At 35.6% G+C, this 72,089-nt stretch overlaps 6 protein-coding genes and 1 non-coding gene across 8 annotated transcripts; 3 read left to right on the top strand and 4 right to left on the bottom strand.

Moving 5' to 3' along the window:
* Positions 1-6,103: 6,103 nt before the first annotated feature.
* LOC141696177 (uncharacterized) lies at positions 6,104-7,380 on the bottom strand. Its single transcript, XM_074500358.1, has 2 exons — positions 7,027-7,380; positions 6,104-6,493 (listed from the first exon to the last, which is right to left on the bottom strand). Exons 1-2 carry the CDS (start codon positions 7,378-7,380, stop codon positions 6,104-6,106), a joined length of 744 nt encoding a protein of 247 aa, XP_074356459.1.
* A 6,937-nt stretch (positions 7,381-14,317) lies between these two features.
* LOC141696178 (exocyst complex component EXO70I-like) lies at positions 14,318-16,456 on the top strand. Its single transcript, XM_074500359.1, has one exon. The coding sequence runs from the start codon at positions 14,318-14,320 to the stop codon at positions 16,454-16,456; it is 2,139 nt and encodes a 712-aa protein (XP_074356460.1).
* Positions 16,457-16,720: 264 nt separating this feature from the next.
* On the bottom strand, positions 16,721-19,916 carry LOC141698633 (pectin acetylesterase 7-like). The gene is made up of 13 exons (XM_074503405.1): positions 19,806-19,916; positions 19,445-19,592; positions 19,237-19,319; positions 18,878-19,007; positions 18,710-18,783; positions 18,519-18,605; positions 18,138-18,262; positions 17,992-18,052; positions 17,822-17,878; positions 17,628-17,705; positions 17,353-17,461; positions 17,097-17,245; positions 16,721-16,953 (listed from the first exon to the last, which is right to left on the bottom strand). The coding sequence occupies exons 1-13, from the start codon at positions 19,899-19,901 to the stop codon at positions 16,855-16,857; spliced, it is 1,296 nt and encodes a 431-aa protein (XP_074359506.1). The 5' UTR covers positions 19,902-19,916; the 3' UTR covers positions 16,721-16,854.
* A 4,687-nt stretch (positions 19,917-24,603) lies between these two features.
* Positions 24,604-27,800, top strand: LOC141697838 (FRIGIDA-like protein 4a). The gene is made up of 3 exons (XM_074502394.1): positions 24,604-25,587; positions 26,210-26,385; positions 26,963-27,800. Exons 1-3 carry the CDS (start codon positions 24,735-24,737, stop codon positions 27,536-27,538), a joined length of 1,605 nt encoding a protein of 534 aa, XP_074358495.1. The 5' UTR covers positions 24,604-24,734; the 3' UTR covers positions 27,539-27,800.
* A 191-nt stretch (positions 27,801-27,991) lies between these two features.
* TRNAL-CAA (transfer RNA leucine (anticodon CAA)) lies at positions 27,992-28,075 on the bottom strand. The gene has a single exon. It is a non-coding gene; the product is annotated as a tRNA-Leu (tRNA).
* Positions 28,076-28,173: 98 nt separating this feature from the next.
* On the top strand, positions 28,174-34,411 carry LOC141697359 (rab escort protein 1). Of its 2 annotated transcripts, XM_074501679.1 has the most exons (10): positions 28,176-28,962; positions 31,085-31,207; positions 31,386-31,485; positions 31,747-31,785; positions 31,874-32,120; positions 32,198-32,273; positions 32,472-32,664; positions 32,920-33,000; positions 33,504-33,612; positions 34,060-34,411. In XM_074501679.1, the coding sequence occupies exons 1-9, from the start codon at positions 28,229-28,231 to the stop codon at positions 33,606-33,608; spliced, it is 1,698 nt and encodes a 565-aa protein (XP_074357780.1). In that variant the 5' UTR covers positions 28,176-28,228; the 3' UTR covers positions 33,609-33,612; positions 34,060-34,411. The 2 variants fall into 2 exon arrangements, with proteins under 2 accessions (XP_074357781.1, XP_074357780.1); XM_074501680.1 differs by lacking the exon at positions 32,920-33,000 and having other exon boundaries at positions 28,174-28,962.
* Positions 34,412-40,064: 5,653 nt separating this feature from the next.
* On the bottom strand, positions 40,065-40,622 carry LOC141696179 (uncharacterized). The gene has a single exon (XM_074500360.1). It carries the CDS (start codon positions 40,620-40,622, stop codon positions 40,065-40,067), a length of 558 nt encoding a protein of 185 aa, XP_074356461.1.
* Positions 40,623-72,089: the final 31,467 nt, after the last annotated feature.

Genomic DNA, 72,089 nt, shown 5'->3' on the forward strand with positions numbered 1-72,089 from the left:
CTGAAATGAAGCATTTGAAGCCAATCAACTGGGAGAAGATTGATGAGGATATACAAAGGAAATTTAGACTAGTAAAGGAGCCAGAAAAGTCAGTCATCCATCACTCTCAAATCAATCAGATTTCTGTGAATGAGATGAGCATGAACTATCTGGAAAGGGGACAGTCATCCTGCATCAAATCTCCAAAGGCTAAAATAATTCTGAAACCAAGGGTGAACTATCCAAAATTATCATTGAAGAACCCTTTGAATACTGTGTATGAGACACCTAATCTTGATGAAAAGAAGCTTCTGTCAAGGTCAATTGCTTTCTACAAAGATCCAGCTGATTCAGCTATGAAAAAGAGAATTGCTAAAGTTTTCAGGAATGGGAAAGAAATTTGTGTAGTGGTTGGACACCCTCAATTTGCTAAAGCAAAGAGAGAAGAAAAGGCCAGATTGAAGTAGGAAAAGAAGCAAGCTGCTCTAGATGCTAGAAAGGCTAAACAAAAGAAAGAGCAAATTGCTATCTTGGACAAGCTACATGTTGTAAATTCATCACAACAAATTCCTGCTCAGCCATCTGAAATCATTGAATCTCAAGATCCAAAGAAGCAAGTTGAACAACAGAAGAAAGCTCCAAGAATCAAGGAATTGGCTAAAAGAACCAAGAGGAAACTGGACATTATTGATAAGGAATTGGAGAATCAGTTTCCCAAGGAATCCACTCCAACTACAACTCAAGCATCAAAACCCTCTGTGGTATTTGAAGATATCAAGGTGGTGGATCATTACAGGAACATTCATGGGGAACCTATTGTACCTAAGGATGAGCCAATAGAATGGGAGAACATACCAATTCCTGACTTCAATTTGCCAATCCTTAGCAAGCCAAAAAGAACAAAGTCAAGAGCAGTCAAGAAAGTGAAGTTGTCACCTCTCAAATCCAAATCTCTAGTCAAAGCTCAATCTAAAGCCACTAAGGGAGATTACCTGTACTTATGTGACATCAAGGAGTTTTCTGATTTAAACCTCTATCTAGATGAACTAGATGAAGTGAGAGGAATTGATGCATACAGAAACCTACCTGAAAGGTTAGTGTTCAAGTACAAGGGAGGAAAGGAGACTCAGTGACCACTTCACAAGATCCTTCAAGAAAGCCAAGACGTACTGATTAAGGTTTATTCATCTTTCAAGGAGAACTTTGGGTTCAATGTTACTGCAAGAAGATTGGTTCTAAAGAAGATTGAAGAACTAATGAGTGTTAGAGCTAAAGATGCACTCCCAAAGACTCTAATTATCCCCTACACAGGGAGAAGAGTGCATTTAAGGCCCTACTGGCTGATGGAGTTCATGGATGACAAAGGAGTGAGAAGATTTTTCAGATTAGAAGACGAATTTAGAATCTCTAGCAATGAGACTCTCTTGGAGATGCAAAAAAAGTTAAATCTCTCAGAATCTGATGAACTGGAATTCCACAGACAGCTCCAGAATCAGATAGAATGGAAAGAGATCCAGACCTTCAAGGAACTAGATAAATCTGCTCAAGCTAGAGGAGCACCTTGAAAATGACTGTGAGCTAAACTTTGTACATTTTGTTAATTGAAGCACTTTACAGTTTTATCTATCTACTTTCAAAGTTTTATTTTTAGGGTGTTTTGTTATCATCAAGTATCTCTTAATTTATGGCTACAATTCCAGTAGACATAAATTGGGGGAGATTGTTGTGTATATATTGTGAACTTGATGATTTCATTAACAAAACACCCTGGTAGATTTTACTTAGTGAAATTGTAGCACTCGACGGATAAGGATTATAGTCCCGACGGATGACTCAATATAGTCCCGACGGATGATGATTTATTATCCATCGAGTGAGTAGCTTATGTAACAATAAGTCTGTAGCACGTTTCTGCATACACATTGTTTAGAATCTGTAGTAGTACTTAAGTCATGTTGACTTTAACTAGATAGCAAAATAGGTTGATTAATTGTACATAGATGATGTCTTGTAATTCTGCATAGATAAAATGAAGTCTAGTGCCTGATTGCTACCCGATGGATAAACAACAATGAATTCGACGAATGATCAACAACCCGACGGATGATCATTAACTCGACGGATGATCATGAACCCGACGGATAAAGAATTCAAATATCTGTTAACAGTGACAACACAGTCACATGCGTCGAGTGTATGCAAATGGAATGTGGTAGCCAATTCAACTGGGTTTTTGAGAACAAAGAAGCATTGTCATTTCCATGCTATTATGAAGATATTCAAATATGCTGGAATAGAGTAATGAAGTAGCATTGTAATAGACTCGATAGTTTTTGTTTTTAGTATCTTGTCTTATTGCTTTGTAATCTTGGTGATATATAAACCAAGAAGTAGCAAATAGAACAACTAACTAAGAAACCAAGCAACCAAGAGAGAAACATTTGTAAGCTGAATTCTCAGTATTTCTCTGTATTCTTTGTTGTTCATTTGTAAGCAGCTGTGAGCTTTTTGCACACAGAGTTCTCTCGATATATATTATATATCTCTGGTGAAATCATTCAAATCCACCAGAAAGTTTTTAAAGACTCTTTTTTTTAATTTCTTGTGTTTTGATTCATTTCAAGTGATTATTCCGCATTCTGCTAATCAATTCACACTGATATATATAATTGAGTTAGAACAATTTTTATTCAAGAAAAAGTTTCAAGAATTTCATTCAACCCCCCTTATGTAATTCTTGTTATATTGTTAAGGGACTAACAACACTCTCCATATTTTCCAACACGAGCAGCGTCAATTCCATTTTTCCAGATCATCCTATTCCAATAGAGCAGCATCTTCAAATTAGTAATTATTTTCCATTCATTATTTATGCTTACTCGAAGAATTTTGCATGCATGTTTTTCTTTTTGCCTTTGCTTTTGGGATGTTTTCTAGTTTTTTCTCTTGGTTTGTGTTATTGTGTAAGGGGTGTTTTTTCTGGGTAGATAATAGGCAGTTTTCTTGGTGTTTTTCCATCTTTTTGGGTCACCAACTGGGTTTAAAGATGGCATGCGATGTGTTCTTGGGCAAGAACTCCCTTTGGGGGGGTTTCTGGTTATAGAACATTCTTCGAGAGCTGATCCAGAGTGTTCGGTTTTTTCTTTTTCTTTACCTGTTGAGTTTAAAGATGGCATGCAAGGTGTTCTATGAGCAAGAACTTCCTTCGGGAAACCTTGTCTGTAGAACATCCTTCGGGAGCCGACTCTAGGCGCTTTTCTTTAAGAGCCATTCGTCCGGTCTTATGACATGTACTCGATGCCTTGTCCTTTTAATTTTTTATTTATCATTTATCCGAGTACATAGACTAATTTATCTCTTTATTTTTGAATACAGGGACATGGACCGAACGAACACCCTCGTGGGGACTTCTACCTCCTAACCCAAGCGAACATGGAGGGATCTCTTCGGTTCTCTGTAGGCGTACCATTCGGCCAATAATCGCTCGGAGTTGTCAAAAGAAAGAGTGGGACAGATAGATTTTGACTATTCTGTCCCCCGAGGCTACTTCTGGTTGTACGCCGCCAAGGGAGACGAACGGATTTATGACACTCCGGGCGTACCGAAGGGCTACAGAGATTGTATCATTTGTATCTCCGAAGCAGCGTTCAAATGCGGCTTCAGAGTTCCACTGCTGAAGATTCTCAGGCGGCTTTTCAGCCAGATAGGATTCCTATTGGGGCAGATGGACCCGAACGGGTTCATCCACATCAATTGCTTTCACAACTGATGCCTCCAGGCCGGCGTTCAACCGCTCACCCGGCTCTTCTGGTTTCACTACGACCTTTGTGGGGTGGGGGTAACAGCCTTTTTCCTTTATCTTTCTTTCTCTTTGCATAACTGCTTTTTATCTTCATTCGGCCTTTATATATTTTATACTTAGTAATTGTAGCTTTAGCTTGTGTTGATCCTTCTTCTGTTTTCCTTTTCAGTATCTTCCAGGGAACCTCTGATTGAGCGAAAGGAGGCCTAGGCGGCCGAGAAGAGGATTGCCGAGGAGGAGAAGAAGCCCGAGCCGGCCGGGAAGAAGGTCGTTCTGGACCTCTCGGAGACTGTTGGGATGGAGAGGCTAAGAGGGCGATCCCGCTTCAGCAGGTCCCTCCGGCTTAGGAGGGCATCCTGGGGGACAACCTGGAAGTTATGGGCGAGGGAGGCCCCTTCAAGCGGCTCCGGAACCAGGACGGGGTCGTTCAGACCTTTGTCCCCAACTGGGCTATTCTGACGACCGACAATACTATCTATCCAGCGAGGCAGGCCATGAAGGAGATGGCTTTGGACCTCTGCCATGGACTTCAGCTTTCGGTCGACCGTTCACTCTTTGCGGCGGCCTCTCCGACCGAAGCCTGCACGGAGCTGATGTCCTTCTTATCCCTTGTAAGTTGCATTTATTTTTCTTGTACTTATTTAGTCCTTCATCGTACTTTCTTCGATTATCTAATATTTTTTTCCTTGTGTATTTTTGTAGGCTACCACTTGGGTCACTGCTGTTACGGACAAGGTTCGGGATATGGAGGGCCGAATGGCTCAGGTGGTGGAGCTCGAACGGAGGTCTACTGTGGTCTAGGAGGAGCTCAGGAGAGTTCAACTGCAGAATGACACTCTGATTATCCAGGCTACTGTATTGCAGAATGATAAGCAGCAGCTAGAGGGGGGCCTGCCAAGGGTGAACAGGAGGATCGCCCATTAGAATGGCCAGCTGAAGAAGTCTCGCAAGGAGCTTCGCAAGACGAAGAAACAGCTGGACCAGACCGAAGAGCGCTGCTTCAAGTTTGGCGCTGATTATGTCCTGGAGAAGGCTCACGGCCTTGGCTAAGATTATAAGCAGTTGTTGGATGACATCCTGAGGAACCCACAGTTCGGGCGGCCGTGGAAGCTCCTGAGGTATCTTATGGCTATGAAAAAGAACTCTTCGATGAAGACCTTCAGTCCTAATTTTTGGACTTGTAATTTTTATTTTTAGTTGCCACTCTTGCCTTCGGTCCTCGTACTTTGTCTGCCTTCGGGATTTGTAACTTAATTGCCTTTGGGGCCTTATTACAGTATCTTTCTTTGCATCTTTCTTCAGTATTTTTATTTCTGTCATGATTTATTGTGACTTAACAGTTTTGCATAATTTACTGCATCTCCGGCTTATCTTTTGCCTTTGCACTTTTGTACTTCTTTGCCATGTCTTCGGCCCTTTTATTGCATCTTTGGCTTTATACTTGCCTTAGCAATTTTTAGGCAATATTCATCTTCGGCCCTTAGTGTTAAGGGGTCAAGCTGTTAGCCCGAAGGGAAACCTTGGGCCATTAAGACTGAATATCTTTAGTCTTTTTGTGCGAAGAAACAAGGGGTCGCCTACTTTGGGATTTCCCCCAGGCGAGTCTCTTTCGTTCCATCGGTCAAAAAATGTACTTCAAGTTTTTTAGGTAAAATCTTTAGTGACAGATTTAGCTTGGAGAAGGAAGGGTTCATTTTTTTTGGGATCGCCCCTAGACGAGTCCTTCTTCGCTTCCAAGGTTTACTTGCAAAATTTTCTAAGTGTAAAATTTGAAGTTGAGGACGCAGGGCTTGTTTTCTTCGGGATCGCTCCTAGACAAGTACTTATTCGTTCCTTCAGTAGTTATTTGCCCTTAACATAAATAGAATTTGCCATAGAATGATGAAGGGGAATGTCTTTTTTAGGATTGCCCTTAAACATTCTTCGTTCGTCTCAGTTTTGTTAATTCCCAGCTATAGTTTTATAACAGCCTTAAGACGAAGGATATTACTCGTTAGAGGATTGCCGTTAGTTAATGATCATTCGTCCTTTTATGTAAGTAAGTCAAAATATGTCGGACGAAGGATTTATCTTCTTCGGGATCGCCCCTTGGTAATACCCGTTCGTCCGCTTAATTTGTCATAAATTCAAGTAATAAAGTTGTGCGAAGGAAGTGTATTTTCATTGATCATTAAGTCATTACACATTTCACATAGAGTTCAAAATGAAGTACAAACGGGAAATAAAAGAAAATTTCCCAGTATTTTTGATGGCTTCTACAGCCAGTGTTTCCAGCTTGTAAGTTCCTGGGCAGACGACCTCAATCACTGTGTAAGGTCATTCCTAGTTCGGCTGAAGCTTCCCTCGTCTTGTTGGCATAGATATAGCTAATTCCCGTTGGACCAAGTCACCAACACCGAATGACCTTTTCTTGATGCCCGAATCATAGTGTTGGGCAGCCTGCAGTAGGTACTTTATATTTCTTTGGTGGGAAGCTTCCCTTTCTTCTTCCAGTAAGTCTACATTCACCCTTAATCCGAAGTTATTGACTTTCACGTTGTAGAATTCTGTTCCATAAGACTCTGGGCCCATTTCGACCGGTACAAGGACATTTGTTCCATATGCCAGTCTGAAGGGAGTTTCCCCGGTGGAAGATCTGGGCGTCGTTTGGTAGGCCCATAAGACCCAGGGTAACTCTTCGACCCATCTTCCTTTGGCTTCGCCCAATATTTTCTTAATTCCATGAAATAATTGACACTGTTTGCATTTATTTGCATATTCGCTCGCATCGGCTTGCAAAGTCAGCCAAATGAACCCTTGCCGAAGGATCTTAAAGGCAAGAAACCGACCGGCCAGATGTACTCTGCGGATCCCTTTATGCACTGTCTTCAAAGCCCGTTGTTGTTATTCGGGATTCAAGCACCTCAAGAGGGGTTGAGTGGCCGGGAGACGATACATCCTTCCACTTTTAATAGTATAGCTTGATGCCCTATACTTTACTTTTAGAGCTTCCCTTCGATCCAGGGGGATGATTCCTTTTTTTCCGAAAATTACGAATTGGGGTCATCCAATCGGCGCCTTGGTGTATTTCAAGGTAGTTTTTCCTTTCGATCGAAGGCATCTTGGCTTCGGTAAGATAGATAGAACAAGTTAAGCTCTATGTTTAAGCCGAAGCTAGCCTAGATAGGGCATCTGCCCTGACTGTTGTTCTCCCTGCCTATTTAATTCAGTTCGAAGGTTTCAAATGACAGAGAGGAGTCTTTTACCTTTGCAACATAGGCCTTCGTATGGGGGTCCCTTTGCTCATATTCCCCTATGAAGTGCTTGACCACCAACATGGAGTTGCTAAATGCCCTTAAGTGCTTCACTTCAAGGCTTCGGGCTAGCTCCATCCCATGTAAAAGAGCTTCGTATTTGGCTTCATTGTTGGTGGGGGGGGGGAAGTTGAACCGAATAGCTTGGTATATTTCAAACCCATCAGGACCAGAGAGGATCAAGCCTGCCCCACACTTCTTTTCGATGGCTAAACCATCCAAAAAGAGCTTCCACTTTCCAGGGGTCCGGATGAGTTGTTCCTCAGGTGCAAGGTCCTTTGGTCCCGAGAATGTGCATTCTACCATTAAATTTTCCAGTGCTTGAGCTTTAATTGCAGTTTGGGGGACGAAATCGAGGTCATATTCTCCCAACTCGATGGACCAAGTGACGACCCTTCCCGAAGTTTCTAGCCTTGTCAGAATTTTCTTTAATGGTTAATCGGTGACGACCTGAACCGTTTAGCCTTGGAAATAGTGTCGTAATTTTCGGGAGGCCATGACCATCCCATATGCAAACTTTTCGGCGTTGGGGTACCTTGTTTCTGCATCCTTAAGCACATGGGACACGTAGAAGACATGATGTTGATTTCCCCCATGATCCTTCACTAGAAATGCTCCAAGTGTTCGGTCAGACACAGCCAGATAGAGCTAAAGTGTTTCCTTCGGATCAGGTCTCATTAGGAGGGGCCTTGGTAAGATATTCTTTTACTTCTTCAAATGCTCTCTGACATTCGGGGCCCCACTCGAAATTCTTCGACCCCTTGAGTACAACGAAGAAAGGAAGTGCTTTCTCGACTGATCTGGAGATGAACCGCCGAAGGGCTGCCCGTTGGCCGGTTAGTTTCTGGATGTCTCGGATACATTTTCGAGCTTCCATGTTGATAATAGCCTCAATTTTTTCTGGGTTTGCCTCAATCCCTCGTGCACTGACCATATACCCCAAAAATTTCCCATTTGCAACTCTGAACGTTCATTTGTTCGGATTTATCCTCATACTATTCCTTCGGAGAGTCTCGAAGCACTCTCTCAGGTCTTCGGCATGGGCTTGAAACAGGGATTTCACGATCATATCATCCATATAAGCTTCCATATTTCGGCCTATCTGCTCCTTGAATACTTTGTTAACCATTCGCTGAAATGTGGCTCCAGTGTTCTTAAGTCCGAAGGGCATTTTAATATATGCATAGGTTCCCTTCGGAATTATGAACGCTATTTTGGACACATCTTTACCGTTCATAGCAATTCGGTGATTTCAAGAAAAAGCTTCAAAAAAAGTAAGTACCTGGTATCCGGTCGTGGCATCTATTAATTGGTCGATACTGGGGAGAGGGTATTGGTCCTTCGAACAAGCCTTATTGAGATCCGTGTAGTCCACGCGCATTCTCCACTTTCCATTGGATTTTTTGACGACCACCACATTAGCCAACCAGTCAGGATACCCAATTTCTTCAATAAACTTGGCTTCCAACAACTTTTTCACTTCGGCCTCAATGACCTTTTGTCATTCGGCTGTAAAAGTCTTCTTCTTTTGCTTGACCGGTTTGGCCTCGGGTTGTACATTAAGGCAATGCTTAGCCATCTTGGGGTCCAAACCGGGCATATCTTCCAGCCCCCAGGTGAACACGTCAGGATATTTCCTAATGAATACAATAACCTTTTCCTTATGATCCTTTTTCATGTTTCTTCCAATCCGAACCATCTTGCCCGAATGCCCAATTCAACTTATTCGACCCCGGCGGCTGGCTCAGCGATCGAACTTGAGAGATCCCTCTCGAATTTCTCTAGTTCAATATTCAGGGTCTCTCGGCTCCCACTTGGTTCGATTTTGGCCCTTTTTCTTTTTCCAGTTTCATTCGGTTTTTTATAGGCCTAGTCCTTCTCCAAGTCTTCCAGCATTATTATACGGGCGGTCTTCAAATCACCCCGCATCTCTCCTACCCCTTTCTCTTTTGGAAATTTAAGCTTGAGGTGTGGTATGGATTCCACCGCCTCGAAGGTCGACAAGAAAGGCCTTCCCAAGATTGCATTATAGGACTCTCAATATGAACCACATAGAACTTTACAGGCTTCTCGACAGTGTATGGCAATTTACCCAAAAGGACAGGAAGAGTGATTGTACCTTCAAACTGTATTGGGTGTCCGCCGAAGGCATAAAGAGGGGCTTCGTCACAGGGTTCCAGTTATTCGCCCACCAGATTCATCTTACAGTATGTTTTGTGGAACAGGATATTGTTCGAGCTGTCAGTATCTATGAGCACTTTCCAAATTTTATTTTGTCCAATGAAGGGATTGATGATAAGGGGGTCTTCATGCGGATGAATGACATCCTCGTAATCTTCCGTACTGAAATTCATGGGCATATGGAGCTTCGCTTGGCCGAACTGATAGAGGTTGTACACTTGTCTGACGTACCTCTTCTTTGCCGACTTACTATCTCTATCTAGCACACTGCCCCCCGAAATTGTTTTTACTTCACCCCTTATCCTGTCTCTTCGTTCATGCTCTTCGGCTTCTGGCTCTTCCTGATTGTCCTTCAGCCCCAGTCTATCTTTTAGATCTCGGACGTACTGATTGAGTTCGCCTTTGATCATTCGTTCAACAAGCTTCTTGAGGTGGTAGCACTCATCAGTAGTATGCTTCTTGTCTTTGTGGTAATCACATTACTTGTCGGGATTTTTTTGTGTGATTTGGGACCTTCATCTTAGTTGGCCGAACGAACCCAGACTTTCCTTTAATCTCATGGAGAATCTTGGAGATTGGTGCATTCAAAGGGGTGAATACATCTGAATCTTTATCTCGACGTCGTTCGACCCCGCGATTGGTTTCCTTTCTTCCTTCTTTCCTACTATCCCTTCAGTCACCCCCGGATCTTGAGCTGTCATATATCTCTGTTCGCTTTGACCGGTCATCCCTTCAGGAATCTTTGTAACCTCCGAACTTTCCAACTTTTTCCATATATTTAGGGCTGTAAAATGATCCGGGTAGAACCGGACACCACCGTGCTCAAGTATCGTATCGTTTTACTTTTAGTGTGTCCAGATTTGGGTCCGGGATCATATTATTTGGATACAAACTGATCCTGGGTATTTGAGGGCCGGATCCAAACCAAATATGAGCCGGTATCGTATTTTCATTTTCTAACCGGGTAGTTTATGATCCACCGAATACGATTTAAATATGATCCACTAATATTAAGTATCATTTTTATTTCAACTATTCAGATGATTATTGGTATAAAATTAATATAATAATATAAAAATAATAACCATAAAAGTCATACTTTATAGGAAATTAAAACTGATATAAGATATAAAGAAATATAAAATAATTATTTACTTACAAATATAAAGGGTTGAAAATATATTCTAAATATGGGGTCGAATCAAATATGAGCCATGGATCATATTTGGATATTCAGGTAGGATCATTTTATGAAAAATAATATGAGATATAATTTGAGTCGGTATATGAGTGCTCAGATCCGGGATCATATTTTATTCGAGCTTAATTTTTCCGCCAGATTTGGATCGTTTATAAAACGGATATGAAACATGTATCATATTTTCAAGTCGGATATAAGCCGAGATACCGGATAGTCCTGATCAATTTATAGCCCTACTGGTATATTCTTTCCCCTCACATAGATATCATTGAGGGATTTTAAAGGGGAAATCATAAAAAGAGGAGTGAAGTTTTTTACCTTTATAGGGGTCTGGCCCCGCCGTAAGGAAGCCCATAGCTTTGACTTTGTCCAGGTTAGTAAAACTTCTTCCTTGAACCGAGCCAGGTAATCTCCAAGTTCTTCATTCACCCTCTGCCTACAGTGGACCAATGTTTCAGTATCATTCGCCTTTCGGCATAGGTGGGAATAGTACTTCAGGAATTTCCTCTTCAACTGCTCATACGAACCGATAGACCTGGGTTGAGTGACTTGTACCACATCTGTACCACATCGAAGTTGTGCCCTTCAAATAAGTTTTAAATATTTTGCAGAGCATGATGTCGTTATGTCCCATCCCAATCATTAATAGCTCGTACTTCTCATAGTGGTCCTCCGGATCGCCTTTCCCATTGAACTCATTCATTTTCGGGAATTGTCTTTCTTCGCCCGGAAGAGGTCGATATTGCTCAATTTCTTTGGTCACGATCGGTTCTCGGTCAACCCTCCTTTCACCGAAAATAAATTTTTCCAGATGAGTTAGCCTAATTCGGGAACCATCAAGTTCTTCGTTCGAATCAGAAGAAAAGCGTTGCTTTGTTCGCTTCCTCCTAGGTTGCGAATCAGAGTCAGACTCATCTTCTTCGTCATACCCCCCTTCGCTCTTTTCTTGTTTGGGTGATAGTTACTTTCTCATCGGCCTTTAATGCTTCGCGAAGTGCCTTTTCCTGTAGCTCAATCTCTTCCGTCTAGAGTTGCAAGGCCTTCAATCGCAGCGCATCGGCCTTCCTTCATTTTGCCCTGGCCTCAGCCTTCTTTTTGGCCTGATCATTCTCTTTTGCCTTGCTCTTCTCTGCAGCTAATTTTTCTGCCCGGATCTTTAGAAGCAAAGCTTCCTCCTCGGGAGTTGACTTGATGACCCCATCGGCGTCAACCAAGAAGGATGTTCGTCCCGCGTCGTGAGGAGTGAAACCAGGTGGTGTCGATTGCTTATGGATTGTGTTTGTCATCTTCTCAGTATCTCGTTACAATTCTCGTATTCCCACAGACGGCGCCAAATGTTACTCCCAGATTTTTTCTATATACAAGAAAAGTGTTCGGTCTGCCAAGAACGCCATTTGGCTGTGACCTGAAAAGGAAGAGAATGCGATGGATTATCTCCTCGATTCACCTCCGGTGTGAGAATAAGTAATCTGGATGTTGAGTGGGTTTAGGAATATAAGAAAATAGAGAGAGTGTGTTGAATTGTTTGTTTCTTAGTTTTCCTGGGGTATTTGTACCCAAACTTGTATTAAATATTTGTCCATTATGCTTGAAGCACAAACGAAAGTTAGAGGCGAGATTCGGGGGGCGTTTTGATTCTCTGTTTGAACAGTTTTGCTGTAGCCATGATCGTCCGGTACGTCTTCGTTCATTGGGTCTTATTGGTCTCATAGCCAACCAGGAGTATTATCGAGAAAACTCAAAAAGCTTAGTTTAGAACAAGACTCGCCAAACTGTTTTGAAATATTATTCAGTACATTAGGTCGTTGATATAAATTTCAACAATATAATGACCGCATCATCATATTTTCCTGAGGACAAACAGAAAATATAATGAGTTTTGTTTAACGATAAAATATCCGATGTCAAATACAACAACTATATTATATAAAGGGCAACATCATGACTAACACAAATAGGAACTGAAACTGAAAATAAGGCTTCGTTAGATATTGTTGTTGCCGACAACTACAACAACTTTTTGCTAAAAAACTGTCAGAAACGTGTTTGGTAAATTCTAAAAGCCGATGTCTGTAAAAGCGCTTTTGGTCTAAAATGTGCTATTAGAAAAAGAATGTCGGACATGCTTTTGAAAAAAGTTATTTTGAGCTTTTGTAGGGAATTAGCTATTAGTTTCACCATCAAATCTTTTTAAAAATATTATTTTTATATATTATATCTCAAAATATGCATAAATTAAAAAAATTTAGCAAACAATTATCTAATTTTCGTGACAGCACCTTTTTCACCCGCACTTTTTCTCACATCAACAACAATCAAGGCTCTAATAGCGAGCATTACACAAAATGACAAAAATGTCAAAAAATTACACAAGAATCGGATCTGGTTGGAGTGATGAGGAGTCTGACGAGGACCCCGGCCATTCTACAGATCCTTCTTGCTAGTACATTTTAGTTTCCAGGTCCTCCTCCAAAGTGTGCGCACTCAGCAGGACAGCCATTTATGCAAGTATCAAATAATGCAGGGGTTAACTTCCCTGCCTTTTTGGAATCAGTGCAGGCATCTTTGCACACTTTCATGCAGTCAAAAGCCTTCGCCTCACTTACATTTGATCCCATTGTCACCAGACATATCACTAACATCCCAACAATAACCATCTTGTTATCAACTGAGGAACCCATATTCATCACTCATATAATTGTTTTTTCTTATTATATGTTCAACTTCTCTGATTAGGTACCCTGCTTTTTTAAACTCTTTTTTATAAATCTGTTTTGCACTGGTAATATCTATTTTTATATCTTGTTTCTACTTGAAAGAGGGTATATTTGTGGTGGCAGATTGCTCTTGGAATTGCATGACATTGCTTAATTTTCTGAAATGCATGCTTATACTTCTCCATCCATCTCACAACACCATATACTAAACACACACACACACACACAGTTCAATGTGCTCCACCATCTATTGTTACTTTTGTTAAAAATTAATTAAGACACACTGCAATTTCGTATGACAAATTTATGTATTAGGTGTCGTCTGTAGCATTTGATTTGAACTCGTTAACCTGAGCATTACAGATGCATACTTCACACTGACTACATTATTATCTAAACTTATAATTGAATCAGTTAGGCCCAGAAATGAAAGATCACGAATAAGCCATTCTGCCTGAAAACTTCTGAGACTGCTTGTTGCAGTTAATATCTTATCATATGCGTAAAATATAGTATTTAGTCAATATGTGTTTTATAGTTCCGTAAAAAAAAAAATTAAAATTACATTTTCTTCGCCTTTTTAAATCCCGGATCTAAGTCCAGTTTCATAATATTAATTAAGAATTGGTTGATTTAGGTGGTACTTCAACTGAGTGGTTGCTTAAATCAGGCACTGGACAGTACTAGTTTTTTATGAAAAAGGAAGAATTAAAAATAATTGTATGTTTTGAAAAAGAGACTCCATTGAAGACTTGTGAGGGTACACAATATACATCATATGCTGACATATGCTTGCTTGGTGGGAAAAAGTCTGGTGGGAGTTGGACTGCAAAGGAAACAAAGATGAGTGAGAGTAAAGCAGAGGCAAATTTGTTGTTAAATTTATAAGTCAAGAACTATGCTTCAACACACACACACACTGTATAACTGGTTGGTAAAATTCTAAGTTGCCTTTTGTTTGAAAGCAAGTTTGGTTTGAATTAAAATGGTGATCAACAACTTGGTTTTGGTGCATGTATGTTTTGGTGAGTTTTGTTGAGAAACTAATGACACAAAAGTTGAGTGAGTGTATTACATAAGATTTTATTTAGCACTTCTATAACTCCATATCATTAATGTGAGGGAGAATAATATTGATTTTGTTATGACAACAGCAGTTGAGTTTGACAGACTCATAGCTGCTAGAGACATTTTAAGGAATGGTATCGAAAAATCAAAAGACATGGCTTACGTTATTAACGAAAGTGGCTGCAGACTGGAGGAGATGAAACAAAGATTGCCAGCACTAGAAGCTTCCATCAAAACGATTGCGCGGAAATGTGAGGTGAACCAATTTCGTGTGGATCATGCTGTTGGCCCTGCTGCTGCTGTATTGAGCGTTTATAATGTAGTCAATCAGCTCCAAAAATGGCTGCTCGTTGCTGATCCGCATGATTCTGATGTATTGATACCTTACATTTCTAAGGTCAAAAGACTGGAAGAAGCCCTCAGGTTTCTCACAGAAAATTGCAAATTAGCAGTTCTGTGGCTAGAAGATGTAGTCGTGCTCTTGGAAAACAATGTTTTACTAGTACAGTACGGCAAACATTATTTTTTCTCCGATCATGTTAGGAAATCTCTGAGAATTCTTCGGGATTTGCAGGCTATGGAAGAACGTTCCCGCCTCGATGAAGGTTTGCTTCATGATTCATTTACAAAGCTGGAAAAAGAATTCAGACATCTCTTGGTTCAAAATACTTACCCTCTCAAACAACAAACAAGCTACATCGACACTAGTACAGTTTCAGTGTTAGCTTATCCCCTCCCTGTCGTTGAGAAGTTGCAACTTATTTTGGAGAGGCTGACTGCTAATAATCGGCTTGACAGATGCATATCTATCTACATAGAGGTTCGGACCCTCAACTTCCAAGCAACATTACAGGCACTTGATTTCGATTACCTCGAGACAACCTCGCTTTCTGAATTTGATAGTCTCCAAAGCATAGAGAGCTACATTGAGAAATGGACTGATGATTTGGAATATGCTGTGAAGCATCTACTGGAGTTCGAATACAGAGCCAGCAATGTTGTATTTGACAAGGAGGTAGTTGGATCAGATGTTTCAAATGAATGTTTTGCCAAGACCGTAGTGAGATGTGGACTATTGCAGGGTTTTATCAAATTTGCAAACGCTATCACCAAAGGGAAGAAAGAAGCAATCAAGCTCCTAAAACTGTTGGATATTTTTGCATCTCTTAACAAATTACGGGTGGATTTTAACAGACTCTTTGGTGGGCAAACCTGTGTGGAGATCCGAACTCAGATGAGAGATCTCATCAAGAAGGTGATCAATGAAGCTTGTGATATCTTCTGGGAACTTCCAACTCAAGTTGAGTCACAAAGGCTGTCCACACCTCCTGCGGATGGAGGTATTCCGAGGCTGTTAAGTTTTGTGGTTGATTACTCTAATGAGCTGTTAAGTGAATACTACAGACCTATATTGACTCAGGTTCTGGAGATTCACTGGAGTTGGAATAATAATCACACCCTCAAGGATGATTTGGAGAAGCAGCGACAGCAATTCCTGTTGAAGAACGAGGAGGTTCACTACAAGAAGATAATAAAGGCACTCGAGCTTAATATACAGGCATGGGGAAGGACATACAAAGACTCAACGCTTTCCTACATTTTCCTGATGAACAGCCACTGGTATTTGTGCAATAACTTGAAGGGCACGGAGATTGGTGATGTGATGGGGGATATATGGTTAAGAGGACAGAAGGAGTGTGTGGAACATTATGCGTCTGTATTTGTGAGAGAGAGTTGGGGAAAACTGGCTCCTCTTTTAACTGATCAGGAAGAGGGTATGCAGGTCTTGTTCTCAGGTGGTGGGACAGCAGTTTTACGTGATTCGATGAAGAGGAGAACTAAAGCCTTTACAGAGGCTTTTGATGAAATGTACAGGAAGCAGTGCCATTGGGTGGTACCTGATCCAGGATTAAGATGGAGGATATGTCAGCTCCTTGTGAGAGCTGTTGTCCCAGTTTATAGCAACTTCATTCTAAGCTGCGTTTCTAATTTGGAGGTGGAGGTGACTGAGAAAGACGGAATTATTAGTCCAACTCCTGCTGGGAAGAGGTGTGTGAGTAACAGCAAAGAGAGCTTGGAGAATATGCTGTGCTCCTTATTTCAGCCCAAGCTAGCAAGGAAGCATAGCACTTCTGCTAAATCCAGGCACCTGATTGGTAAAATCAAGAATGTTGTCACCAACCACTTTCTAACAACTTCTTCTGCTGCTGCCTAATTCATTTGATTCTTATATATAAATATTGTTTATCAACAACATATTGACATCAAACCAAGCCAAGTTGGTGGAATGGAAGACAGAAACAACTTGGTGTGTATATATTTGTTGGATTGGTGGATATGTAACATTGTACATAGACTTTTCTATTTTTTCTAAATTGTACGGAATTATTTTCACGAGGACGTCCTTTTAATCATAATGGTATTATAGTATTAGCAGACACAAGATCATCAAATTTACATAAATTTATCATTTGGTGTCTAGGGTTAATTCTGTAAGTCTTCCAAAAAATTTCAGGAGATAACAGAATGATTTATCAAATGTTGTCCTTACACAAGGAACATTATGTAGTAATTCAAAACAAAACTAATTCATTGTAGGAATGTACTTCAAGGTTACAAAGTTAAACACACCCTGGGTAAATCATTTTCATAATCGATTCTCTGAACTGCAGATTTATCGTAGTACCATTCCCCTAGTGCCTTCGATATTGCCTGCGAAGCAAAACACAAAGAAGTTAAATACATAAATAAAAATAAAGATATATCTGTATTTACACCTTTGCCATCTTTGCCAAGATTCCAAGGCGTGAAATTTTTGCAATACGAACAAACAAAATTTCTTTATAACTTAGTACCTCGTTATGAAGACGAAAACGGGGATCATCTCCATTCCAACTTTGTTGAAGATGATATTGGCAGTGAATTAGGCATGAAGTTATGAACATTCCTCTGAATGAGCTATTAGCTAGTTTAGGCAGTGCATCTAAAAATCCCAATCTGAACTCTGTAGTAAGCATACAGAAATAACAATTAAATGTTTGTAGAGTCAAGAGTATTATTATTTTCATTGAAATATATATAATTAAACATTGATGCATCTATGGCAGTGACCTTTCAATGTTTCCACATGATCAGGCGTCAAACACGTTGTTGTGTTGCTTCTGCAAGTCTCCCAAGATTTAGGCAAATTGGTTAAGTTTGGTGCCAAAATGTTTGCAATCTGTAATGAAGCATTATACCAGAGTACAATGAAACATGTTAAGTACTCGTTTGATTGTATTGGAATCAAATATATGAGAATGCACATATAGAGAGAGTCCGGTTCTTTGAAGAACTGGAGAGCAAATGACTTTATTTGCTTGCTGCATGCAAAATAGCAAACTGACCTTATATGTATCATATGCCGAATTTATGATAAAAAGAGGCGTTTCAACATATGGCAGACTGTACTGGGGATGAAAGCACTGCAATTATACGTACAGCGAAAAAGTTTAATAATCAGGTAACCTGATTCAGGTTGAATGTAGTAATGGATGGACAGATCTGTTGGTTCACTGGTTTGTAGAGTATCTTATCTTACCAAACTCCTTGGCTTCATCTTTAACGTACAAGATTTGGGTAAATTCTTAGCAGAACCCTGGCATAATATAGATCTTTAAGCACTCCTAAAATTACAGTTTGAATATATAGTCCAAAGAATTAATGAATATGTATGATATAGCATGAAATGGAAGGGAGAGAAATGCATACATGTAAGGTGACAATATTATCAAAGTACTTTGCAAAACTGAATCCTCCTAGAACATCTTTCCTGTTATGTAACATCACTGTCATTCAACTAATTATCAACAAATAACAAACCTATAATGCATTTACGGACACAAGATTAAACTCACAGGTGAGGAAAGTAACCAGCGTCAGAAGCACACTTCACACGGGTATTAGTTGATAGGAGAGAGCGGAATTTATCACAATTTAGTACTGCAGCTAATCCACCTGCTGAGCAACCCGAAAGAAGTGCCTATGTAGTATATATTTTGTATACAGACACATATATAAAGTCATGTATATTTTATATATATGCCAAGAATTTGTTTACTGTAATGTATATATGCACATTGCACAGAATCAGGAATAAAATCCTGTTTGTTGTCAGATATTTGTCAGGGTTTAATGCAAGATAATCAGAAGAAACCGAGGATTCAATGACAGTACGAGACATATAGCTATCTTCGCAGAGGGAAGAAATTAACCATCAGAGAAGAGATGTTACATACATTTGATGCATTCTTCATTCCTTTAGCTAGTAAATCTTTTACGACTACATTAAAAATCTTGGCTCCTTTGTAATAAAGTTTGTGAACCTGAATTATCAACAAAAAAGGCATTAAGTTGAAAAATATATAGTCAATCGGTTTTATACTTTAAAAAATATGCAGCTTCAGTTATATTATATATGAGTACTTACTGGGTCGAAATTGTTCCCGGTAAATGAAGCACCATCACAATATCTAACATAAACTCTGTTCCAGTTGTAGAAGTCTGAGATGTTTTAAAGACAATCAAATTTCTACAGCAGATTAGTGTATAATTATTAGCAATAACAGAAAAAGAGTAAGAGTTAAGATGAAATTACAAGGATTAAGTGATTGTTCATTAGATGTCATTCCAGTGAAATTCTTTGGAAACATGTTGGTAGAAGATCCCATGCCATTAAGCAATATTCTGTTTAAGCAATCTTCAGTTGTGTCACACCATCCTCCTCCCTTTCAAAATATAAAATCATTATAAATCATAGTGAGAACAATTGTCGAATACATCTTTTAATGTTATATTATTATGCACTTTCCTAAGAGCGTTGAACAGTTTTTCTCACGGTGTTCTCAACGGGATCACTCCCTATAAATTAATGAAAACACGAATATTTTTATAAAAATAAAAAGTAGTAGCGGTGATCAGAGATGCTGTAGGCAGTTGATAAGAAAGGTGGCTGACCTCAAGAAAGATGAGCCAGTTGTTCACCCCATCACCAAATCCTTTATCGAATTGATATGCAGGCGGGCTTCCATCCAAACAGACTGCACCATTTTTATCAAATTCTATTATACATTGGTATTTGCTTTAAAAAAAATTCGCAAAATTAATAGTTCCATTTCTACTTCTACTCAAGGTCAAATACAACAATTTCACCAAACAACTTTACCTGCTCCTTGTCTCACAGCATAATGAAGATAAGTGAGATTCACCAAACGAGTTACATAAGGGAAGTCAACTCCTCTACCAGAAATGATCATATTGCAAAAAACTAACAATGTATAAATTGCTTGATACAATCTTGTAGCTACCATTCTCTACATTGAAGCAAAAACAAATATAACATGTCAAATGCTTATGAATCTAATCATCACAGATATGAAAATTGAACTACTACTAATAATTAATTTATGCTTCAACTTAAACGATAATACATTGTCTCTAATATGTTATTATGTTGGGAGCGAGAAAAAAATAGTACTAGTACAGTAACATTTAAACAAATCTTGGATAACAAAAATAGTACATACCTCGGAATCTCGACTCAGAAGCCCTTCCAATGTTGAAGAGGTTTTGTGAGCAATGGCCAACTTCTCAGCTTCTCTGTATATGCATATGTAATGCATGTGCGAGTGTGTAAAATTCAGTTGTTAACAAAAGAAGCTTCATTATAAAATAGTTTTTTTGTTAGACTTAGGAGTCAACTTTGTATTGTTTTCTTAGTACAGTCAGCTAGATATTATTCAGATCTAGTACTCCAGTGATCTACTGGCAGAGTGGCAGTAGTCATTGAGTTTACCAATTACCAAGCTAAAGAATGGATTGATAGAAGAACCATTTGAGTTGTGTCGAGGTTAAATAATGGTCATGGATGTAATCGCCCAATCACTCACCTCAGCTGGTTAAAATTTACCACCATAATGTTCTAGGTTCCATTCAAAGTTGATGCTGGGATCTTAAGTTAAGTGTCATGGGTGGGGATGGAGGCCTAGTCTGGTGTCATAGTGTCATGACCTAGATGCAAGATTAGTTGAGGTGCGCCTAAACCGATCCGCACACCTAATTACTAATAACCTGTAGTTGATTTTAATCATCGTTCATGTACAATCCATACTGACGATTGACAAACTGCTCATCGTACATTCCTACCTTTACTCCATTCTTCAAAATAACAAAAAGTTAGGGATCAATACAGTAGGGGATTGTTTGGTTCAATTTATTATGACATATACTATAGATTTCGACAATTTTAGGGGGTGTATTCAACATTGGCGAATCTAGCCTAAAAAAATATCTCAGCTGATTTATTTTTTTTCTCATAGAATAATAGATTATATCAAAATAACCTTGTTGTGGTAAATTGTGGTCGACTATCCGTCTAATTTCTCTAAATTCAACCAAGAAAGATGAAATGGAGCCATGGATTGAGACTTGAGATTTTAGCTCTCCTGGAGTGCTCTTCTTCTGCTGACTCTACCTCTCTCTATTTATGATTCTTTTTTATTGATGAAATGAAATTTTTCAATACGGATTTTTAGTGGCACACAATAAATTGTCAAAATTTAATTGGTTTTTCAATCATAGATATGAACTCCTGTATTTATATCAATTTCACCAATAAAAACACTCTAAATTCATAAAATTTAGTGCTTAATATGTATTAATGTGCACACACTAGACAAATCATTTTTTGAAATCTCTATTTAAATTAGCAAAATTTTACGAAATTTTTTTAATTACTCTAGAATCCGATTAGAATTTAATTTGGCAACGATCGTCTAAAATATATTGATTATTAATTTATTATAACTACCCTTAAAATTCAAATTGAATATCAGAGGGATGGTAGAAGTAGCGGCCCAGTTCCAGTCGCGGAAAAAAAAAATTAGAAAGGGAAAAGATTATCGCGGGGCAAATATATCGAGATAAAAGATAAATATTAATATATTATTGAAAAAGATTTGTCTAGTATATGTTCATGGGGATAAGTTAAACACTAAATACACGACGGATTTGTCCTACGATAATCTTAAAAAGGTAAATATTAAGATAATCTATCAAATTTTAATCCATCAAATACACTAGCAAATCTATCAAATCTTAATATTTATCTTTTATCTCGGTATATTTGCCCCACGATAATTTTTAAAATTATAAATTTTGCTGGGCTCGCTACTTCTACCATCCCTCTGATATTCAATTTGAATTTTAGGGTAGTTATAATAAATTAATAATCAATATATTTTAGATGATTGTTGTCGAATTAAATTCTACGAGAATTCTAGGGCAGTTAAAAAATTTCGTAAAATTTTGCTAATTTAAATAGAAATTTCAAAAAAAACTTCAAAATTTTATGAATTTGGCCAATATTTCTGAACACATCGAATACACTAGCAAATCTATCAGCATCTATTATTTTATCAAATACAGAAAAATTCATGAAATTTTGAATATCACTGGGTTTTAACAATTTTTTTAAAATATAAATTGAATACCAACTATATTTAATAATAGACTTTTTAAAATATAAACTAAATATCCCAAAATTTAATTATTATTTTTTTGTTAATTCTTAGTGAATACACCCCATCAATTCACACGTAATATTTCGTTAACTATTTTCAGAATTTGTAAAACTTAAACCCTAGATTTCGAATTTTAAAGGGTCGTTTAGTTCGTTAGGTGATATCAGGTTATAATCAGGAATCACGTTAAACTAAACTGGTATGTGTTTGGAACTTGATATTTTATATCACATGTTTGGTTTAAAAATAGGATGAAAATGATACCTTATCTGGTGTTTGATTGATAAGCTATTTGGAATTAAGAATTAAAAGACATTTTATTATTTTTTTGTTAATTTATTATTTTAATATTAAAAAACTAAAATTATACACGGTCACTTGATTTACTCATAATTATTAATAGAGTTTTTTTTTGAAAAATACCGTAGGCTAAAAACATTTTTACAAAAATTCTATAATTTTTTTTAAAAAAATTTGCAAAATTATTTTTTCATTTGCAAAAATATTATTTTCCAATTTTTTTTGCGAAAACGTGGTTTAATACAACTTGATTCAACTATATGCAATATTCGACGAATTTATGCAACTCCATGTACCTCATGTAACCTCAACTGTAAAATAAAATACTCGATTCAACTACTTGCATGTCTGCTTGATTTTAATTGATTTCATATTTTTACAAAAAAAAATCAGAAGATAGCAAAATTATAAAACGACATTTAGGAAAAGTTAGTATTTTTGCTAATTTTTCTTATTAAAATATGATATTATAATTTTTTTTACCTAGTATCTATAAAAATAAAATATACATTCATATTTTTTATTCATCAGTATTGAAATTTGAGCTAAAAAAAGAATCACACTTTAGTTAAAGAAAAAAGGCACATGTCCTCTCTTGTAGAGAGACAAGGGAAGAAGGGAGGAAGAAAGGAGGCGGGGCCCGGGAAGCAAAGCGAGAGAAAGAAAATGAAAAATAAAATAAAATTCATGTAATGACTAATGAGTCGAGTCCTTTGTGATAAATGATATCAAAGAGTTTGATTTATGTTATATCACCTCATATTCACATGTATTTCTAAACTCGATACCTTATAGATTTGAGGAATAGATTTTAAAATAATTTGTTTTTAACAAAACACATGATATGAATTTTATCTATTACGGTCTCATAGCTCGTATCCTATATTATTGAATCAAATACCCCTAAAAGGGAGAAAAATAAAGGAATGGTAAGTAATAAAAGGGTTTCATTTTCACTTGTAATTACATTCATGCGAAATTAAAATACCGAAAGTAAGTGAAGCGTTTAAAATAAAATATAGGAGAGTAAGTAAAAGAGTTTTAGCTTTATTGTAATTGTGTGAATAGTAAGTTAAGTAATTTCAATCATTATTGTACTCTTGTGTTTTAAAATTTAGAAAAAGAAAAGTTAATGAATATAAATTTAATATATTCTGTTTCAGTTTTTCCACTTCAAAAATCTAATAAAAGTATTAATTTTTCTTACCACTTCCATTTTTTTTAAAAAACTTGGAAGCAGGGTGTACTCCAAAAAGAAAATTTGAAAGGAAAGGAGTTTCCAGAGGAAAGGGAAGGGAGCACTGTAGACATGACAATTCATTCGTGTTACATATTTTCGTATTTCGTGTATTTGAATGTCAAGTATAAAATCGATATGTTTAAGATTTGTATAGTTTTGTTTTGTATTATTGTTTGTCATATTTTTCGTGTAAAATTGAATATTAATAGTAATTGAAATAAATAAATCAAATATAAAAATTTTACATAAAAGTTTTACAAAATATATTAAAAATATATATTTAGATCACATTTATATACATTTTATAAAATTAAATTATTATTTTAAAAAATATATATATAAATACATCTATTATAAATATACATGTATCCATTATAAATATTAATATTTATTTGTAATATTTATTTATATCGTATATTTCGTGCCGTGTCGTATACATGAAGGGAAAACACAAAAACGACACAAAATCTCGATTATATAATTTCGTGTTCGTGCATTTTGTGACATGTACTAAAAAAACACAAATACTAATTTTTTGTGCCGTGTCCAAAATTACGGGATTTAGGATACGGTGGGCAACTATGAAAGACCAAGCTAAATTTTATTATTTTATATTTAAAATTAAATATATTTTTAATATATATGATTAAATGGTATCACTTAATCTTAAAAAAATATATTTTTTTCTTAAACATTAATTAACAATATATTTCATTTTTTGCTTAAATCATAATTTTTTCAACCGACCGCGTTTATTTTAGATTAAACAATCATTACTCCGTTCTTCTAAAAAAAAGTAATTTTAGTCGTAAGTTTTGGTGACAAGTATTTAATGTGTCTGTTTGGGAAATCTTAAAATAAATAACTTATTACTTAAATCGAATAAGTGACTGATAAGTGATAAGTTAATAAATGCTTATAAGTTATATAAGTGTTTGAATAATTTAACTTATAAGTTACAATTTTTTTTATTTAAATGAATTAAAATAAATAATTTTTAAATATAATTATCTTAATTTATATAATTTAAGTTTGATTAACATTTTAAAAGTATATTTTTAAACTAAAATTGATAAAAAAATAAAAAATAATTTGATAAAAAGTATGTCGTTACTAAAATTCAACTTATCAGCTTATAAATTGTAAATTCAACTTATAAGTTAAGTCGACAAACACTCGTTACGGTCTTATAAGCCAATAACCAAACATGCCCAATATATTAGTAGTAGTATAATTTAACTTACTGATTATTGGACAGCTACATAGTTTGCCAGTTTGCCTGATAAACAACAGTCCGCCAAACACATCTTGTGAAACTCGTGTTTCTCCAGACCAAACACAAAGTACAACCTTAATTAGGGTTTAACAATCTCCTCTCAAACACAGAGACAGACATGGCTACAGATTACATAATCAACCCAGATAAAATCCAAACATTCTTCACCCAAATCGAGGAACACAAAAACCTCTTATCCTCAATCACAGATTTCCACAAAACCTTAACAACCCACTTCACTTCTTTGTCTGAAACCCTAGCTCAAAAATCCCGGAATCTTGATTCCCAAATTGAATCATTCAATACCCACTCCAAGAAATCACTTCAATTGTTAGAAAACCGTGAAAATTCGATAACCGAGAGAGAGGCGAGTTTGGTTGCTAGAATTAATGAGCAGAAGAGTGTTTCGATATCGAGTATTGAGAGTGACAATGTAGGTAGGAATTTAGGTGAGTTTTTGAGAATGTACTTTAGGAGAATGGATGGGAGTGGGTTGGTTAAGTTTTTGTTAGCGAAAAGGAAGGAGTCGGTAGCGTTGAGGTCGGAGCTTGGGAGTGTTGTGGAGGAGGCGGTGGATCTGTTTGCGTTGGTTATTGATGTTGTGGAGGAGTTTGTGGGGTTGAAAATTGAAGGGGCGGTTGGAATGGCGGATAGGAGGTGGGCTTGTGGGTTGTTGATTCAGGTTGTGGTGCCGGTTGAGGAGGGGAAAGTAGGGGAGGTTGTGGTTGGGAGGAGTTTGAAGGAACGGGCGGTGAAGGTGTTGGAGAAATGGAAGGGGATGTTGGGTGGTGGAGGAGAGAGTGGGGTTGGTGCGGGGGAGGCTTCTATGTTTTTGCAAATTGTTTGTGGGTTTGGGTTGAGGGATAGGTTTGAGGAGAAGTTTTTGAGGAGTATGGTTTTGGAGTTTGCGGGGAGGAGGGATATGGCTAAGATTGCTGCTGCTTTGGGATTCACGGGGGAGAAAATGACCGGTATGGATTAAATTTTATGCGATATTTTGTTATCTGCTGTGTAAATTTTTCGGATTCGTAAATTTTACTGACATTAATATGATGGTTGTATTGGTAATGTATGCTAATGCTCATTTGACCATGTGTTAGGAATTTTAACTGAAACTATTGCTTGATACTTATGATTTTTGAGATGACATTATCTTTGATAATTTTAATTTGTAACATGTGGAGGGGTTTACTTGGTGTGTGCATATACGAACAATTGACTCTAAACTTCTATGATACAGTGTATTAGCTTTAATTACAGTATGAAACACATGTTTATGTATATTTTCTTTGCTTAAAGAAAAATTTACTTTATCTAATATGCATAACATAACTAATTCATATTGAGGAGAAATTAATGCAAATATTGTCTTAAGCCTTATGACCTTACCAACTGATTGTTGGGAGTATTGATGCTTATATATATTTTAAGGCTTTGCGGTTAGTCCTGTGCTTTAAATTATGAAAGTTTTATTTTCGATCTCATTGACATATTTAGGCAAACACGATTAACTCATTTATGTCAAACTAATTGTAACACTGGGATTGATTCTCTTTTACACTTCTTGATGAACCTTGATGGTTTTGTTGTCAGATATTATTGATGAGTTGGTAAAGAGTGGAAAGGAGGTTGAAGCTGTGTATTTTGCTACCGAGTTTGGTTTAACCGAGCAGTTTGCTCCAACTTCTTTACTCAAGTTTCATCTCAAAAACATCAGAAAAAATGCTAATGCTGTATCGAAGAATGGGAAGTACAGTGCAGCTGCAGTGGTAAATTGACTCTGTATTCCTTTTTATACGTTCACCAATATTTTCATCTAGCTTTTTGGATTCCTCTTGGATGTTTGAACCTGATCCGAGCGACATAGATTGTTTTTATTACCCTTATACACAAGTACTACTAACAATTAGACTTCTAATACTATTTAGCCGCCAGTACCGCTTAGTCCTGACTCCTGATAAAAGGGCATTTATTCCTGAAGATGGTTATTTCTGGACAAGTTAGTAGGCAATGCATGCACCAGTCTATATATGCAGGGCCCTTTTACAACTGAAGTTGGTTCTGGTGGTTTTTGTACCCGCCCATTCTTGTCTTTTCCATCTAAGCAGCACAGTCACATGATTTAGCTAAAAAAATGACTTAAGTTAGTCCATTACTCCTTTGTGACAGCTGGTGAAAAATTTAAATTGAACCTCCTAATATTCTCCCAACACATGCATATGCATGAGGTGCTCCAGGTTCCTGTTGCAACCGATAGTTTTGGTTAATGTTGCGGTATAGCTGTATAATTAATTGATATTGCCCAGTGTTTGATTTTTTTTTCCTTCATGCCCTATTATATTTCAGGAAGAGGCCAACAACCTAGAGATGATTGCAACTAAAGCTATCATTAAATGTGTGGAAGATCACAAGCTTGAATCACAATTCCCTACAGACAGTCTGAAGAAGCGAATCACACAGTTAGAGAAAGCGAAGGCTGAGAAGAAGAAGAATGCGTCATCTGCGAGCAAGCCTTCTAACAAGAGGGCACACGGAGGAAGTTCCAAAGGTGGTGGTGGGGTTGGCCCATCCTCCAGGCCTCCTAAAGCTGGCAGAATATCTAATACATCTCCTGCTTTACGTCAGAGGATTCCTTCGCAGATACATCATGCCCCAGCTGCCAGATATGCTGCCCCATATAGCTATCCAAGCCCAAGTTTGTATGATGTTCCTGGCACTCCGTCATATGCATCAGCATATGGCGGGCCGCGCATCAAGAGCCCTGTTGGACTTCAACACGCGTATGCAACGCCGGATGTAGGAGTAGCAGGTGTTCGGGCAGGCACATCTTATGCTGGACAGGGGTCATACGGAGGACAGAGTAACTATGCTGCATATGATTATCCTCCAGCTTCTGCATACCCACCTACGTACCCTCAGTAGTTTAAGGAATAGCGGAGGATGGAGCATCAGTTGTGCTCTGCTAGCATTATGCAATTGCTGTTTCAGTGTTTCACATTGGAGGAGCTTTAGAATGTTTTTTTTCCTCAATGCGTAATGATGCAATTACTATAGAAGGCTTTATTAGGCCTCAATCCACAATATCTGTTTTTTCTTTCCTTCTGAATAGGCATCCTTGGAAGTCATAATGATTCTGAAGATGTATAAATGACTCAAGTTAGTATTAACCATGTCTTTTTATCGTTGTAATATGTTCAGTAATTGTAGTCTGACAAGAACAAAACTATATTTTGACAAAAAAAATATGTTAATTGCTAACCATTTATTACAAAACAGGGTCATAATCTTCAATTATTTTAGTCAATAGCAAGTAAAGAACAGAAAACAACCATACTATAATTGTAGCACAAAAAATAAAAAGAAAAAAAAGTCGGTTGTCAGAAGTGGGATTTGAACCCACGCCCTCTCTCGAAGACCAGAACTTGAGTCTGGCGCCTTAGACCACTCGGCCATCCTGACTACATGAAATTAATGTGCTTTAACACAATTATAACCTATTCCAACTTAGCATCTGTTTCTGTTACAGAACACTTTTTTAAAATTGAATAGAACTACTACAAGCATGAAGCATCTTAAAATCACACACGCCAACAGTAACACCAAGCGAACACCATGGCTGAACATGATGAAACGACGTCGTTTCCACCAATCGAACCCACAACTTTCGACCTAATCATCATTGGCACCGGCCTGCACGAATCAATCATCGCCGCCGCCGCTTCCGCTGCCGGAAAATCCGTCCTCCACCTCGACTCCAACGCCTTCTACGGCAGCCACTTCGCCTCTCTCTCCCTCTCCGATCTCTCTTCCTTTCTCACTCTCCCTCCCTCTCTCCCAATCTCTCCCCAAAATCTCGTCTCCCTCCCAAACTCTCCCCAAAATCTCGTCTCCCTCCCAAACTCTCCCCAAAATCTCGTCTCTCTCCCTCTCCAAACTCGAAACCTCTACTCCGATGTTTCGATATCGAAAAGCGGAGAAATTGAAGACGAGAGGAGATACAGTGTTGACTTGGCAGGACCTAGGGTTTTGTTTTGTGCTGACCTGGCAGTTGACTTGTTGTTGAAGTCAAGTGCTAATCAGTATATGGAGTTTAAGAATGTGGATGAGTGTTTGATTTGGGAAGGTGAGAAAGGGTTTAGGAATGTTCCGGATTCACGGAGCGCGATTTTTAAGGATAAGAGGTTGGATTGGAGGGAGAAGAATCAGTTGATGAAGTTTTTTAAGTTAGTGCAGAGGCATCTTAGTGAGGAAGAGGGGGAAGGTAGTGAGAGGATTTCGGATGAGGATTTGGAGAGTCCGTTTGCCCAGTTTTTGAATAGAATGATGTTGCCGGCTAATATTAAATCGTAATTTTCTCAGCTTTTTGTTAATGTGAATTGTTTTTGGTGGTTTTCGGAAATGTTTGTTGATTTTAATCGTGATGCATTGCGTAGCTGTTAAATATTGTTAATTGGAATTATATAGTATATTGTTAATCGCTGTTTGTTGAACTTAGAAAATATTTTACATCTATGTGCATTTGGAATTTGGAATGCAACTAGGTGATCAAAATTTAATTGGCAACCCACGAGCTTGTTTTCCTATATTTGTTTCAGATTTTAACTTTGTCACTATTAAAGTGTAAATAACAACTAAGCCTTATTCAGTATTCACCAAGGGCAGATTAACTGGATGCCAAATTGAGTACCCCTGCCCGCCATTGCTTTCATTGAAGAGTTATCAGAATTGTAATATGTTACTTGGTTGATTCAGTTTGCTGCAAGACGACTGCATAGACTATATGTGTGTGTGTGTGTCAAGAATACTCAGCCTGCTGTTTATAAGATTACCTTTGGATGAGACTCAAAATTCCGTAAGTTCTCTTTTAGAACTACGTAATCATTGCAACTCAAAAATTGCAGAGATGAATGGTAGTGAGTTGAATTATGGTTGGCATAGTGCAGCTGAATAACAGACAAGAATCAAGGTTCATAGTCTGAAACCGATGGTAGTATTTTATATATTCTGTTTTATGCTTATCAAGTACTCTCTTCTTAAATTCAATCATTTGTTCAAGAAGGTAACTTGAACTATGTTACCCAGACTCGGGCACTGGTGTCGGACACGGGTGCACATCCAAGTATCGGATACTTATTACTTGGTTTTAAAGAAATTAGGGTTTGTGGATACGGATCCGAAATTAGACACGGTCTGGGGATTCAGCCTATAACCATAACATAAGTGACGTTATACATATCTTTTACTTATTTAAAATAGTGTCCTTAATCAATAAACATGTACAAAATTATAAATTTGCAGTATAACATGAAAATAGTCATATGTGGACATTACTGTCTAAAAACAAATTGGTGAGGCCTTATAAATTATTCTGAACTATATTTTCTCTAAGTTGAAGTGTTTGATTTATATACGAAGGATCCGACTCAGATCCCATACCGTCATCCATGTCATGTCCGGTCGACATGGGTATGAGGGCATATATGAAGAGTCGGGTACTGGAGATCATGAACCTTCTTACCAATTGCAACAACATTTCTTATCCTTGTAATTAATTCCTAGATCGGATGAAACTAACAAAACATTTATTTATGTGAAGTGAAAACTAGCAAGCAACAACAAAACTAACTAGCTTCTAACAATGTAGAATACCCAATGTTTTTATTTTGTCAGTTATGTCTGAAAATACTTAAGTACTAGTAGCGCTAACCTATTGGATATCTCTTATGTATGAAATGATACATGATTGATGATACTATAATTTTTTTTCTTCTTTTTATGTACAATTTGTGTGGATACTCCACACAGACACACGTGGTGTGTTTTAGTTCCTATATTGTAGTGCGCTTCTCTGCATTGAAATGTGCATTGTGCACCTTCTGCTTAAGCTGCAGAGGGACCTGTGAGCTTCAGTTTGCTTTTTTTACTCCTAGTAACTAATGAATTTAGGGTCAATTAGGTAAGGATTGAATGTTGGGTTATTTATTTAAAACAATTATGCTGTTTTGTATTAAATTGTTTGTATGCAGCCCCATGTCAGATAGAATTTGTTTAGGGTCCCTGACTAATCATAATGTGTTGCCTATCTTCCCTTGTTTATTAAATAAATTTTAATTGCTGTTTTCCACTTCTACAATCTGCTTCTCTACTAGTTACATATTAAGAGTTGATAACATCTGCTTATTTAATTTTAATCTCAGTGATTGTATAAAATGCATGGGTCTTATTATGTTAGTTGTATCCTTGAATTTCCATAAGTTGACTGTTGGACCTTTTTTGGGGTGGTTTTCCTTGGCCTTCCGCTTGCCTTCACATATTTACTTCAACTTTTGGGTTTTTTTATTATCTTCTTCGTCTATTCTCTGTTGGCTTTATCAGGTCTGGAATATTATTCAGTCCTTGACTTCCTATTCAGCATATGTGATATACCTCATTCTTTTTTTTAAAAAAAATTCTTCGTTTGGCATGTAGGATAATTCTTTATGCAATAGCTATGGCAGATTGTGATCAAGACCTCACGGAAATAAAGATCGAGGTTCTCAAAACAAAAGAAGGAATTAAGCGTTTAGCACTTTACAACTCATCAGTTGGCAGGTTATTACTGTTTATTAGCTTAACCACAATTGATATTTTAGTTGTACTTTGTTTTCGAGAATCGGGATCTGTGGTTCCTAAATATTGATAGTAACTTCTCTTCTGATACCATAATCTCTTGTGTGATGATTTCTATCTACGTAAGCTTACACAATCTTTATATGGCTCTGAAATACAGATTTCCCAATGCACTTGGGGCTTTGATTTATCCCATTTATGGCCAAGGAGAATTGCCACAAGCGTTCTGTCGTCGTGCTGCTGTGAAAGGTTGTATTTATGTAAGTTCCATTAATATTCTTTCTTATTTTCTTGCTTTAGATGCGGGAGGGAGTTTTAGTACTGCTGCCTAGGCAGTTGTTTTTAACTTGCTACTGCAACATGGCTAAGCTTGAGTTTATAAGTATGCATATCCACTTGTTATATTTTTTTACCTAAATATGAATTTGGCCCCTTGTAGTATTAACTAATTATTTCTACTTAAATTAAATTGGCATATTTGTGTGTGAGTCTGCTCTTAACTTCTGATTTTTCCCATACAGGTTCTGCGAATGCCTGTGATTGCACTGCTTTTAGATGAGGTGTGTTTATCTTATTCCCGACTTGCATTGAAAACATTTTTTGCTTATTGGACACGCATACTCCATGTTTAGCTCAATTTTTTTTCAGGACAGTAAGAGTTACAAAGGTGTTAAGTTGTCTTCTGGGCAAGACCTGTTCAGCCAAAAGCTGGTCCTGGATCCTTCATTTGTAATTCCTTCAGGGATGGCAAATACCTCATTAGATATTCTTCAAGATAGCCCTGTCATTTTTGGCTCGAAGAATATTTACCAAAAGGTGGCTAGAGGAATCTGCATTGCAAAGGCTCCGTTGAAGCCAAATGTATCCAGTTGTCTGGTGTTTTTTCCTCCTGGATGTGAGATCAATGTCTTAACTAAATTGTAGTTTTTTTAAAATCAAGATAGCTTATTAGTTGATTATGTTTCTCTTTAGCTCTGTATCCTGAGCAGGTGTCAACCCTACGAGTTCTCCAGCTTGCTAGCAATATCGCTGTTTGTCCTTCTGGCATGTGAGATACCCCTCTGTTTGTGTGTTTATCTCTATCTCTCTTTCTCGTTATATTGTTGCTGTTACTGGTAGAAAATACTATCAGTACCGAATTTGTGAATGTAAAGACACTAGATTTGTTACAAGCAGAATATTATACAAATTTCCCCTTTATTTAAGAACTTGCACTAGTTAACTTAGAGTTCTTTTATCTCTTCAGGTTCGTGTTCCACATTTCCGCTTTGTGTGAGGATGCCGTTGAAGGAAAAAAGTTACTCAATGCTGCTGTAAATGCTCTTTTTCCAGATCCTAGTATAAGACCCATGGATATTTCCAAGGAGGAAAATGAAGATTTGGAAGAACTTCAGCCCACATTACTCTGGCATGCATTATATATACAGGAACTGTCTATGGTTAGCCCCACCTTCCCATTTCTGCATATGTGGCGTGCATGGTAGTATATGTCGGTCTCTGCTTCTTATTAGCCATCATTTTGTATTTATATCTTAAAGCAATATGCATGTGTCTGTTTTTGTCTGTAGTTTAAAGGATTATGACTATCTTAAGTCTTCCATCATGTATATTGTCTAAAGCTGCAATAGGAGCAAGTCAATATCTTAGCTTTCTTCATTTAAAGCAACATTAATTTGCTTGCGACGTTTGTCTAGGCTTCAGTTGGATCTATCAGTTCTATGCCAATGCCAGATATGAATCTTAATTACAATGATGCCATTGAAGCTACTGCAAAGGTGAAATTTCTCAAGAATGTTTCCATATCAAAACTTTTTTAACTTAATCATGCATCTTACTTTGGCGAAGCTCTCTTTTAGAGCATCTCTCATAAAGGTTGCTGAAGTAGTTGCCAACCATCGACAGGTCACTAATATATTTTATATATTTTTTATTCTCTCTCATCTATATTACATTATTACTCTTGCCGACTTTTATTCAAATTCTACTACAATAATAAGATGGGAAAAAATAAAAAATGTGTGTAGCTATATGTGTGATTTTGGGCAACAGTATGTGTTTTAACTTTTAATTAGTCTGGGAAGTTGCCAACTTTTGGCAACATGGGGTGACAACCTTACCATACAACTCTAGTGGGTTGACAACCAAAGGAGCCATGCACATAAGCATTGAAGCCTCTTGGCAACCCTTTTTGGAGATGCTCTTATTGACATGTTATTTATGTTCTGGCTTACATATCTGTATGGCCTCATCAGATCTGTTATTTTACCAAAATTTGCAGATTTATCAGATGATGTATCCTAATGAAGAATTCTTCCCGGAGACGAAGACATCTGATATCCCCGAGGACAATGATGATATTAAGACAGAGACAGAACCTCAGTAGTCTGGTACGTGGCTCCTGAATATTAATTGTTTCTCCATTTTTTTTCTAAAATTAATTTCACTTTTTCTGGTGATGAGGCTCCCCCCCTCCCCGGTTTGTGGGGCCTGATATATAAAATAGCAATAGTTTCTCAAGGTTTTTCGTCTTCTCACATGAACTATTTTTAATGAAGTGGATTCATTTGAATTTTGAACACCCACAAGCCACAACAAGTCAACAGTGTTGTTTTCTATGTATGATATCATATGTGCAGTACTGGTGCATAATATCTACATTACTACTTGGTAGTAAATTTAAAATGCTACCATATATATGTGTGTGTGTGTGTGTCCATATATATATTTTTTAATCTGCAGCAAGTAGTAGCATCATGAATTGATAACAGAGAATCTGTATTCTGTAGAGACAAAAAATTGTATTTTTTGTGATATTTGTGCATTGGTTATTACAGGATAGCGACGCTCTTGAGTATATTTTTGAAATTTACGAGGTTGAAGAGATGCTTTTGAAGAAAGAGTAGATATTGACCAGATTGAAGGATAGCGATGCCCTTGAGTATATTTTTTGTCCTAGAAGTGTATCCGAATGATGACAAGGAAGAAAGTGATGTACAAATATTGACCCTCCCGTGTTTCCTCTCTTACAAGGGGAAGTGATTATCGTTGAAATTACGTTACATTCTTAGGCGACTTGATTGACTTGTATCATATATATACATGCGCAGTACAGTTGAACATTATGTAAATCTACAATTTGTATAAACTTTAATTACCGAATGAGAATATTTCCTGCTTGAAGTTTTATCCCTTGTTTATAACTCTTAACTGAGTACATTTGTTACTGGAATGTACAATGCATACGGCATTTTATGCATTTGTTACCTATCATATAACCATTTATATGTTCTAATCTTAATTAGGTTACCTCGGTAGACTGTTCTGTGCATTTTTTTTATATATATGGGTTAATTGCATTGTGTAACCCTTTCGTTTGGATCATTATTATTTTGGTACCTATAGTTTGTATATTTGCACTTCGCACCCAGGACATGTTATGGCGCTGCATATTGCACCCAGATGACCGACTTCAGTTAGCGTGTACTTTATTTTTACTATTCATAAATCTATTCTTTTTTATATCTATTTTTTTTCTTTAGATTTTTTTTGTTTTTTATGAAGACATATACACCCCCACTGTTTTTCCCAAACTTAAGTGTTTATGTACTAAGCTCAAAAGAGAATAGTCAAAATTTTAATTAACAAGTGACTACCCCTGAAGAAACAAATATATGTAAGTGACTATCCCTGAAGAAACAAATATATCTAAGTCTCATTTTAAAAGCACAATAATTGTGTGTTAAGAAATAAGCTGTGCACAAGTGACATATGCATGCAATATCTTTAGCATGTCATCATAACAAGACTTAGTTACTAACAATGTACACATAGTATCATCATAGTTCACTACTAATATGAGATCATATTATGATATGAAATTTAATTTAATTCAACTAGCATACAATGTCACTGTATGATACAATATAACTAGCATACAATGACACTATTTTAAATTTGTTTTTTTTTTAATCACACTAGAACATAATTGTGAACACATCCCCACACTTATTAGTCAATGTCCTCAATGACACACTAAAGAAATAATCTTATAATACAAAGAAAGAAAGAAAGAAAGAACGAAAGAAAGAAAGTACTCCCATATACATAAACATGAAGTGCCATGACTACCGCGTTGGCGGCTGAGGAAAGTGAAATTTCATGTTGTAGAACATCTATGTCAACAAGTTTTGTTGATTTTCCACATCTGTGCGAACAACTCAAATGTCAACCTTTAAGTCCGCAAGCTATTCTTTTCATTCCCATTATTGATGGCTTAATAGTTTTTAACCGTCAATAACCAAAAACGTAGTGTGGCTTTTTAAGAATGAGCGTTTCAAAATAACCAAACATCATAGTGGGTCGATGGTGTCTGTGGCTTGACCATGACATAAAGTTGCATGTTCATGCTAAAAAATGAATATATGCGGAAGCCTGAGAGCGGGAGTGTGTTGTAGGATCCTGATCGGGTGTAAGCGCGGCTAGTGTAATATATAATGCGTGCCCTTACTTTGATGTTGTGTTGTTGTACAATGCTTCTTATAAACCTATAAAATGTTGAAGAAATATCCACAAAGACTGATGAATTAGGCTGCAGAAGAACAAAGTAGATTAGCTTGTGTATGTTGGTGTCGGTTACTGCATGAACATGTAGTGCTTCTGGTGCATGACCCTGCCAAGAGTAGCATGTTTCTGCTAACTTTCCGGTAGATTGTGCACATGCCAACGTAGTTAAGTACGATCATGTCACAGTTGCATGATCATGTCATATGGGGAGACGCCGTTGGTAAGTCCTGGAATGTCCACAAAGACACTCATCTAGAGTTTTTGCATGATCATGCCAAAATTACAGTAACTTTAGACCTGGACAGCATCATTGTAACGGGGTGCATGATCATGCTAGAAATTTTGCATGATCATGAAAAAATTGTTGGGTTTTGTGACATAAAAACACAGCGAAAATAAACATTAAAACTATAAAAAAAAACTGAATAAAACTGAAACTCACCGCATGATTTATGCGAAAACAATGTTTAATTCATGGATGAGATGTTTACCTTACAAAACTTTACGATTATGGTTGTCTAATGGATGTCCTTGCTTAAACCGATCACCACGTATCCCGCCGAGCGATCTATGCCGTATATGTATCCACACGAAAACTTGAGCGGAGGAGGCGTGTACTTGTACTGAAAAACTGAACTCGTTCTTCTTCTTCTTCTCTCTCTAGTTGCGAGAGTTTTGTATTTTTAATCTAATAAAAAATGTAGTCCCTCTAATTCAGCCATAAAAGAGATCTCTTCTATATATAATAGGAGAACAAGGGGATAAAAATTTTTAGATTAAAAAGTCTCGTCGAAAAGACTAAACTACCCATATTTTAATATTTATATAAAATATGTGGTTTTTCGCAATCGAACTTGAGATATTTTAGTCACCTATATAACCTCATACCACTACACCATGGGTCATATGTGCTTTTCATCATACACATAATATGTAAGTGTGTTAAATGAATATTTTATTTAACTTTAAAGATAGTTACTTGAATTCCGCAAAAAAGAAGATAATTACTTGCATATTTTTACAGTTAATTTTAAAGAACTGAATTTCGGATATAAAGTTAAGCATAGTACATAAATGAGTTATTATCTTATTTATTAATCATTTTTATAGTTTGAAAATATATCTCATATATTTTTAAAATATTTTTTACTATAAAAAATTATTAAAATATATTTTATTTTTTATTTTTTTAAAAAAATTAAAAATATAATCGCTTATATATAAATAATCTATATTGGTATTACATATTTAGATAAGTTTAAATTATAATGAGTCAATTAATTTTGATTTATTTCGAATTTGAAATCAGAACTTGGCCCATTATTCAAAAAATACTCGAAAAACATCGTCACATTCTACGTTTAGTAAATTTAAATTTTATACTGTAGAATTTGATTCGATGCATTTTATACTATTTAAAGAAAATATATATTATTTAATAATTTGAAGGAATTATCCAGTTCAACTGGTATTTATAAAACTTTATCGAATTGAAAAATATTTAATTTTAGAAGAATAGTATACAATGTTATCAAATTATTATATGAAGAAATATTAGAGTCGTAATGAAAGAAATTTAAAAGCGGTTTAAATAACGATATAATTACAATTTTTCCTTCGAATTCTTGAAAAAAACATGAATATTTATAATAAGTCTTTACAATATATAATTTATTTTTATGTTACAACCATGATTGATACTCAGTTGCGTAAAAAAAAGATATGAATACCATATATAAATTATCGCAATTTATTTATTACATAATTTTAATTTTGAATAATTATGTATGCATGTTATTTAAGTAATCAATTATCTCCCTAGATGTTAATAATGATTATACATGTACATAAATCATATATTTTTTTATCGTAGGGAACCCGCAGCCGCTATCCTTCGGGTGCGCACCGGTTAAATCCCAGATATTTAGCATATAAATAATTGAAACCATCGTAATTTACTAAGAAATGTAACATACGATAATCTACATGCCACACACATATACAACTTAATCTTACTTTGTTAATAGTGGTGTAAATAAAAAACTAATATTTTTCCATACATGCATATTTTGAATTTTAAAAACTAACATTTTTCATTAATATCAACTTTTATATTAACAGTATTGTAAATTTTACATTATTGTATATTATAACTGCAAGTCATTTTGACTTCACTTATGCATTTTTTATTTTTTATTTTAAATTGAGTAAGTTAATTGTAAGTTAGTAGGGCTTTAATCGTTTCATTTTAAATGTACATTGACTACCCTGTTTATATTGATTCATTAAATATAAATTATACAACACAAACAATAATATATATATTTTGCTTAATGAGATATATTAGAAACGTTGTGTAATTTGGTAATGTCTTGTATGAATATAATACCCACTGATAAACAATCAAATTGTATTTGATATACGTTAGATATTGTACAACATTTACAAATAAGAAAACAATTAAGAACGTTATAATCACATGATGCATAAAAAAATTCTAGAAAATGACCCGAGCCTCGCACAGGTTATTATGCTAGTTATATATGAGAGATAAAAACGAGTACTAACCCTAATCCGATATTAGAGTTATATTAAATCAGAAATTCCAATTTATTGTCTAATTAAGTCTCACTTAATCATCCAATAACTGAATTTCTAATTTAATAATAATAAATTCGAATTTCATTTAACTTAATTAATAATAAATAATTCAAAATTCATATTTAATTCAAATCCAATTTAAATTAAATATTCCTCCAAGTTTTCTTTGTGCGACCTTGTAGATTATTAATACGTTGGCAATAATTTAAATATCTCATATAGTAAAATTATAAACAATGAGTGACATCTAGAAATACATCATTGCTACCCAAGTAATAATAATTGAATTGATGATCGATTAAACCATTCCCGAATAATGTACAATATAGTATAATCCTTTAACCATATATTATAGATTAAACTCGAGGCATGTTATGTGTCATCATCTTCATGGTTTAATCCAGGTTTCCTTGAACAATGAGTAGACTATCATTTCAAATCAACATTTGAGCGCGGCGCCACGCATTTCATATTCTGGCTCACACAAAAGGCCAATAATATCACTCCAAAATAGGAGGGTTAAATTCTTTCCAGATCATTCATATTTCTCATACGATTCATAATATACATGAAGTCCACTTTTATCATTACCCGATCAAAGGCAACTTTTAAATTTAATCAAAGTATATTAATCATCGTATAAAAATATGATAATTTCAAGTCTAAGGACCAATACATCATTATCATTGACACAACAGGCATGTTTCATCTCATATTGGATCTATCCAGCACCATGTATATTTACATCTTCCCGTGTTTTCGACTTTAGTAACACTATACCTATGATCAATGAGATATAATCATCAGTTAACAAACACATTAGTCTTAATGCTTTATTATTGTCCCATAATAATAATACCCGACTAGGGATTTTAGGAATATCGATACTATTCTCGTAATCTCATTTCCAAGTCACGTACTTAGAGATATAGAATTCATATCATATTCCAAGGATATTTATTAATCTAATATTTATATCGCAGTAAATTAAGATATAATAAATTTTGAAAGAAAAATCGATAGAACATAAACATTAATAATCCAAATGTCATAAACAAAATATAATAGTGTTGTCTTTAGGACACAAACACTAACAAAAGTCACAGTATCTAGAGACAGGGGATGCGTGAAGATGTCATTTAGCAACATGACCATGCCTGATTACAAGCCAAGGTGTAGTATTTATAGTCTAGTCTGTGTAGCTTGAAAATGCTAGCAGCGTTCTTCGTCATGCTAAATTACAAACCATCAGAAAGCTTGCAATTCTCTCTGCTCGAGCATGCCAAATTTGGAATATACACCTTGAAATCCCACAGTAGCCGACTTGTGTGTCTTTATAATCACGTAACATAGCTTTATAAATGTGCTAGATTGTGCATAAATACGAGAATCTCCGTACCTTCCTTCCTTCTTGAAGAAAATATATAATATTATTTATCTATAATATACATGGGTTACCTCCCAAGAAGCGCTTGTTTAACGTCGTTAGCTCGACGCCTGTAATTCTTTTAATTTTATGGTGGATATCTGGAAACCATCTCTAATGGTCCAACTGTAATTTCCACTTCATTCACCCCTTGAAATTTATTTGCAAGAGAAAAGTGTTTATCAATTTCAGCCTCCACCCCAGGTGTATGATCATTGCATTATTTCACAAGTTCTTCCCTAATATCCACTACATAGCACTCAGTTTCAACCCTGACAACCCTTTCATAGCTTGACTAAGATCAAAGTCAACCATTTTTTCTCCCACGTTTAAAGTATGTTTACCAGCTTTCACATCAATGTTGGTTCCCGCAGTTTCCAAGAATGGTCTTACCAAAATAATTACAATATCAACATCCTCATTCATCTTCAACACGACAAAATTACACGGAATAACAAATTTATCCACCTTTACTAAATCATTTTCAAGTACACCTAGTGGATACTTTATTGATCTATCTGTAATCTGTAGTGAAATTCTTGTCTTCTTTAACTCTCCCAAGCCAAGTCTTTTGTAAATAGAGTATGCCATTAAACTCACACCAGCTCCAAGATCACACAAGGGTATTTTAATTATGATTTCACCAATGGCACATGCCAAAGAAAAACTCCCAGGATCCTTGAGTTTAGAAGGAATTGTGCGTTGGATGAAAGAACTACATTCTTCGTTAAGCGTGATTGTTTTCACACCCTCAAACTTCTTTTTATTGGACAACACCTCATTCATAAATTTTGCATAAAGGGGCATTTAAACCAATGCATCAGCAAACGGAATGCTAATATGAATCTCACGAAACACCTTCAATTTTTTTTATATTGCTTCTCTAACTTGCAATTTTTCAACCTTTGTGGAAAATGAATTGGAGGGATGTATGGTATTATCGGAGCTTTATGTGTGAGATTTTCTTTTTTTTGGTTTGTCGTCAATGCTTTCAGAAATCTTCACATTAACGTGATTTGTTTTTCTCTTCTTAGGAGGAAGAATCTCATCTTTAAAAGATGGAGCCGCAATTTCTGGTAGTTCTCTTCCACTCCTTAAAGTGATAGTCTTGCACTGCTCCTTGACATTCATATTGGGTTGATTAAGAAGTGCTCCTATTCACGAACACCAACCTTATTTGTAATTTGACCAATTTGCGATTCCAATATATTTTTGAGATTACGCAATCTGATCAAGCCTTGAATCAACCTTTTCAAATTTAGTCTCTATATTGGCAAAGGCCCCAGTAGTTCCTTGTATCATTTTTTAGTGCAACTTCCTATTCAGCATGTTCCTTCTTACTTGTAAGCGGAAGTTGATATTGTTGTAGATGCTGAAAACTTGGAGGAAGATTCTGTCTTGGTGCAACATATATTGGATTTGAGCATGGTTATTGCTGTAAGTGAGATTATTGTTCGGCCTTTGATTTGGATTGTAATAAGAATTATTTTGCACTTGCCAAAATTATCTTCCTTGAATAAAATATGCTTTCTCAAAGAATTGAGGAGCATATGAATATCTCTCATTAAAGTAGAGATAAAATTAACATTGACCATTTGTCCACGTACCTCTTCTTGAGTCAGAGAATCCAATTTAAGAGTAAGCAAGTTCATCATATCAGTATCTAGTGCTGATTTTACTAAGTTTGCACCACTAGGTGCCCATTCATAGTTTACAACCAGTTGCCCGAGAAGTGTTTTTTCCTTGGTTACTGGTGATTTTTTTAAAATCTCCTCCAGCTGCCACATCCAAACTCAAACGAACTTCTTTATTCAAGGACCCATAAAAATTACTCAGAAGCATCCATTCTGAATTTCCATGATGTGGACATTTTATTAACAATGACTTGTATCTCTCACGTGCCCGATATAAGCCTTCACATGGTTTCGTCTTGAAACTTATGATGATTGCCCTCATTTGTTGAGTCTTGTCTGAAGGATAGTATTTTGAGAAAAATTCGACCAGGAGACTTTCCCAAGTAGCAACTATAGTATCTGGAAGTTATTGAAACCATTCCAAACCTCTTCCATTTATAGAGTAGGGGAACATGTGAAGATGAATTTGGTCAGAATTCACTCCAGTGATTTTGAATGAACCACACATCTGCATAAAATATTCTAGGTGTCAGTGTGGATCCTCTTGCTCAATATCTCCTTCAAAAGCAGAGCTGCTCACCATTTGTATCAAGCTTGGATTAATAGTAAACTGAGTTACATTAATTGCTCGAGTCTTGTAAATACAGCTTGCAAGATTATGAGTCTCATGATCCAAAATGGAAGTTCATCAGGAATGGCATTATTCACAACTTGATGGTCACCCATCTTCTCTCTTTCTTTTCTTTGCTTAGCCTCTTTCCTTAAAGCTCAAAAAGTGCGTTCGATTTCTGGATCAAACTTCAAATTTCTCGCACTTGTAGAACATTGCACAGAAGATTTATAACACCTGAATAGAAAAAACAATAAGATGGATCTTGGAAAAAAATTTGATAAAATATAAACAATAAGGAATATTTAACCTAAACTTAATATTGCTGCCTTCCCCGACAGCGATGCCAATTTGTTGAAGTAATTTTCTGTATGGTTCGTTCACAGGGAAGGACTGATGTAAATATAAGTTCAAGTTGTAATTCTTTTATTGTTTAGAAGTGAGAAGAATGATTGAGTTTGTGTTTGTAAACTAATTTAAACCAATGATCAAGTAAAGTAATGATTTAACGATGATAAAAGGCAATCCACAATTTAGACTTCTTTATTGGTGTTAATTAATGTGTTAATATGTGATATTCAAGTCTCGTGATATTTCTAAAAACATCCCACTAAAGTTTATATTGTTCTCTCCCAAGAAACAATATAAAACCTACAACTACACATTGAAATCACTCCAATGATCAATCAACATATAATTATAAACTGTTAAATCCCAAGGAATTTCAATTTCATAACTCGCATATTAATCTCCCAATTAAATATTTTAATTATGTCTATTACTTCATAAACTAGAATTATAAATCCTATCCCGATTCTTTATAATTCCTAAATATAAAATAAAGGGTTTGCGACTCCCTCAATCGTGTTAAGCACTCAATAACATATTAGCAAGGCAGAGAAATCATAATACAATCATACAATCATGTTTAACCAATGAATACTACCTAATTCCCAGATTATGGAATTAGTTACTCATATAAAATATAAAGCAAACAAACATATATTAATAACTGAAATCATGACTACAGGAGTATACAGTTAAGAAAGATACAATTTGATGAAATCTCTCAATCTTGGAGTGAATCTCTTTAATCCTTACTCAAGTTCTCTATAAGTCTCTCTCTCAATACCATCCACACTCTCCAATTCTGAAAAATAATATAAAAGTGTTTTTAATTTTTCCCTAAAGAAATTACAATCCACATTGAAGTTAAATAATGTTATGAAATTTGTAAGCTGGTTTGCAGGCCTGTTTCTGATCTGATCCATTCTAGAATAAAATATGAGACCACCTCCAAATTGAAGATAATTTTTTTAGTTTCGCGTGGACTGGTAGATGTCACAACTTTAATGTCCAGAACTCGAGTTAAGGTCCAAACACCGATTGATGCACAAGCCCTCCAACAAATCCGAATTTTCATATGATTTTAGCCCAAATAAGCCAAATTTCTTCCAACTTTGAGAATAATTATTTTCTGCCATTAAATACTAAAATAATATTAATAAATATCAAGATAAAATCCCTTAATATATATATATATATATATTCTATCAGCATGTCCCAACCTTAAGAAGAGAGTGAAGAGAGTGCCACCACCAAATCACCCTTACAGGACAAGAAGAAAAGGAAGATACTCTATGTTGAGGGGTATGTTCAAGAATACAGAAGATACATATGTGATAATTGATGAAGATAATGGTGATGATAATCAAGGGAAAAAAGGTTAAGAGAGGGAAGGGAAAAAAATTGTTCATCATCAAATTCCAGTGAAGAAAAGGCATAATGAGAAGCAAAAAAGAGGGGTGAGTGATATGGTTGAAATGAAGGGTGACATATCAAAGGTTGAAAATGAAGAACAAGGCGAGGAGGAGCTGCATCCAACAACAGATAAAGACCTGTTTGAGCCTGTTATTAATGAGAATCACAAGCTTGATGATACTAACAAAGATCAAGGTCATTTTCAAGATGATGGTGGTAAGGATGAATGTGAAGCGATTACTAATGAAGGTGAGGGTATAAACAATGAAGGTGAGGTTGTTCTCAGTGAAGGTGATGGTGTCGTAAATGAAGGTGGAGATGGAAATTATGAGAGTGAGTATGATAGTAGTGAGGAAATGATGACATTTCATCATGTGATGAGCAAGACATTAAGTATTCAGAATTTATTAAAGTGGCTGACATGGAAGATCCTAAGTTTGAATTATGGATGTTGTTTAGTAGTGGGAAGATTTTTAGGGAAGTTGTGAGAAGGCATGCAATTGCACACCAGAGAGGAATTATACTGAAGAAAAACCACTCTGACAAAATTAAGTGGATATGTGTAGATCGGTCCCAATGGAAGTGTTATAGTATTAAAAACAAAGATCAACTAATATCTAGGTAATGATTTTGTATAATAAGAACACATGTAACCCTACCTAGGTTCAGAAGTAGGTCAATTCTAATTGGATATCAAGAGCTAATAAAAATGAAGTAAGGATAAATCCTACTTGGCCAACAACAACATTTCATGGTAAGGTGGTGAATGACTTACAATGCCATATTTTAGAAACTATGGCCTATAGTGGTTTGAGAAAAGTAAAAGAAGCAATCATTGGGAAACATGAAGATGAATTCAAAAAGTTATATCACTATGCCAATGAGGTGAAGAAGGTCATGCCAACTTTCATTGTCAAGTTGATGATAAAAGCAGTAGAGATGGGTGTTGATGGCAGATTATTTTTAAGACTGTATATGTGTTTGAGGACTTTAAAAGAAGGTTTTCTTCATGGGTGTACACCTTTGATTGGTCTATATAGGTGCATGTTACTTACTGCAGTAGGGATATATCCAAATGAAGAGATATATCCTATTGCCTGGGCACAAGTTGAAGCAGAGAATACATCAAGTTGGAATTGGTTCTTGAGGATGTTGAAGGTAAATTTGATGATAGAAAATACTGGAACTTACACTTGAAAGGAATATGTCCTAAGTCCAATCGTGTATTAGGATTTAGGGATAACTTTTATGTAATCTGTTTTGATTTCATTGATATTAATAAAGACTTGTTTTGTTTTTATTATGGGCTTTATCTATTTAAGTGTTTAAATAAGATATACCATAGTTTAGAGTAAAGCTTTTTATGGATTATGATGAGATCATAATAGTGAGACCTAAAAAGATGATAACTCTAAACTTAAATAGTTCCTGGTCATAGGATTACTAACTGGTAATTAATAATCCGTAAAGATCGGTACATACTATGCTTGCTTCATTATGAAGGATGTCTGTTCTCATAGATATTTGTGTGGTGACACTATAGCTAGTATGTAGGTGCTTATTATGGAATAAGTTCACTGAACATGACTCGCCCAGCTGAACAACTGATGGAGTTCACTCACGTGTCAGCAGTTGTTCGCTTAGTGATAGTTGTACAAGTATCCTTAGACTTGAGGTCATCATAGTCATCTTGTGTACACTGAACTATGCTTTGGTTTAGTTCTTAGTCTCCAGGGACAATTATTAGGGCTCTTCTGGGTATAGGAATTTGTACACGAAGATAGTGTATGATCAATAAATGATCTACCCCTTCCAGTGAAGGAAGCGAATGTTCAAGGCTGATCCACTTATGCTAGTTCAGGAATCTCTGGCCAGAGTGAATGAAATTAGAAAGGAGTTTCTAATTTGCATAGAACTACGCATAGTAAATGGTAAGCAGGTGATTAAATTAGATAGGCTTGACACGAGATCCATGCCTTGTATTTAATCGGAACATTGTAGGGTAGAAGGAGTTTATTGTACGGTAACTATTCACTGAATAGGTTCTTGGTATTCTAAGCAGTGAATTCATATTATCCGGATAGTCGTGATATGCTGAGAAGTATCCCTCACGATGTAGAATAAATGTGATTAATTAATTAATCATATTTAATAAATTAGAGAATTTATATAAATAATGATAAAATAGTTTTATTATTATTTATTTCTACTCCCAGCTTAATATTGAACCTACAGGGTCACACCATAAAAAGAGAATGATTTTATGGTAGAGGAATTAATTAATAATGGCTAATAATTATTTATTTGTGAAATAAATAATTAATTGGCAAATTTAATAATTGATTAAATGAGATTTAATTGATTATAAATTAATTAAGAAAAGTTCTTAATATTATTAATTAAGGATTTAATTTTTGGAAATTAAATCAAGAGAGAGAATTATTTCTAAAGTGTTTAGAAAAAGGATTAATAATTAAAAGGTGTTTTAATTATTAATGAGAATAATAAATGGGATAATAATAATAATATTTATGGGAAAATTTCAGCTGAAAATTTTGCCTATAAATACACTATTATAGACCCTATTTTTATTCGAACCCACAAAGAACCCGAAAACCCAAAAAGTTTGGAAAACCCAATTCTCTCCACCTTCTTCCTCCTCCTTAACATCGTTTTCTTGGTGGATACCGGTGGAGTGCTTCACACTTGAGGAGCAACTGCTAAGGATCTCTGATCGTTATCTCCGAATTATTTTGAAAGGTTAGATTCGATCCCTCGAATTTTTATTCACGATTTATATGCTTTTATTTGGATTTTGTATGTGTAAAAGTGTTTTGCCATGCCCCCGCTGCGTTAAAAATCCAACATTGGTATCAGAGCATAGGTTGTATGCATATAGTTCTGTGGTAAAAATTTCAGAATTTTATGTGCTTGTATGAATTAATTATGATTTTTACAAGTTATATTATGGATTAATTTTGTCTGGTGAGAAATCGTTTCTCAGAATAATTTTGAATGTTGATCTGGGTTCTATAAGTGTTGTAGATCGTCTGGGTATTTTTTTCATAATTTTATGATGTATAGATTTTTTATTATGAATTTTTGAAGTTCTTACAATTAAATTCGTAATTTAATAAGTATAATTATATGTATATATAGTATATATATATATTTGTATTATCTGTACATCTGCACATCTGCTCTGTTGTCTGCATCTCTGTGGCTGTCTGCTGTGTTGCACGGAAGAAAAAGTCAGGGACGGCTGCGCTCAGTTCGAGTGGAAAGCTGTCGGCTGCTAAAAAAAAATAAAAAAAAAATAGGGGTGTAAAGCATTCCGGGAATGCGTTACACACCTTTGGTGCATTCACGGAATGCGTTACACCCTTTAATGGCTGAAAAGGGGTGTAACGCATCACCGGAATGCGTTACAGGTACTGTAACGCGTTCCTGTAATGCGTTACAGCCCTTCTGTTGATTTTAAAATTAATTTTCTGGGAGTTTCGTAACTCCGTTTTAGGCGTGCAATATACCGTTGGATTCGTTTTTCTGAGACGGATCTAATAGAGTGATCAATTTTAGTTTATATAAAAGTTTTGAACTGTTTATATTTCCATGAAGTGTTTTAAAGCTGTTTTTAACTGTTTTAACTGCTTTTAAATGCTTCATGTGATACATAGAGATGTATAATGCTTAGACTAATGTGCTAGATGATGTAACATGCCTACCTTGATGTTTATTCATGTTGATATATGTGATATATGCTTAGTTTATCATGCGATGATAGATTTAGGTGAACTTAAATGAACATAAGGCGCTTGTTAGACAACCTAGTATAGTGAAATAGTTTCATAACCTTAATAACAATATTTTGAATACAATCATGAGATTCTTGTGTTTGTGAAACACGTAATTGAATATGAATTTTCGATATGAGAGAAAGGATGATTCTGTCAACAACAGATTTCTATCTGTAAGAAAGGGTTATTAAGTGACGCCTCTTGACAATGCTCCACCCGATCTGGGAGTCATCTGATTATTGATTATTGATTTGAAATATTTAATTTAAAAGGAAGAATTTCTTTATAATATGATTATGATTGTAACGTAATATAATCCCTCTAAAATTAAATAATATCAAGTAGTAATTGGCCAATGATACAACGGGCTTGTGTCGGTCATAGCCTTCCAACATGATAGAAAAGTAGTTCTTATTTTTGAATCATTGCCGGTTCGTGCTACAGCCGAGGGCTTTGATTCGAAATAAGAAATACTTGTCTATTACATAGAGATGTGTACATTGAATAAGAATCTAAAGGTCGGTACGTGCTACAGCCGTGGGCCTTTGGGGATTGATTCAACTGTACGGAATGTTGGGTTAGACTTGACTTAGAATATTGAGTTTGTCGCGCTACAGCCGAGACTCAATTATTCAAGAGGCTAAAGTTTGATTAGGGAATAACATGAGATGTAATTGACAAGAGTTGTCTGCCTATTGAACATTATATGGCGGTTCGTGCTACAGCCGGGGTCGTGTAATGGAATGTAGGATCCCTATTCCCACTAGCATTATGAATGCTTAATTTTTCACGTAGGGGGTTGAATAAATTAGGAAAACTAGTAGGAGCCACTTATGAATAAAGACCCGATTCATATAGTATTTTGAAATGAAATCGAATATTTGCTAAGTGTTGTTATGTGTTTATCATTTACAGATTTACTTTGTACGTTATGTCTTCTGCACTATCACTCAGGAGCATACTAGATGCTCACAAATTGACTGGTCCTAATTATGCTGACTGGCTTCGAAACTTGAGAATTATTCTCAGGATTGAGAAGCTGGAATATATGATTGACTCACCTAAGCCTACTGAACCTGCTAGTGATGCACATAATGATGAACATGTTGTGTATCGTAAGTGGATAGATGATGCAAATGTTGCTCAATGCATCATGCTAGCTTCCATGAACATTGAGCTACAGAAGCAACATGAGCATATGGATGCTCACACTATCCTCATGCATCTATAAGAGTTGTATGATGTGGCGGGGAGGATAGCTCGATATGAGATATCGAAGGAGTTGTTCGGTTGTAGGATGTCTGAGGGATCATCTGTGAATGACCATGTACTTAAGATGATCAATTTGATTGAACGTCTTGGACAACTTGGTTTTGCCATGGATGGGGAGCTGAGCCAAGACTTGGTCTTGTAATCGCTTCCGAGTTCGTTCTCGCAGTTTGTTATGAACTTTCATATGAATAAGTTGGATGTCAGCCTGCCTGAACTCCACAACATGTTGAAGACTGCGGAATCGAATTTTCCCCCTAAGAAGAGTTCTGTTCTTCTAATTGGTGAAGGTTCCAATCCTAAGAAAAGGAAGAGGAACCCTTCCAAGAAGAAGAAAGTAGGTGAGAAAACGCCGGTTCCACCAAAAGCTGAAGACCCCGAGAGCAAAGTTGTTTGCTTTCACTGTAACAAGGTGGGGCACTGGAAGAGGAACTGCAAGGTTTACCTTGCAGAATTGAAGAAGAAGAAGGGTAGTGAGACTACCGCTTCTGATTCAGGTATGTTCATGATATAAGTGAATATGTCATTAAATCAAATTTCTACTTGGGTATTAGATACCGCCTGTGGTTCTCATATCTGCAATTGTTGCAGGGACCAAGGAGAAGTAGGACTCTTGAAGAAGAGGAGGTGATTCTACTGATGGAAAATGGAGCAAGAGTTGCTGCTGAAGATGTAGAATCATTTCATTTACATATGCCTACGGGCAAGACTATTGTTTGAAATAATTGTTATTTTGTTCCCTCGATTGTGAGGAATATTATTCCCATGTTAGACTTGGCTGGATTTTCATTTATTATTGAGAATAATGAATGTTCAATTCTTAGAGATAATATTCTTTATGGACTTGGTACTTTAAATAATGGTTTGTTTATATGTGACATAATTTACTTCAGATTGAACAAACTAATAAAAGAAAAGGGATGATGAAAATCTCACTTCATAGTGGCACTGCAGTCTCCATTTAGTGGACATGGAGAGAGGGCTGCAGATTTGCTAGGAATGGTACACACAGATGTATGTGGACCAATGTCTACGCAAGCCATGGGTGGATTTTCATACTTCATTACTTTCATAGATGATAGATCTAGATTCGGATATGTGTTTGATGAAACACAAGTCTGAGGCCTTTGAAAAGTTCAAAGAATATAAGTATGAAGTGGAGAAACAACCAAACATAGTATTATAACTCTTCGATCAGATCGAGGTGGTGAATACTTTAATGGAGTGTTTCTAGATTATCTCAAAGTAAATGATATAGTCTCCCAGTGGACTCCTCCAGATTAGTATCTGAAAGGAGAAATTGAACTTTGTTAGACATAGTTCGGTCCATGATGAGCTATGCAAATCTTCCAGTATTCCTATGGGGTTATGCATTGGAAACCTCAGCATATTTACTGAATAAGGTGCTTTCCAAAATCTGTTCCTCAAACTTCGTATGAGATATGGAAAGAAAGGAAACCGAGTCTTAAACACGTTAAGATTTGGGGATGTCCAGCTTATGTCAAGAAAGTTGACCCAGATAAGCTGGAATATCGATCCGTAAAATATAGTTTTGTGGGATATCCTAAAGAGACTTTAGGGTATTACTTTTGCACCGATCATCGGGTGTTTGTCTCCAGACATGCTACCTTCTTCGAAAAGGAGTTTATCCTTGAAGGAAACAGTGGGAGCAAAATTGAACTTGATGAAGTTCAAGAAGCACAAACTACTACAGATCGAGTGGAAACACCTGTTCTGACTGAACAACCTTTTGTGGAACAGCCCATTCATAGATCAGGGAGAGTGTCTCGCCAACCTGAGAGGTAAGATGGCCTTGTCATTGAGAATGATAATGAGTTGTTGATCATTGATGATGACGACCCTGTGACCTATAATGAGGCTATGAGTAGTGTTGACTCAGAGAAATGGCATAGTGCCATGAAATCCAGAATGGAATCTATGTATACGGTATACAAAAGATAGATTATAGCAGATGGCCAGGTGGAGACCTATAAGGCCATGCTTGCGGCAAAAGAATTCAAACAAAGGCAATGGATTGACTTTGATGAAACCTTTTACCTGTAGCCCTGTTAAAATCAGTTCGGATTTTGCTTGCGATTGCTGCTTACTACGACTATGAGATCTGGCAATTAGCCAGATGGTTTTCTTTCCAAGAGAAATGAAAACCTAGTGAGTAAGCTGCTGCGAACCATATGTGGTTTAAAGCAAGCTTCTCGAAAGATGGAACATTCATTTTGATGAGACAATCAAAGAGTTTGGTTTTATAAAAAACGTAGATGAACCATGCGTTTACAAAAGGGTTAGTGGGAGCGCGGTAACATTTCTTGTATTGTTTTGAATAAGAGTTGACACACATAACAACATAGCAGACCCACTCACAAAGCTACTTTATGAAAGTCACTTTGATCGTCAAGATGGGTATTAGATACCAGAGTGATTGGCTTTAGTACAAGTGGGAGATTGAAAGGAATATATCCTAAGTCCAATCGTGTATTAGGTTTTAGGAATAACTTTTATGTAATCTGTTTTGATTTCATTGATATTAATAAAGACTTGTTTTGTTTTTATTACGGGCTTTATCTATTTAAGTGTTTAAATAAGATATACCATAGTTTAGAGTAAAGCTTTTTATGGATTATGATGAGATCATAATAGTGAGACCTAAAAAGATGATAACTCTAAACTTAAATAGTTCCTGGTCATAGGATTACTAACTGGTAATTAATAATCCGCAAAGATCGGTACATACTATGCTTGCTTCATTATGAAGGATGTCTGTTCTCATAGATATTTGTGTGGTGACACTATAGCTAGTATGTAGGTGCTTATTATGGAATAAGTTCACTGAACATGACTCGCCCAGCTGAACAACTGATGGAGTTCACTCACGTGTCAGCAGTTATTCGCTTAGTGATAGTTGTACAAGTATCCTTAGACTTGAGGTCATCATAGTCATCTTGTGTACACTGAACTATGCTTTGGTTTAGTTCTTAGTCTCCAGGGACAATTATTAGGGCTCTTCTGGGTATAGGAATTTGTACACGAAGATAGTGTATGATCAATAAAGGATCTACCCCTTCCAGTGAAGGAAGCGAATGTTCAAGGCTGATCCACTTATGCTAGTTCAGGAATCTCTGGCCAGAGTGAATGAAATTAGAAAGGAGTTTCTAATTTGCATAGAACTACGCATAGTAAATGGTAAGCAAGTGATTGAATTAGATAGGCTTGACACGAGATCCATGCCTTGTATTTAATCGGAACATTGTAGGGTAGAAGGAGTTTATTATACGGTAACTATTCACTGAATAGGTTCTTGGTATTCTAAGCAGTGAATTCATATTATCCGGATAGTCGCGATATGCTGAGAAGTATCCCTCACGATGTAGAATAAATGTGATTAATTAATTAATCATATTTAATAAATTAGAGAATTTATATAAATAATGATAAAATAGTTTTATTATTATTTATTTCTACTACCGGCTTAATATTGAACCTACAGGGTCACACCATAAAAAGAGAATGATTTTATGGTGGAGGAATTAATTAATAATGGCTAATAATTATTTATTTGTGAAATAAATAATTAATTGGCAAATTTAATAATTGATTAAATGAGATTTAATTGATTATAAATTAATTAAGAAAAGTTCTTAATATTATTAATTAAGGATTTAATTTTTGGAAATTAAATCAAGAGAGAGTATTATTTCTAAAGTGTTTAGAAAAAGGATTAATAATTAAAAGGTGTTTTAATTATTAATGAGAATAATAAATGGGATAATAATAATAATATTTATGGGAAAATTTCAGCTGAAAATTTTGCCTATAAATACACTATTATAGACCCTATTTTTATTCGAACCCACAAAGAACCCGAAAACCCAAAAAGTTTGGAAAACCCAATTCTCTCCACCTTCTTCCTCCTCCTTAACATCGTTTTCTTGGTGGATACCGGTGGAGTGCTTCACACTTGAGGAGCAACTGCTAAGGATCTCTGATCGTTGTCTCCGAATTATTTTAAAAGGTTAGATTCGATCCCTCGAATTTTTATTCACGATTTATATGCTTTTATTTGGATTTTGTATGTGTAAAAGTGTTTTGTCATGCCCCCACTGCGTTAAAAATCCAACAATACTTTCATCTTAGATAGGCAAAAGGTATGACTTACTTTGAAGTTTATGTCAAAATTATTTATTTTTTATGTGTTCATTTTTTTACACAATAATTTGTTCACTTGTAGGGTCTTGTAAATGCTTTGGAAAGGCATTTCCCAGAATTTAAGCATAGATTCTGTGTAATGCACTTATACAATAACATGAAGATTTTATACACAGGACTTGGCATTTCAAAGACAATGTGATTAGCAAAAAGGTCAACCATAGAGTACTTCGTCAACATGAACATGGAATTCATCAAAAAGGTTAATTATTACCTATCTATAATTAGGTGAACTTTATGCAGTTTAAACTTTTTTTTTCAAATTTCATACCTAATAATGGCAGATGAGCAAGACCTGTTTTGATTGGTTACAATCCAAGCCTAGGTCCCAATGGTCTAGGTCTGGTTTTAGAGATGTTTGTAAATCAGATGTCTTTGTCGATAACAATTGCGAGAGTTTCAACAATGCAATCAAGAAATTTAGAGATAATGGGATTATTACAATGGTCAAGAGTATCCACAAGACATAATGCAGAGGATACAACAAAGGAAAACAACCATGGAGAAAAAGAATACCAAGTTTTGTACCAAGGCCTTAAAGAAGATAATTTATAAGTTTCACCTCATTTAATTTGAAAGTAAATTTCTTAACAATATTCTTTTCTAAATGATATTAATTTATCTTAATAATATTGTATAACATATAATATTTTCACTTAGGGAAATTAAATTGGTTGCTAAAGCAAGTCCAATTTGGAATGATGAAGATAAGTACTATGTTACCATGTCAGCAGGAGGGCATGAGGTTTTGGTAGATTTGAAGGAGAGAAGTTGTGCTTGTAGGAAATGGTAGTTGACTAGAATACCTTGCTTTCATGTTGTGTCCTACATACATTTCTAGAAATTGGACCCTAAGGACTTCATTTATCCATGCTATAGCAAGGAGACATACATGCATGTTTATATCCACATTTTTGAGCCAATAAGTGTATAGCCTTATTGGAAAGTAACTAAAGCTGAGGAACCATTGCCTCCATTGAAAGAATAACACCTGGTAGGCCAAAAAGGTTAGGGAGAAAAAAATGATGCTCCTCCATCTAGAGAAAATAATCCAAATATGCTTAAAAGATAAGGAACAAGTATAAGGTGCTCACACTGTGGCCAGTGGGAGCCCAATGTCAGGAATTATCCAAGAAAGGTGTGATTTCTTAATTTGATATTTATCATTTATGAGAATTACATAATAAATTGTTTGATATTTTCTTTGCCGAAAGCTGAAGAAGAACATGGTGAAGAAGCACTAAAGTGGCAACCTACAATTCCAAGGTGTTCATATAACATAGATGTATAGGGAGCACAAATTTACTAAGTTCGGGGATCTTTTATCAACTCTCCTTATTGTTGAACAAAATTATGAATTGGTGATTAAGAATCATCAATCCCGTCCAACAAGATCTTTCCCATTACCTGAAGTAAATAACATGTCATTTTATATTAGGAGCAATTGATGATATCAAACATAAACTATCAGAAGTTCACGGCAGAACTTATATATCAACGGATGTTGATTACATCATATAACACCCTCCAAATCCGGGGTATAGATTTGGGGCATTATTAACAACAATTACCAACTATACCTGCACAAGCGGAATATTAATATAATAATTACCCCGAACTATCACTACTCAGGATCTTTTAAGGGTTGAGGTTGGAAACAAGAATCATGCACTACCCTTTATTACAAACCCAACTAAATAAAACCTGTCTCAAGAACTCTCTTTATTACAAAACTTTATTCTATCTACAGTTTCACTACGCAATCTTTTATTCAAACTACACAAAACTTTTATTCAACCCAACATTACTACTTATCCTGCTACACCTGATCTGGCAATTCAAAGCTCTCTTCGGGAATAGGAAGGAACACTCTTGGTATAAGAGGGTCCCGCTGCTTGACTCGCTTCTTGACTATGCGGGTTCTGATGGGTTTCATTCTCTACCTTAACTGTAAAACAATAGGAGTGACAATAAAAGAAATGAGCCAAAATTTGCTCAACAAGCCTGCAACAATATATATATATATATATTATAAAGAGAGAGAAATAAATGAACCAAGAAGCTGCTGGTTTGAACAACCATCTGTATCTGTATATGATAATAATTTGCCAATACTGGCGAGTGCCAAATGAACAAGACTGGAAACAAGAACCAACATATGCACTATAATCTGCTGATCAGTCAGAATATAGTGCGGATCTATACCCAACTGCATAGACCCAACCAACATAAGGAGTACTCAGGCAACTATGGCCTATTAATTAATGGTCTGGGAAAAACCCAGCCTTTATAGTAACCATCCAGTCCAAGGCTGAGCATCCGGAACAATCGGTATGCTATTGATATATCCCAACACCAGGATATACCAGAATATATGTAGGGTAAAGGAATTGAAATATGAACAGGGAATTCAATAAATTGGGTAAATCAAGAATTGAAATGAAATGGAACAAGTGATAATAAATGGGTAACAGTGTATATGAACAATAATTATCAAAGAGAATTGATACGATAGAAAGGAAATATAAATCACTATTCTGAATTTAGAATAGGGGAAAAACTTGCCTTGCGCGTACTTAACCTGGTTTAACTTACTGCCTTCTGACCCTAGCTTGCTCTGCCTTGCTAACACTGAACAAATCATGGAAAGATAGGTGTTTAGATAATTTACTACATACGTGTATCTTGAATTGATATCACGCAACCTTATCAGTCTACCCATGCGTTTCTATCTGACTCGCATATATATATATATTTACACAACACATTTATGCACATAATCACATATAACACGTAACACATAAAGCACATAATTAATTTCTAGATTTATAATTATTTTTAGAATCAATTCTAGGCTTATACCTGCATTACTAGTCTTATCTGATTTTATTATAATTTTTCGGGATTTATTCGGCTCAATTATATCCCTACTAGGACCTATGAACTATCAATTATCACCAAACCACTCTTTTTCAGAAGAAATTATAACTTACAACTATTTTTATTGGATTCGTCTCATTTTTCTGAGTCTAGAGGTCTTCGTTTCACTTAAATCGGACTAACGGTTGAATTGTTATGAATTAAACACTGATAATTCAATTTATTATTCAATATAGATAATTATTACAACCTTTTAAATCCTAAAATAATTTTTACATAATTATTTAAGAAAAATCAAAGTCAAAAAATAATTTTTTTATAATTTTTGGAGTTAAAATGAAGAAGTTACGATTTATTGAAAATTATGTGATTAATTATTGAAATAATTAATCACTTAATAAATAAATAACTAATAAATAATTAATAGATAATTATTTACTAATTTAAAATAATTAATCCCTAATTATTAGGATTAATCACAATTTATTATAATATTTATAACGTATCGATATTTATTCGATTAGATCGATTATTTACAAATAATCGATCGATTCTATTAACAGATACGCTATTTATCGAATATCTACTATGTGTTCGAATTATAATCTAACTCAACGATTACTCACTCGTATAAATACGAGCTACTCGCCATTCTCATATAATTATCGAACTTATTACATTATTACTGAAACTTATACGATTCGTTAATCAATTAATTATCGGTATTTAATTATACGATACAAATAATCACTACAATATTATTCGAATAACTATCGCTCGAATAATAATTCCCATTATCGAATTATTACTCGTAATAATAACTAATTATCGAATTATTAATCATATTATTTAATTATTTTTAATCCTTATTTATTAATTAATTACCTAATTATTAATTAATTACCTAATTATTAATTAATTAGATAACTAATAAATAATTAGATAAATAATTAAATAATTAATTAAATAATTAAATTCGAATTTATAAATTAATAAAATAATTTAGAAATTAATAATACTATTTTTCAGAATATAAAACTAATTTTTAATTAATTATTAGAATTAATAAAATGATTTTCTGATTTATAAAATATAAATTAAATAATAGAAAATCCAGAAACAAAAATCTGGAAATGGTTTCAGGGTTGAGGGGATCAAACCCGGGTCGAAACCGGGTTGCAACCGGGTCGTTTCCAACCCAAACGGGTCGGGAAGAACACCGGCCAAGAACCCAGAACCCGACGCCGGTGTTTGATTCCGGCGGCCTTGAATCGAACAAACGAACCATGAAGGGACCTCGTTTCCTTGCGTTTTCGACCAAGAACAACACCAAAGCAACGTACCGTCCTTCCTCCTTCTCCCTTCATCGTTCTACAGCCGGAAACACAAAGAAGACCGCCGCGGCGGCGGTTCTCCGGCGACGTCAAAGACAACACCAAATCGCATAAAACCTGTGCCGTTCGACTCCCTATCCGACGATCTAAACGTCTATACTAACAGAATCATCAAACAACTACTCAATCACAAAACCCGAATTCAAGAATAAACCCGAAAATAATAAAATTAAATTCAAGTAATCCAACAACAAAATCATGTACATAATCAGAAACTACGATTCTTGGGCTTCAATTTGACTACTTACACTTCGATTTCTGACACCGGAATCACGTTCAAAAGTCCGATTGATTCTGCTGCTGTTCTTCACAAAAACCCTAACCATAATTCCCTTTTTCTTTTTCTTTTTATTTTCTGATTTTTAAGTATAATTAACTGATTTAATTAATAGTAATTCAGGTATTTATATTTATGAAAATAATACCCCTAAGTAAAATTAAGGGTCTAATTACACTCCTAATAAAAATATTTGGCCCCAATTTTTATAATTTTTGGGTATTAATAATGAATTTTTAAATATCCAATAAATACAAAATAAATACTAAAAATTCCCAAAAATTGTGAAAAATACAAAAATACAAAGAAAAATGATATATGATAATTTCATGATCATATAAAAATAAAAATGTGATTTTTGTGGGGTTTTTGGTACCCGAAGGGGTCCGGAAAAGTCGTTTTTCGCGAAAAAGGTCAATTTGTAAAACGTCTAGGGGTTCAGAATAGCGATACGGTATAGGGCATTTTTGGCAAAATAGGGCCAATGATTTTGTGTGAAATACGGGCTTTTAAAACATAGTTTTGAACTGTACAGGTTTTGATATAATATATATAACTGACGATAGAACGCTCAATAAATATCCAAAACACGTTTGGATCAAAACAACCAACACATAACACATAGCAGTTAAGGTTCAACGACTTAACACATTTAATCACATAATAATACTCATAATTATTATTATTATAATATAATACAAGCGTAATTCCTCGGTCGTTACATTCTCCCCCCCTTAACAAGATTCTGTCCTCAGAATCTAATTATGCAAATAACTGAGGATACTTTTCTAGCATTTCACTTTCAAGCTCCCAGGTTGATTCTTCAACCACTGGGTTTCTCCATAAAACTCTCACTAATGACACATACTTATTTCTTAATACCCTCTCTTGCCTATCTAGAATTCTTATTGGCTGTTCTACATATGACAAATCTACCTGAAGTTCTACTGGTTCATACTCTATTACATGCCTTGTATCAGGATTATACCTCTTAAGCATAGATACATGAAATACGTTGTGAATGTGCTGTATATGGGGTGGTAGAGCTAACTCGTACGCAACCTTCCCAATTTTCTTCAAAATCTCAAATGGTCCAACGTATCGTGGCTTCAATTTCCCTTTATTGCCAAATCTGGTCAATCCTTTCCATGGCGATATTTTGAACAATACGTGTTCTCCTTCCTGATAGTCCATAACCTTCCTGGCTTGGTTTGCATATCTGCTTTGTCTGTTTTGTGCTGCCTCGATTCATTTTCGAATAAGATTAATCTTTTCTTTTGTCTGCTGAATTAATTCTGGACCCAAAATCTTGCGTTCTCCAACTTCATCCCAGTGCACGGGTGATCTGCATTTCCTCCCATATAATGCTTCATACGGTGGCATTCCAATACTGGCGTGATAGCTATTATTATAAGAAAATTCCACTAGGGGTAAATGTTCATCCCAACTGCCTTCAAAATCGATCGCACAAACTCGTAGCATGTCTTCAATCGTTTGAATTGTCCTTTCACTTTGGCCGTCAGTTTGCGGATGATAAGCTGTACTCATATTCAACTTCGTTCCTAGACATTCTTGAAATTGTCTCCAAAATCTTGAATTGAAACGAGGATCTCGATCTGATACAATTGATACTGGTACTCCATGACGCATCACAATTTCTTTGAGATACATGTGCACTAATTTGTCGAGCGAAAATCTTTCATTAATTGGTAGAAAATGTGCTGACTTCGTAAGTCTGTCAATGATTACCCATATCGCATCATGATTTGCCCTAGTCCTCGGTAGTCCTACCACAAAATCCATCGCTAGATGTTCCCATTTCCATTCTGGAATGTCTAATGGTTGCAATAACCCACTCGGACGTTGGTGTTCTGCTTTAACTCGCTGGCATGTGTAGCATTTACTCACCCATTCTGCTATCTCCTTCTTCATATTCGGCCACCAAAAGTTTTCCTTCAAATCGCGATACATTTTCGTGCTTCCTGGATGAATGGAATACTTCGAATTGTGCGCATCTCACATAATTTCTTCTTTTAATTCTGCCACGTTAGGGATCCAGATTCTTGACACAAAACGTAAAATTCCTTCATTATCTTTCTGAGTTGTAATCTCTTCTCCTGTTAAGTTGTCGTCTTGACTCATCACTTCTTCTTGACAACGGCGAATCTTTTCCAGCAATTCTGGTTGAAAAGTCATAGCGTAGATAGTTTCTACAGATTCATTAGGAGTACGAATTTCAATTTCCAATTTGTCGAATTCCCTGGCCAATTCTTCGCATGAAGTCAACCGATTCAATCTTTCTTTTCTGCTTAGCGCATCTGCTACAATATTTGCTTTTCCTGGATGATAACTGATTGTAACATCGTAATCTTTAATCAATTCCAGCCATCGACGTTGTCGCATGTTTAGTTCCTTTTGCGTGAAGATATACTTCAGACTTTTATGATCCGTGTAGATTTCACATTTTTCACCGTACAGATAATGTCTCCAAAGCTTCAATGCAAATACAATTGCTGCTAATTCCAGATCATGCGTAGGATATTTCTGCTCATGAGGTTTAAGTTGTCTTGACGCATATGCAATGACGTTACCATGTTGCATCAACACACATCCTAAACCACGATATGAAGCGTCACTGTAGATAACAAAATTTCCTTGCTCGTCTGGCAATACTAACACTGGTGCCGTCACCAACCGATTCTTCAACTCTTGAAAACTTTCTTCACACTTACTATTCCATTCGAACTTTTCACTTTGTCGAGTTAACTTGGTCAGCGGTGTAGCTATCTTCGCAAAATCTTTGACAAATCTTCGATAATATCCTGCCAAACCTAAGAAACTTCGAACCTCTGTCGGCGTCTTTGGTCTTTCCCAATTCAACACAGCTTCAATCTTTGCTGGATCAACTTGAATGCCTTCTCTGCTGATGATGTGCCCTAAAAACTGCACTTCTTTCAACCAAAATTCGCATTTGGAAAATTTTGCATAAAGCTGCTCCTTCCGTAATATTTCCAATGTCATTCTTAATTGCGCTGCATGCTCTTCTTCCGTCTTTGAATAGATCAAAATGTCATCAATAAATATAATGATAAACTTATCCAAATACTTCTTGAATATTCGATTCATCAAATCCATAAATGCTGCAGGTGCATTCGTCAATCCAAAAGCCATCACAAGAAATTCATAGTGTCCGTACCTTGTTCTAAACGCTGTCTTTGGAATATCTTCGGCCTTGATCTTTAACTGATGATAGCCTGATCGTAAGTCGATTTTCGAAAACCATGCTGCTCCTTTTAGTTGATCAAATAAATCATCAATGCGAGGTAAAGGATATTTATTCTTGATAGTTAACTTGTTCAGCTCACAATAATCAATACACAGTCGCATACTACCATCCTTCTTTTTCACGAACAATACTGGCGCACCCCATGGGGATACACTTGGCCTTATAATTCCTTTGTCAAGAAGTTCTTGCAACTGCTTCGCTAATTCCCTCATTTCAACAGGTGCCATTCTATATGGAGCTTTCGAAATTGGTTCAGTCCCTGGCGTCAAGTCAATAGTGAATTCGATTTCTCGATCTGGTGGAAGTCCTGATAATTCGTCCGGAAAAACATCAAGAAATTCACAAACTACAGGAATATCTTCAATCTTCAAATCTCCCTTATCAACATCCCATACATAGGCTAAATAAGCTTGACATCCTTGACGTAGCAATCTTCTCGTCTGCATTATTGATAGGAATTTCTGCTTTTGCTTCTCACCTTTAAATATTACCGTTTCATTTTCTTCAGTTTGCAATTTCACTCTCTTATTCGCACAGTCAATTTGAGCATTATTACTAGACAGCCAATCCATTCCTAAAATAATATCAAACTCTCCTAACCTAAAAGGTATCAAATCAACTGAAAAATGACATCTCCCTATCTCAATATCACAGCTCGGACATACTCGATCTACTGCAACCTGATCATTATTCGCTAATTTTATAACTAACACTTCATCCAACCACTGAATTTCACAATCTATCTTAGAGATAAAGGCTTCAGAAATAAAAGATCTAGTAGCTCCTGAATCAATCAATACTAAAGCATTTACGGAATTTACAGGAAGTGTACCTGCAACCACATTCGGACTCTGTACCGCTTCTTTCATTGACATGTTGAAAGTCCTTGCTCTGGGCTGATTTTGCTGTGGTAGTGGAGGTGGAGGTAATGCTAAAATTCTTGGAATACTGGCAGCCATTGCAATTCCTCTGCAGTCTTTGGCGATATGTCCTTTTCTCCCACATTGAAAACAAGTAACTTCTGCTTTTCCCATTGGACATTCTCCAGAATAGTGTCCCCTTTGCTTGCACTTGAAACACGTAACATTTAGCTTGTTGCAAACTCCTGTATGCTTTCTACCACACGTTCTGCAATCAGGTATAGGCAGTCGAATAAGCCTTTGCTGAGTTGGGGCAGGTAGTCGATTACCCATCCTCTGGTTGTTTTGCTCTGGCCTTTTGAAATTTACTTTTCCCCGAGCTTGAAATCCTGGCCTTTTGTTGAAACGATTCTGAAATTTCCCTGGTCCTTTCTCTTTCTGAGCTGCTTCGCTTTCTCCTTCAATAATCATAGCCTTCTGAACAACAGCCGTATAAGTTGTCAATTCAAACACAGCTACCCTGCTACGAATCCATGGTTTTAGTCCTTGCTGAAATCTCTTGGCCCGCTTCTCGTCCGTATCCACCTGCTCTGGAACAAACCTTGCCAATTCAGTAAACTTGGTTTCATAATCCGCAACCGATAAGTTGTCTTGTTTCAGCTCCAGGAACTTGATCTCCATCTGGTTCTTCATAAAACGAGGAAAATATTTCTCCAAGAAAAGATCAGTGAATCTGTTCCAGGTCACCACACCTTCTTCCAAAGCTTTCTTCGATTCCCACCAGTAATTAGCTTCACCTTTTAGAAAATAGCTAGCGAAATCTGTCTTCTGCTCTTCCTCGACCTTTACCAACGAAAAAGCCTTTTCCATCTCTTTCAGCCAAGCTCTCGCTTTCGTAGGATCTGTGGAACCCATAAATTCCGGTGGCTTCACCGACTGAAATTGCTTGAAAGTAGTCGTAGGTGCTGCTGGTGGTATTTGATGTCCTGGATGAGCGGCTTGCTGTAACATCTGTTGCTGGAACTGCTGTTGCTGCTGCTGCATTTGTTGTTGCATCATCAACATCTGCTGTTGCATGAGATTAAACATCTGATCCATCTGTTTATTATTGTTTTGGCCATCGGTGTTTCCATTCGATGAGTCGGGCTGCGCTTTTCTCTTAGGTGCCATTTTTCTGGTAAATAAATAATGGATCTTATTTAATAACAGTATATTAAACATATATTAAAACAGTCGATTCGAGAAAATAAAATAACTTATTAAATAACTGAATAGATAAAACAGTATGATAGTTTTTTTTTAAATTTTTTTTTTTTTTTTTTTTTACAACATGATCATGAATAAAACTACATTTGTAAATATGCAATGGTACTGAAATAAATGTAAATGCTTAAATGACTGGAAATAAAATAAAGAAAATATGCAAAAGATTATCTCATATATATATATATATAGGTAGAACACCAGCTACAGGTGTCAGTGCTTGATACAAAACCCTATGATATAACAGTCGTACTGCTACTACTATCAGTCAGAGTCAGTAGCTACACTCATACAAACTAGTCATACAATACTATGCCGCCTCTATCTACAATATACATAATACAACACTCATCAATCTGCTGGTCTCAAAATCCTGGTGGTACGTGGCTCAACTCCTCCTGCACTGCCTCTAGCACTGCCTCGGTAAGTCCCAATGCTCTGCGATATGCTGTCTCCGCACTAAGATCCTGCTGTCTCAAATCAGTAAGCTGCTGCGAACTAACCCGGTGAATATGATGTAGTCTCTCTCTCAGTATATAATCCGGTCGTAATGCTCTGACAGGACCATCCGTCTGTGTCTCATACAATCCAAGGATCTCTCTACACTGGTTCTGCCATCTAATCCTCTCCTCCCTCTCTGCCTGAAAGCGCTGGTAAGTCACGGTATGATGCTCATGAAGATCAGTGCTGGAACCTCGAGAAGGTAATGGTCCATCTACCACGATCTCATCCATAAACTCTGGCTGAGGAAACTGATACACTCCTGGAACAGGTGCATAAATGGCTAATGGGGCAGGAAATAAGACAGGCTGCTCCATAGGCGCATACACAGGCGGCTCTGCCTCTGGCTCCATCGGTGGCATCTCTGGAACCTCGACTGGTGGCATAGGAATCTGAGGCTCTACATCCTCCCACTGCGGAAGATCAACCATATCAGGAATATCAAACATCGGAAACTCTAATGGTGGAATATCTGGTATCTCTGGCTCAACGTATGGAAAATAATCTGCAAAACCTGGTACCTCCGGGAAAAGTGGTATCTCTGGTGCTGGCTCAGGTGGCAATGGAGGTAAGATCTGCTCTGACACTGGGGCTACTACCTGTACATCCACTGGATCTGTCTCGGTCCTCTCCGTAGATGATGATAAAAAAGCCATCTAATATATATGAAAATAATAACACAAAACAATCAAATCACAATCCTATAACTCATAACTTCTAATCACATAGACAAACAGTCCTAACACTCTCACTCTCATCCTATCTTATTTTCCTATCTTATCTTAACCCTAATATTTTTGTTTTCCAAGGTCAATCCTAAGCTCTGATGCCAACTATAACACCCTCCAAATCCGGGGTATAGATTTGGGGCATTATTAACAACAATTACCAACTATACCTGCACAAGCGGAATATTAATATAATAATTACCCCGAACTATCACTACTCAGGATCTTTTAAGGGTTGAGGTTGGAAACAAGAATCATGCACTACCCTTTATTACAAACCCAACTAAATAAAACCTGTCTCAAGAACTCTCTTTATTACAAAACTTTATTCTATCTACAGTTTCACTACGCAATCTTTTATTCAAACTACACAAAACTTTTATTCAACCCAACATTACTACTTATCCTGCTACACCTGATCTGGCAATTCAAAGCTCTCTTCGGGAATAGGAAGGAACACTCTTGGTATAAGAGGGTCCCGCTGCTTGACTCGCTTCTTGACTATGCGGGTCCTGATGGGTTTCATTCTCTACCTTAACTGTAAAACAATAGGAGTGACAATAAAAGAAATGAGCCAAAATTTGCTCAACAAGCCTGTAACAATATATATATATATATATATATATTATAAAGAGAGAGAAATAAATGAACCAAGAAGCTGCTGGTTTGAACAACCATCTGTATCTGTATATGATAATAATTTGCCAATACTGGCGAGTGCCAAATGAACAAGACCGGAAACAAGAACCAACATATGCACTATAATCTGCTGATCAGTCAGAATATAGTGCGGATCTATACCCAACTGCATAGACCCAACCAACATAAGGAGTACTCAGGCAACTATGGCCTATTAATTAATGGTCTGGGAAAAACCCAGCCTTTATAGTAACCATCCAGTCCAAGGCTGAGCATCCGGAACAATCGGTATGCTATTGATATATCCCAACACCAGGATATACCAGAATATATGTAGGGTAAAGGAATTGAAATATGAACAGGGAATTCAATAAATTGGGTAAATCAAGAATTGAAATGAAATGGAACAAGTGATAATAAATGGGTAACAGTGTATATGAACAATAATTATCAAAGAGAATTGATACGATAGAAAGGAAATATAAATCACTATTCTGAATTTAGAATAGGGGAAAAACTTGCCTTGCGCGTACTTAACCTGGTTTAACTTACTGCCTTCTGACCCTAGCTTGCTCTGCCTTGCTAACACTGAACAAATCATGGAAAGATAGGTGTTTAGATAATTTACTACATACGTGTATCTTGAATTGATATCACGCAACCTTATCAGTCTACCCATGCATTTCTATCTGACTCGCATATATATATATATATTTACACAACACATTTATGCACATAATCACATATAACACGTAACACATAAAGCACATAATTAATTTCTAGATTTATAATTATTTTTAGAATCAATTCTAGGCTTATACCTGCATTACTAGTCTTATCTGATTTTATTATAATTTTTCGGGATTTATTCGGCTCAATTATATCCCTACTAGGACCTATGAACTATCAATTATCACCAAACCACTCTTTTTCAGAAGAAATTATAACTTACAACTATTTTTATTGGATTCGTCTCATTTTTCTGAGTCTAGAGGTCTTCGTTTCACTTAAATCGGACTAACGGTTGAATTGTTATGAATTAAACACTGATAATTCAATTTATTATTCAATATAGATAATTATTACAACCTTTTAAATCCTAAAATAATTTTCACATAATTATTTAAGAAAAATCAAAGTCAAAAAATAATTTTTTTATAATTTTTGGAGTTAAAATGAAGAAGTTACGATTTATTGAAAATTATGTGATTAATTATTGAAATAATTAATCACTTAATAAATAAATAACTAATAAATAATTAATAGATAATTATTTACTAATTTAAAATAATTAATCCCTAATTATTAGGATTAATCACAATTTATTATAATATTTATAACGTATCGATATTTATTCGATTAGATCGATTATTTACAAATAATCGATCGATTCTATTAACAGATACGCTATTTATCGAATATCTACTATGTGTTCGAATTATAATCTAACTCAACGATTACTCACTCGTATAAATACGAGCTACTCGCCATTCTCATATAATTATCGAACTTATTACATTATTACTGAAACTTATACGATTCGTTAATCAATTAATTATCGGTATTTAATTATACGATACAAATAATCACTACAATATTATTCGAATAACTATCGCTCGAATAATAATTCCCATTATCGAATTATTACTCGTAATAATAACTAATTATCGAATTATTAATCATATTATTTAATTATTTTTAATCCTTATTTATTAATTAATTACCTAATTATTAATTAATTACCTAATTATTAATTAATTAGATAACTAATAAATAATTAGATAAATAATTAAATAATTAATTAAATAATTAAATTCGAATTTATAAATTAATAAAATAATTTAGAAATTAATAATACTATTTTTCAGAATATAAAACTAATTTTTAATTAATTATTAGAATTAATAAAATGATTTTCTGATTTATAAAATATAAATTAAATAATAGAAAATCCAGAAACAAAAATCTGGAAATGGTTTCAGGGTTGAGGGGATCAAACCCGGGTCGAAACCGGGTTGCAACCGGGTCGTTTCCAACCCAAACGGGTCGGGAAGAACACCGGCCAAGAACCCAGAACCCGACGCCGGTGTTTGATTCCGGCGGCCTTGAATCGAACAAACGAACCATGAAGGGACCTCGTTTCCTTGCGTTTTCGACCAAGAACAACACCAAAGCAACGTACCGTCCTTCCTCCTTCTCCCTTCATCGTTCTACAGCCGGAAACACAAAGAAGACCGCCGCGGCGGCGGTTCTCCGGCGACGTCAAAGACAACACCAAATCGCATGAAACCTGTGCCGTTCGACTCCCTATCCGACGATCTAAACGTCTATACTAACAGAATCATCAAACAACTACTCAATCACAAAACCCGAATTCAAGAATAAACCCGAAAATAATAAAATTAAATTCAAGTAATCCAACAACAAAATCATGTACATAATCAGAAACTACGATTCTTGGGCTTCAATTTGACTACTTACACTTCGATTTCTGACACCGGAATCACGTTCAAAAGTCCGATTGATTCTGCTGCTGTTCTTCACAAAAACCCTAACCATAATTCCCTTTTTCTTTTTCTTTTTATTTTCTGATTTTTAAGTATAATTAACTGATTTAATTAATAGTAATTCAGGTATTTATATTTATGAAAATAATACCCCTAAGTAAAATTAAGGGTCTAATTACACTCCTAATAAAAATATTTGGCCCCAATTTTTATAATTTTTGGGTATTAATAATGAATTTTTAAATATCCAATAAATACAAAATAAATACTAAAAATTCCCAAAAATTGTGAAAAATACAAAAATACAAAGAAAAATGATATATGATAATTTCATGATCATATAAAAATAAAAATGTGATTTTTGTGGGGTTTTTGGTACCCGAAGGGGTCCGGAAAAGTCGTTTTTCGCGAAAAAGGTCAATTTGTAAAACGTCTAGGGGTTCAGAATAGCGATACGGTATAGGGCATTTTTGGCAAAATAGGGCCAATGATTTTGTGTGAAATACGGGCTTTTAAAACATAGTTTTGAACTGTACAGGTTTTGATATAATATATATAACTGACGATAGAACGCTCAATAAATATCCAAAACACGTTTGGATCAAAACAACCAACACATAACACATAGCAGTTAAGGTTCAACGACTTAACACATTTAATCACATAATAATACTCATAATTATTATTATTATAATATAATACAAGCGTAATTCCTCGGTCGTTACACATCAACGGATGATGAAATATCAACGGATGATAGGATTTCAATGAATGATGATGTCAATGGATAATGAAATAAGTATTTGTCACATCAGTTGATATTCGAGGAGGAAAAGAAAACAGGAATTTCAAGGAGGTGAAGGACTTTATCTCAAAAGCAATAGTATAGGTTTCCTTATTGTTAATAGAATATGATTCCTTATACATTGGTAGATGTGCTCTATATAAAGCACATATTAGGTTCATGCTATATGCATTGCGATATTGTTATATCTTTCGCATAACCTAGCAGCTCTCAAGGATATTTGTTCATCCTTTCGAGAGAGTATATGTGTAATAAGTTTTTATTATTTAATATTAAAACTATTGATTCTGTTGAAGCTTTGTCAATTGGATTGTATTAACTGTATTTACCCCCCTCTACAGTTGATTAAGGGCCTAACAATTGGTATCGGAGCTTACTGTTAACATACAAATAGTTTAAGATCTGAAGATCAATCTACAATGGCAGACAAATAAGAAGAGACACGGAATCCGAAGCCACAACCCCCAATGACATCACATATAAGCAACAATTGAGTAGGTATGAAGCAATCAAGGTGCCTATCTTGAAGATACATGAATATCCAATCTGGAAAGTCAGGATGACCAGGTGTTTGGAAGCCACAGATCCTAAATACCCAAGAAGGATCTATGATGGTCCTCATAAACCAATGAAGGTAGCTGTTTCGCTTGCAGGAGAATCAGAGAAGATGATAGACGAAAAAATGAAGGAGTATACCCCTGAAGATATCTCATATATCATGAAGGATGCTAAGGTTAGACATATCCTGCATAGCAGTCTTGATAGTGTTATGTCCAATAGAGCCACTGAATGTAAAACAACAAAAGAGATATGGGATGTTTTGGAAGTAAAGTGTCAAGGTACAACTGCTATCAAGAAGAATATGAGTACATTACTTACTCAAGAATATGAGCACTTTAACTCAAGGGACAATGAGTCTCTAACTGAGATCTATGACAAATTTCAAAAGTTGTTAAATGACTTATCCCTTGTCAAACAGACATGTGTGCTAAACCAATAACACCAAGGAGGGCTGATGATAATAACAAGAATACCAACTCGCTGAGTCATATAGGAATTGTGAGGCCCTTCAAACCACCAGCACATGCAGGATCATCAAGGGTGGAATGTGTAGACAGAGATGGTGATCAGTTCACAACACTAAAAAAGCTGCAATCTGTACTAGTGAAGAAGAAAACTATGTTGGGGAAAAGGAAAATGAAAGCTACTTAAGTGACTTGCTGCTAAAGATTTACATCATGATATTTGTGTGTGCCAAACTATTTTTGTGAATTTGTGGTGACTTTCTTTGGGAGCATTAATATAATGTTGTGATGTCTTATATTATGGTAAACTTATTTTGGTAATGATGTTATGTGTAAGTGAAGTATGTTTAAGACAATTTGAAACTGATTTTGTAGTTCACTTTTGGATCAAGTATGTAATTTATGGTATCTCATATGTGTTCTGTTTTTGTTTTCTTAAGTTAAAGTTTAAATAACAACATCAAATGCACATCAAACATAATAACCATATTTTATTACAATCTAGAAAATGTAGATATAATTAATGCAACAACATCCAACTAACTTAAATTAAACTAAATGCAACAACCACCAACTATACAAAATGCAACAACTAAAGAAAAAAAATAATTACAAGTGAATCATTACATCTTTTCTACAACTTTTGTCTTGCAAATCCAGTAGAGTAAGATTGTCATCCATGTCACAACCAACAAAGTTAGTCTTATGTTGCTACTTGGTTTTTCATCTTCAATCATTTTATACCCATCAACTTCATTCGAACAATCCACACTCCTCCTAACTTCACCTTCACTTTGAAGGCTTTCAAGATAGTTAATCCTGCGTAAAAGGACAGGAAGGCCAGGAATGATGATTTTTGCACGCTCACACAACGGTGCATCCAACCACCAAAAATGACAACATCGGCTGCACGATATAAAATGTCGACCAACATTTAAGTTCATCCAAGCCGTTTTGACAGTAATCCATCACTACACCATATTTGACCTGTAGCAACACAAAAAAAATATGTTAAAATGACCAAAAAATGTTACCTAAATCCAAATTATTGGCTATGGTTACACTTTTTAAAAATAAGGGGGTGTTGGATTTGATCCTGCTACAATAGGGGTCTACGGTTACATTTTTTGAAATTTTGGTAACACCTCTTAATGTGTTACAATAGAGTAGCTATAGTTACATTTTCTATTTCTATGGTAACAAGTTGAAAATGTAACCACAGTTCTGTTGCAACATACCTAACCCTTTGGTAACACCTAAATATGTGTTGGAATAGACTCTTTTGCAACACCATATTAACTATTGTAACACTCAATTTAATCTTTTGGTAACATTTTTATATCTTATTGTAACATTCTTTTTTAACACTGTGGTATATTTTTTTTGGTATGAGGTCTAAGCCTCGTAAAATATATAAAAGAGAAAGAATTTACACGAGTCACTTCTCAAAATTTCTCTTAGAACGGACTCTAAGAAAAACAAAGAGAAAAAAAACAAAAATAAATTACATCAAAAATCAAACCTAACTTAAAATAAGAAAGGCAAAGCTAAAAGACTTAACCAAAAAGCCCCCTCGCAATCTAAAAACAAACATCAGCCCACCATCTCTAAAAAAAAGAGCTCAAAGACATTCCTGGCCCATATGGCCCAACAACAGCCAAAAGAAAAAGCCTTCCCTGATCCAGAAGAGAAGAAAAGAAAAGATCACAAAAATACTACTGCTCTCAAGAAATTCCTGCAGAAAAAAAAATCAGACCAAAATCAGCACTACACAACATTTGATTCGGAAATCAAGAATCAGCACAAGTAGAGCACAACGTATAATTCTAGCATAGTTATGTTGTGCATATCATCCATACATTCCAGCATCTGCATTCAATCCAGTGAACAAGAACTAAAGATTTGTATGGTTCATACAAAAGTAAACTGTTAAACTAGATATGTGACAGTTATTTAACCCTTCCAGAATCCATTTTTTACAAAAGAAAGTCAAGAAACAACCTCTTTAGGAAATAATGTACTAAAATCTTGTAGTAAGAATACAAAAAGTTAGACATTTGGGCCAATTTCATTTCAGACATATCTGCCAAACAAGTGTCAAATATGACCCCATGATATAACATTTGTCTAATCTTTTCTATGTTGCCAAGGAAGAAGAGTATTAGAGAAAAGCCAAGGAGATAAAACCAATAAACTGGAATACTAAGTTGTGATAAACATTTCCAACACATCACAATCTACTTTTGCAAATTTGGCACTTCTCTAAAGCTAAAGCTAACAAACCACATCAATCAAAGATAAATTCTTCACAACCATTCATTAAGAGGAAATTTTTTCTACCAATCTCATAATAAGGGAGGAATCTAGTGTGTACGATAACTTTCAAGTTCGATTTTTTGATCAAAGTGACATAAGACTTGTGTTTTTGGAGATGACCAAAGTTAAGACTAAATGAATACAAGACTTTCAATTTTGGCAGACCAGAGTTAGATTCGAGTATGTACCTTTGATGACAAACAATTTGTGAGAGCCCAGTAGACGATATAACACGAGCCGTGAGCTGTAAAAAGAAACATGGTTAAACCAAGGAGAGGTAACACAGACGAGGTTCGTGTCACCGGAAAGAAGAGAAATGTAAGACATATGTTGCCAACATATGATACTGGCATATTTCGATGAACTTCTCTTGCAGAGTTCCTTGAGAATTGAGATAGTACTAACCTCTTGTCATCTTCTATTTCTTTAAAAATGGCCATGTGACCAAAGAAGAAATGCAAGTCAGCTGAGAAAGTCCAAACTAAAAGAGCAAGAAACATC

This window comes from Apium graveolens, chromosome 11 (assembly GCF_009905375.1).
Source record: "Apium graveolens cultivar Ventura chromosome 11, ASM990537v1, whole genome shotgun sequence".
NCBI lineage: Eukaryota > Viridiplantae > Streptophyta > Magnoliopsida > Apiales > Apiaceae > Apium > Apium graveolens.

Excerpts from the sequence above, each read along its gene's own strand:
- LOC141696177 (XM_074500358.1), bottom strand. The coding sequence starts at position 7,380 with ATGGTAGAATGCACATTCTCGGGACCAAAGGACCTTGCACCTGAGGAA. Across the intron at positions 6,494-7,026 it reads CGAAGGCCTATGTTGCAAAG|AAAATATTGGGCGAAGCCAA; the intron begins GTAAAAGACTCC and ends CATGGAATTAAG.
- LOC141696178 (XM_074500359.1), top strand. The coding sequence starts at position 14,318 with ATGACAACAGCAGTTGAGTTTGACAGACTCATAGCTGCTAGAGACATT.
- LOC141698633 (XM_074503405.1), bottom strand. The coding sequence starts at position 19,901 with ATGCATTACATATGCATATACAGAGAAGCTGAGAAGTTGGCCATTGCT. Across the intron at positions 17,879-17,991 it reads ATAATATTGTCACCTTACAT|GGTTCTGCTAAGAATTTACC; the intron begins GTATGCATTTCT and ends ATATTATGCCAG. Across the intron at positions 16,954-17,096 it reads GTTTTCGTCTTCATAACGAG|GCAATATCGAAGGCACTAGG; the intron begins GTACTAAGTTAT and ends TTTGCTTCGCAG.
- LOC141697838 (XM_074502394.1), top strand. The coding sequence starts at position 24,735 with ATGGCTACAGATTACATAATCAACCCAGATAAAATCCAAACATTCTTC. Across the intron at positions 25,588-26,209 it reads CACGGGGGAGAAAATGACCG|ATATTATTGATGAGTTGGTA; the intron begins GTATGGATTAAA and ends TTTTGTTGTCAG. Across the intron at positions 26,386-26,962 it reads AGTACAGTGCAGCTGCAGTG|GAAGAGGCCAACAACCTAGA; the intron begins GTAAATTGACTC and ends ATTATATTTCAG.
- LOC141697359 (XM_074501679.1), top strand. The coding sequence starts at position 28,229 with ATGGCTGAACATGATGAAACGACGTCGTTTCCACCAATCGAACCCACA. Across the intron at positions 31,786-31,873 it reads TTGCACTGCTTTTAGATGAG|GACAGTAAGAGTTACAAAGG; the intron begins GTGTGTTTATCT and ends ATTTTTTTTCAG. Across the intron at positions 32,121-32,197 it reads GGTGTTTTTTCCTCCTGGAT|CTCTGTATCCTGAGCAGGTG; the intron begins GTGAGATCAATG and ends GTTTCTCTTTAG.
- LOC141696179 (XM_074500360.1), bottom strand. The coding sequence starts at position 40,622 with ATGCCCCTTTATGCAAAATTTATGAATGAGGTGTTGTCCAATAAAAAG.